A 64,140-nucleotide genomic window follows, 5' to 3' on the forward strand; every position below is an offset into this window, starting at 1 on the left:
GTCAAAACAGAGTGGGACATCAGTAGATTCAGAGTCTGGCAAACCTGAGGCTAATAAATTCTAGACTTTGGGAATTTGATATGAAAATGAGTATTTGTTTAGAATGAGGAAAATTTTATACTTCAAAGAGTTACAATAAATGTTTTACCATCCAGAAGAACCATCTAATCTTTTTGTTAATTAGCTGCCTGGCAACCTCTATACTGCCTGGATTCCATACATGCTCTGCACACTCTTCTCTCGCCTTTCCATGACAAAATAATGTCTTTTACACACACACAGAGAGAGAGAGAGAGAGAGAGAGAGAGAGAGGGAGAGAGACAGAGACAGAGACAGAGACAGAGAGACAGAGAGAGACAGAGACAGATGGAGAGACAGAGAGAGATGGAGAGACAGAGAGAGATGGAGAGACAGAAAGGTGGAGAGAGGGGATAATTTAGCCCTTCTGGGGTAGATAGAAGTTTGATTTTTATACTTAACTGACTAGATTTTTTTCCCCACTTTCTGACTAATTTCCAATGTGGAGATACAAATGTTCAAGGTCATTGTCAAGGCTGAGAAACCTTCATGGTTGTCTAAACACTAATATTTCAGGGAACTTCTGGGTTTCCTATGCAGTGACTAGTCTTTAAACGAATGAAACACATTGGTCGGTTGCTGTTGATGCCGTCATGATTGTGTGTACTAGAAATGTAGTCATCATAGTGAGAGGTGCTGGCATCCGCCTTTAATCCCAGCACTCAGGAGGCAGAGGCAGATGGATCTCTGAGTTCAAGGACGGCCTGATCTACTGAGTAAGTTCCACAGTAGCCAGGGCTACAAGGAGAAACCTTGTCTCAACAAAACAAAACAAAACAAAACAAAACAAAACAAAACAAAACAAAACAAAACAAAACAAAACAAACGGATGTGTAGTCATGTTGTTAATACCATGATTTTGGCAAATCATTAAGACACTGAAATCTTTTTCCAAACTGTCCACATAATTCACTTGCCTTAGTTAACTGGGCTATCAAAATACCCAAGGGCTTGCTCATCACTTCTGTCTCCAGTAAAATGCACTCCACTAAATGACTTTCTTGTAATATAGCTTTAATTTCTGTCTTAGAGAGTTTTTTTGTTTTGTTTTGTTTTGTTTTGACAGGGGTTTGCTATCTAGCCTTGTCTACCTGGAACTCTTTACAGAGACCAGACTGACCTCAAACTCACAGTGATCCTCCTGCCTCAGTCTCCCAGGTTGCTGGGATTACAAGCATCTACCACCACAGTAGGCCAATTACAGTTTTTATTGTTGAAATAATTTCTCTGACTTCTGTCTTGTTCCCTCATAGTCCGTTCAGTTTGCTTCAATCTACTCAGTTTTATTTTCCCTAAGGGACAGCATTTTGCCACGCTACCTATATTAGTTTCTCATTCCTGAGTCCCAGGAAGATTCCACCTCAGCCTCATTCTTCAGGAAACAAATTTAACAAACACAAAATAGCTTCACTTTCATCTACATCCAAATTAGAGTCTGTAACTTCTCACTTCTTTTATTCACACGTTCTAAACCGTTTCCAAGTTCCAGAAGTATGAATATTCAAGCTTTGTCGACTTTTTCAATATGTCACTTGCCTCTCCTTTATGTCCAGGCTTTCTTCCAAGTCTTTGAAAATATTGTTTCCAGTTCTTGACATGTCTTCCTATGCCGTAAGACTTGAACTATTTCCTTATAGGCAGACACTGTCACAACACACTCACTAAACAAAGTTCCGATCTTGGCAAAACTGAAAAATAAATCACAATACAGAGGCAACAGGAAGCAACAAGAAGACAAAGGGAGAAAATGTTCAAGGTGGCCCTCCATCCCAGCCATATATCTTGGTTTTATAGACTTCAAACACTTCAACAACAACAAAAAACAAACAAACAAACAAACAAAAAACCCAGCAGAGGTTTCCTAGGACACCTTCCCAGGCCCGACAGCTAAATCAGAGGGAATCTGGGTATCACAGGAGAGCCATCGAGGGGACAATACCACAGATCATGTGTGTGAAGAGAGTTTGGCCTCTGGCTGACCAGGAGCCTCAGAAAGACCTTTGGTTTTGTGGTGGCTATGAAGAAAGGGGAATGGAAAGTTGGTACTTAATGGGTACAAAGTTTCAATTGGGGGAAGACACAAAAGGATTACCACAAATTCAAGGCCAGTCTGCTCTGTACAGTCTGAAGCCAGCCAGAGCTACATGGAAAAAAAATATACCTCCAAAAAATATACCTCATGCCACAGAACTGAGGCTGAAAAATGATCGTGATGGTAAATGTTGAGGAGACGGCTCAACTCATCAAATGCATGTGTTGCAATCATAGGGACCTGAGTTTGGTGTATCAAAACCCACATTAAATTTAAAGGCAAAGATCACTAGGCATGGCGGCACATGCTTGCAATCCCAGAGTTAAGGATGGGGCAGGGGGTTGGGGGGAGATAGTCCAATAATTAGGGCACCATAGCCAACCTAGCCTATTTGGAGAGTTCCAGGCCAATGAAAGACCTTGTCTCAAAAAACAAGATGGACAACGGCCAACATTGTTTGCTGGCTTTTACATGCATGGACACATGCATGGACACACATGCACACATGCACCTATATGGGGAACTATTGCGGAAAATATTAAAACGAACGTCAAGTTCCTGAGCTACACTCAGCCCCAGTGGTCTTGCTGGGCAGTTCTTATCTTGTAGAGACTCTCTGGTTCAGAGCACCATAATCTCTCCACCCAGTTTGCTAGTTTTCACTGGTGGGTTGTTACCATGCCTGCCCCATGCTTCAAATCTCCCACAGCCTTTGTGGTGCACATCAGGCAAACCCACTCTTTGCCACCGTACCTCTCTCTTGAACCCAGATGAGCTTTGGAGTGAAGGAAAACACAACACAAATTTGGTTCAGAAACAACAGTAATTCAATCACTGGGCACAACAACTAAAATCCTAATCTTATAAGCCTTATTAAATCTAAATCCTCCAGAGATGAATCCTGACGGATCCAGGGTTGAAACCAGGAGACACTAGTAGCTACATCTTGTCCTCACGCTATCTTCATCCAAAAGGACCCTCTCTCTCTCTCTCTCTCTCTCTCTCTCTCTCTCTCTCTCTCTCTCTCTCCTGCTTCCCTCTCTTTCACCACCCAACCTATAAGTCCTGTCTATTCACCCAGTGATTGGCTCCTTTATTCATTAGGGAATGGGATTCACAAGAAGTCACCTGAGTACATGACTCATTCCTCATTTGCGGCCCCTCCCAGAAGAGTAGAATTAGCAACAAAATACAAGCAACCCCAGTGCTATCCACAACAGAGGATGGGAGTATGAAGAGATGGGGAGAGGATCCCAAAAGAGTTAGAGGGAGGACTGACTGAATATGACCAAGATAATTCCTATACATGCACAAAATTCTCAATTCACACACACACACACAGAGAGATACACAGACACACACACACACAGAGGGAGGAGGAGGAGGTGATGAAGATTGAGGAGAAAGGAAGGAAAGGTCTTCCAGAGTGGTTGGGCCATTTTACAGTCCCACCATGTTTATATGAGTTCTCTATGTTACCCACGTCCTTGCAAGCACTTCATATCGTCTTGTTTTTAGTTTTAGTTTATTGTTTTTAGTTCGGTCACTCAGACAGTGTGTGGGCACCTCACTATGGTTTTGCTTTGTGTTTGCCTAGTGCCTATTGGTGTCCAAGAGCCTCTCATGGAGCACTGGGACACATGCTAGGCCTGTGGGAACTCTGAAAAGTCGCTATGAAGAGGGGACTTAAAGGGTCCCTGACAAAGGCCACAGCGGGCCTGAGGCAGGGCATGAGAGTAAAGGGGCTGAGTGTGATAGACAGCAAGGGTTCCAGAAACATCTGGAAAGCTGGCAGAGAGTCAGAGGGTCTGAGAGTCACTGCGAAGGAAGGCAGTGGGATCGGAAGTAAATTCTCAGTTTCTAACTCACAGAAGAATCTCTCAAAAACACTTCATTTTGCATGTAAGCCATCCATAAAATTCATAAGCGTCTGGATCTGGGCTTTCAAAACTCAGCCTTGGGCTGAGGCTATACCTCTGAAAGCTCAGCTCTTTCTGCCCCTGCTGTCTTATACTCTAGCCCACTGGATTCTACCTGTAGGCCTTGGACCCCCAGAACTTAGGCACACAATCTTTCTATAACTCACAGCACACAACCCAGGCCTGAGCACCATTTATCCAGGTGATGGCGACGAGCTTTCAGTTCGAGAGCTCATTTTAAGATTTCTACATCTTAATATTTTTCCCCCCACTGTGACTATTCTTTTCCATAGGGCAATGAAAATGAAATCTGGTGTAAAACCATACAACATGTTTAGTCCTTCAGAATTAGTTGTGACTTCCGGCGGCTAGCTGGTCTTCCTGGGGAGGGGGCTCTTGGTGGCTCAAGCCTGTTGGCTTTCTGGTCCCCTGGGTATTATTGGGCAGAAGGCCACCACTGGCTTGCTTTCCTTTAAGAGAAGTTCCTGCCCTGCCCCTAGGCTTCCATATTCCTGCCACAGGTGGCTGGGAGCCTTCCCTTTAAACGGTGAGACTCTCTCCTTCCGCCCACACACTGCGGAAGCCCAACGTGCTGAGAACGCACCCTTGGCCCCAGAATTCATCCCTTGGGTCCTGGCCCTCCCTAGTAAATTGTCATCTGGGACAGAGTTTCCACAGGTCTCTCTAGTCCTCAGGCTTCCCGCACGGTTGTGGGACTTTTCAAAACTCATGCTTTTAAAACACATTTTCCAAAGCTTTCCTGTCACCAGGCACACAACAGCAGTCCCCACATCATTAGTCTCCAGATGATGCAGCATGCAAAGGGAGCCAGCCAACCCAGCCGTGGAGGGTGGAGGGAGAGAGCAGTGGATAGATACGTGATCCAGAGCCCTCACTGTAGACTTACAGCAGGAAACACAGAGCATGCACCTGGGCCAGGCCTTTTAATATGCAGAGCAGCCCACTGGCAAGTCCAGCCAAAACCCAGAAAGTGCAGATTCCAGCCTTGTCCCTGGCATTTCATAAATCGGGTGCTCCAGAATAATCCCAAAGAAATTGAGGTTATCCTTCAAGGTGCGAAAGGAAGGTTAACAAGCAAAAGCCATCTTGCCCTGTTGTAAACCCTGAATCACAGTCACTGTTCCTGAATAACAGCAAAGCCACAGGTCAAATCTGAGCTCGTACTGCAAATCCGGGCGTTTTTGTCCCAGGAATATGAAAGTGACCTTGTGTCTCCTAATAATCCCTCAGAAGTCTTCGGCGTCGAGGATGGGGATGACAGATGGCTCAGGAGTGCAGACTTGACAGGCAGGGCTAGCTCCACATCCACTGATGGCCTCTGTTCTTTAGATCCTAGCTTCCAGGTCCCATGCTATGTATTTAGGGTTTTTTGTTTGTTTGCCTGTTTTGTTTTTTGTTTTTGCTTTTTTTTCCCACAACCGGAAAAATAGTGAGGCTTTATTTTTTTTTCTTTTATATTTATCTTTTTTTGCTTTATTTTTGTGTTTTCTAAAATTAAAAGATCCAATATCCGGATCCTGCTTATTTAAAAACAAGAAAGCTAACTTCCGCTGTGTAAAGCAGGCCCCTTAAGTAGCTTCCCTGGAGGATCAGGCAGTTCCTGAAATGAACCCAGTCTGAAGAAGCTGGAGGGTGGGGGTGGGGTGGGGGTGCATGTGACCTGAACCTCCTGGCATTTCCCTCTGGGAATTCACTCAGGTCTCAGGATCACAGAACCCGTCCATGTGTCAAAGCCAAGGCTAAGTGGCTGGCTTCTTTTTCATGCCTTGTTTCTAGAGGCCAGAGTGGTGGGTGCCCGTGTTGTGTGCTCTGGAAGATCTTAGCCAATGCAATTTAGAAATCTTAGGGACTACAAACAAGCAACTGTCCATAGTCATGCCAACCACAACCCTCTTGAACTTGGCAGTCCTGCTCTCCATCGGGATGATGAGGTAGAAAGCCCCCCCCCCTTTTACCACCAAGAAGCAAAGGACTGGTATGTTGGCCGGGTGTTGGAGAAGTGAGTTTGGGGGTTCTGCAAAAGTGATTTCCTTACCAGGTAAAGGATCCATCATACTCCAGTGACATGGAGATCCTTACACTAAAAGCAGCATCTATAATGTCTGGGGAGTTTCAGAAGAAGAGGAGAAGTTAGAGCAAGAAGGGCACTCATCTCCAAAATCAGTCCCAACAGTGTCTGCTGATACATGGATAGTTCCTGGGGGTTGGTGTGGGCTTGGTTTAATGTTGCTTGTATTTGGGTCTCCAAATAGTACAAGAATCTGCACATAAGACACTGAGGGAACCCTGCTCCCAGTTGGTTTTGATTGGTGAATAAAGTTTTCGGTAGCCAATGGCTGGACAGGGAGATAGAGGCAGGACTTTTCGGATTCCTGGGCAAGGGACTGAGGAAGGAGGAAGGAAGAGAGAGCCTCCATGATGGGAGAAGGAGAACCAAGATGCCAGGCAGAGAGGCACGGGACAGAGAACACAGCCGAGGGAATGCAGCTAGAGAGGGCTGCAAGACTGGGCCTAGGGCAGCAAAAATGGAATATAGATTTTAATAACTAATAACTAGGGAATGTTGGAGTGGGGCACGTTAGCCACGTGGAGGTTTGGAAGTGGCCCAGCCATGGAGCCCCTTTAGGCACAGCAAAATATAAAGGCTGTGAGTGTCTCTCATTCAGGAATATAAAGCATTGGGGCAGACGCTGCCCCCCCACCACCACCACAGGGATCATTCGAGTAGCATTAATTGGGTACAGTGACAGGGGTTTCTCCCACTTTCATTCTGTTTCTGTCAAATCTTTCCAACTCAAATTCCAGGCTTTCCCCAAGTTCATCTAGATGTCCTGTCTGTGTAGCTTCTATAAGATGGTTTGGGTCTCAAACAAAACATCCAGTTCTTCAAGCTAATTTAAGGTCATTTACTCCAAGTTGGAACAATGACATCAAGCAGCTGTGGTGTTGCCACACCTCCCAGCAGCTGGTGAAGGAGGGCACAGCAGTTGAAGCAAACAAGGGCCAAAAAGAAGATGAGAGACAGAACACAGATTCAAACTCAGGTCCCCTGGATCCAGAGCCAGCAAATTCCTTCTGAGTCATGTTAGATTCATGAAATGCATTCATGAGCTGGGCTTGGTGTTGCATGCCTTTAGACCTAGCACCCAGGAGGCAGAAGCAGGTGGATCTCTGTGAACCCAAGGCCATCCTGGTCTACATAGTAAATTACAGTTCTGCTAGGGCTATGTAGAGATAGACCCTGTCTCAAAGAAAACAAAAACAAAAAGCAAACAACAATGCACTCAACTTCTAATTGTCAACCCAATGTTGCTAGGGGTCAGCCACAATCTAAGCTCCATGTTCCATAGAAATGGACTGGTAACTGACAAGCAACATTAACTTTCCAGCTTCTCTTGCAGCTAGATGGGGACACATGAGAAACCATGATGATCCAAACAGAACTGGGCCTCCTCCACATGTTCTGTCCTGCTTGTATCTGCAGCCCAGGCAGGCTGAACTCCAGCTTCAACTACTTGTATCATAAAAGGGCTTGGGGGGAAGGAGAGTGAACCAACCAATGACTGGCAGGAATCTGAATGATCTCACAGAGCACAGCCTAAACAAAAAACTCACCCTGGATTGCAGCCTTGCCCTAACCAAATATGACATCAATACATTCTAAATACGAGTCATGTTTTTGTTATAAGAAAACTAAAGCCAAGAAGGGTGACACAGACATGTAACCCCAGCACTCGAGAGTATGAAGAGTTCAAGGCAGACTGAGCTACATAGCAAGTCCATTTGTACATACATACAAAAATATGTACATATATAAATACATATATGAGTGCATATATGCATACATATTGAATACCCCAAGTAGTACCTCTTGATAATAATAAGTCCTTAAGACATCCTAAAACCCTCTCTATTGTCATCCCCCACCTTCTATCCACGGTTAAATTTGTCTATTCTGTAGTCTACATTCAATTTATGGTGTTCTCCTAAGGGAACCTTTAGAACTAGCCTTCATTGGAAGCCAAGGTCTCCCTGTGTGAAGTAGGATTTATGTCTACTCAATAAATTCCTATTTTGGGCTCCCTCTCAAAGGAGACAAAGTTTAGCAGCCAACATAAGAGCCCAGGAAACAGGTAGGACTCAGGGGTCACTTTTGGGACACTCATCAGAAGGCTTGATGAAATGCAGTGTCTCTCTGAGTTTCCCTGTGCCTCACATGACTCAGAGCCCTCAGAGCCCACAGTGCACAGCGGTGTTCATCCATAAACACTCCATGCATCTCACAGCAGCTGACAGCACAACGTTCATACTCCACTAACTTTGGCCACACTATAGAAAGCAGAGGTCCATGCTGGCTTCCTGAGACGAAGGGTGTGTAGTATTTCTCTCCTGAATCTAATGAGAAAAGTATGGAAATAAGAAAACAAAAACAACCAAAGGGTTATAGGATTGGTATTAAAATGGATCCATTGGCTTTGGACTTGGGTAGACACAAATGTGAATCCTGACTGCTTGCTTGTTTGCTTTTGGAACCTGTTTCCTATAACAATACACTACTCATTCTTACCTGGAAGGATGGGCACAAGGACATAGGCAATGTCTGTTACAGACACTGGCTGTGCTTGCAGGGGAGGAACTCAGCAAATGATTGCAAAACAAAATCCAAAAAGATCCCCTCCCCGCCCGCCTCCAGAAGAAAGAAGGAGGAGGAAGGAGGAAGAAAAAGATGGAAGAAGAAAGAAAAGAAGAGGAGGAAGGAGGGGGAGGAAGAAGGATGAGGAGAAAGACGCAGCAGCCAGCAGGCTTTCCCATCTCCCAGATCACCACAAAGGGAATGTGGCCCACCAGCTGGTTCCAAGGCCTCTAGATTGTCAAGGCCTGGCTTCTGTGGGTGCTATTGTGGGCCAGGAGGATGTGTGCACTGACCACATCCCAGCTGCTTTGCAGCTGCGGCTGCCCAAACCCTCCAACTCTTCTCATGTCTAAGTCAGTCAGCTTCACAAGAGGGTCCGCTTCCAAGTCCCTTTATTCTTCTGTCTTAAAGTCATGAAGAGGGGGGGGGGGGATGAAGAAATGTGGTTGTTTTCTGTTCCTAGGACTATAGCTGACTTAAGGAGCCAAAATCCTCATTTTGCTTTAATTACCATTCTACCATACATAGCAAGCAGGGCTGAAATGCTGACAGTGAACTTGAAGTTGGTCTTCTTTTCTTTCCTAGTGTGTAGGTGTTGTGCATATATGAAAGTGTAAGCCATCTATGTGACAGAGCATGCATGAGAAGATCAGAGGACAACTTTTAGAGTCAGTTCTCTTCTTTTTTTATTTTTAATTTTTTAATTTTTTTTTCAGTTCTCTTCTACCTTGTCTATGAAGCAAGCTATCTCCCATTGCTGCTGCCATGCTGTGTAACTCCAGACTAGCTGGCCTGCAAACTTCCAGGGAATTCTCCTGCCTCCACCTCCCATTTCACTACAGGTACCTTGCAACAGATGAAGCCCCTGCATCAAGCTTTTTACAAGAGCTACAGGAACAGAATTCAGTCTACCAGACTACCAGAGCATTTTTACCCACTGACTCACATCCACAGGCACAGACCTTGGGTTTTTAGATTAAACAGTCACACATATTATCAGGTATAGAAAACTAAATGAGTTTCAAAGGATGGTTTGGGGGTGTCCTGCCATCTGAGTCTGATTATCATTGATGATCTGATGATCTCTCTCTCTCTCTCTCTCTCTCTCTCTCTCAAGTCTCCCTTTCTTCAGTTCTTTGGAGCAAAACTGTATAGCTTCTGTATATAAAAACATCCTTTGTAGTGTTGGGGATTAAATCCAGGGCCTTGTGCTTGCTAAGCAAGCACTTTACCACAGAATTATCTGCCCATTGCTCTTCTGCTATGCCACTTTGGTATTTCTTCATTTCTCAATTCTGCAAAGCATTTGGGCAGCCCCTTCTTCCTGGTGTCCTTTTAGCACCCGAAACATGTTTCTGATAACATTATGCCAACAGTAATAGAATCTCCTGGCTGGTCTTCTGCCTCTTGCCTCTGCAAACCAAGCTCTATTCATCCATTTCTATTCTTTTCCAACTCAACTACCTTCTATGAGTCTCTTTGGCTCAGCCTTTAGCAAAGATGGCAGACAAAGGACAACTTGGTGTAGTTCTCTCCTTCCATGCTGTGGGTCCCGGGAGTTGAACTCAGCGAGATTGAACTCAGGTTTCAGGCTCCAGCAGCAATCACTTCTAACCTGCTGAGCCATCTCAGCGGTCCCCATAAACTAACTTAATATAATTACTACCTCAGCGTCCATTTTTAGACCTGATGTAAATCGTTTGAAACTCAGTTGTTTCTTGCCATCTTTGGCCTGGCTAAAATATCTCCCTTTCGGGTGGTTTTCTGGCATACACAGCCTACATGTTCCTCATTCCATTGACCCACAAACCCAACACACCCCACAGCTGCTGGCCCCGATAAAATCTAATTGATGAAGTCAGACAATGCCGCCATGTCCCTCCCTTCCACATTTGCTTCTTTTAGCAGATCACAGCTTCGTGGTGTCAAGGGTTGGCGGGGAAGGCCAGGAGGCAGACCTAAAGGAGTATTTGCAAATGCAGATTTTACTGGGACTATTTTATTGAAGGGAGGGGTCTACCTGGATGGAGGCGGAGCCTGCCACTCCTCAGAGAGATCCCTTTGCTCTTATTTTCCAGCTACACTCCAGGTGCCTAAGGACAAAGACTGTTTTGCAATCAGGATTTCCATGCAGGGTCCAGCCCAGGGCCTGATGGTGAAATGTTTAACCCAAAACCCCAGCAGGGACATCCATCCAGCAGGGCAAGTTCCCAGCACCTGTTGCCTTCCCAGATGTCACTAGGGCCAAGGGTGAGCCCGGGTGGCTCTCTTCACCGGGGTTTTGGCAGGATTCTGACTGGATACTCTGAGTTCCGAGCTACACTTTTACAACTCTATACTTGAATTTATCAAAAAGGATAGGCTAAAAGCGGGGGTGGGGGGGGTGGGAGTGGGGGGGCGGTATTCCAACCCGGAAGAGACAGCCCCGCCATGTGCCTGTTTTGTCAATCAGGCAAGAAGGAATCTTTCCTCGGCTCATCTTGAATTCACTTCCTGAGGTTGCCTTCTCCCCCAGCAGGTGCCACCACTCATTTGAAACAGACAGAAACAGCAAATTGCTCCACACCCCGGGAGCTCCGCCAGCTTTCCCGCCCGCGGGCGTGGTGCTTGGAGGAGAGCCGCCTCCCGGTTGCGCCAACGCAGGACACTTCTCGCCAGCCCTTGACTCTTCTCGCACCTAACGCACCTAACCGTGGCAGCGACTGGCAGCCTGGCGACCGGCCTCGCCACCGCTGCGAGCAAGAAGAATTTCTTCTCACAAAAAGAAGGAAAGAGTGGCTGGGAAGGAGTAGAAGCCCCAGCTGTTTTTCTATGAAGCCAGGTTTTTAACTCACCCTCTACTACTCTACACATCAGAAGAGAAACTGGGGTCGGGTGTGGTGGCACACGCCTTTAATCCTAGCACTCAGGAGGCAGAAGTATGCAAATCTCTGCGTTCGAGACTAGCCTGCTGCATAGAGCAAAATCCAAGACAGCCAGGGCTACACAGATAAACTAAAAGGTGGGAGGAGGAGGAGGAAGGGAAGGAGGAAGAAAACCTGCTATAGATATACCTGTGGCTTCCACGTCCTAGTTTGCTACCGCTGTATTTCAAACAAACAAGCCGGTCTTAAACTCAAATTAGCCTGCTTCCTGTTCCTAAGGAATTTAGAGTTGAAAGAAAAACAAAAGTTCCATGGAGTTTTAGATTAGGAATGTTTCTAGATGGTTCTTGAAGCTATGCACAGTTGTTATAGACACGCTCAACACACCCCATGACCTTATTTAAAGTTGGTGATTATGGGAGTATTTCAGCTGCCTGTGCTGAGAGTTCCGTGACAACTGAGTATGGAACAAGTGGCATTAATAGTCCTTGTCTTCACCTGCCATGCTCATCAAGGTAAATCACTCTGGCTTCCGCCACTGACCCAAGGTTGAGCTGAGATCAATCCCTCTTGGTCTAGGAAGTGGACTGTTTATACCCCAAAATGAGGGAAAAACCCTACCAGCTACTTTCTAACAATGGCTTTTGAATTGTGAAATGTTGGTCATGTCCAAAGAGCATTTTAAAAACCTGGGGAATGGGGGGAGGTGGGCCACGGCAGCAGCCATCTTCCAGTAACTCGCCAAAATGGTGAACACAAAGGGAAAGAGGAGAGTCACTGGCTACATGTTCTCTAGGCCTTTTAGGAAACATGGAGTTGTTCCTTTGGCCACATACATGCGAATCTACAAGAAGGGTGATATTGTAGACATCAAAGGAATGTGCACTGTTCAAAAAGGAATGCCCCATAAGTGTTACCACAGCAAACCCAGAAGAGTCTACAATGTCACTAGCATGCAATGGGCATCATTGTAAACAAGCAAGCTAAGGGCAAGATTCTGGCCAAGAGGACCAATGTGCGGATTGAGCAAGTCAAGCACTCGAAGAGCAGAGGCAGCTCCTGAAGCAGGTGAAGGAGAACGATCAGAAGAAAAAGGAAGCCAAGGAGAAGGGCACCTGGGCTCAGCTGGAGGGCCAGCCTGTGCCATCCAGAGAAGCCCACTTTGTGAGGACTACGGAAAGGCCAGCCTGTGCCATCCAGAGAAGCCCACTTTGTGAGGACTACGGAAAAGAGCCGGAGATTTTGGAGCCCATTGTATGAGAATTCATGGCCTAATGTACAAAAAGGAAATAAACGACTAAGACTGCAAAGTGCTAAAACAAAACAAAACAAAACAAAACAAAAACAAAAACAAAGCAAAACAAAACAAAAAAACAAAACCTGAGGGGGAGGGGGAAGAAAATGCCCCGAGTGATAACAATTATTGTGCCTCTGCTATACACCAGGCTCTCCTGGGTGCTGAGGATGGCATGATGACCCCAAGGTGGTTCCTGATCTCTTAAGTATGATGAGAAGGCCACGACTAAAGGTGTAATTACAGATTGATGTCAGAGCTGGGGAAAACAACACCTGGGATTTGAGAATTGGGGACAGGGTTGGAGGAGTGTCCCCAAGCAGAGGATGATAGAGTACAAAAAGGAAATGTAAACACACACACACACACACTTTCTTGTACAACTCCCTTATTTATAGACAAGGAAACTGAGGCTCAGCAGACCTAAAAGATTTGTCCAAGGTCGAGGCTAATTTTTTTTTTTTTTTCGAGACAGGGTAAACGGGGCCAACTGCAAGGCCCAATCCCTTCCTGCTAAAAGCACATGGAGTTTATTTATAGCTCAGTTATAGATTATCCTAATTCATTTGGCCAATAAAACGCAGAACATTGAGTTCAAAACCACATCCCTTAAGACCACAGCATAAATAACGACGAGGGTCTTAATACGGACGACACCTTTTCATTAAATACAGAGTTCTCATCCTATCAAAATTCCAGCGCTCGGTTCAGATTAAGAGAAGATCAGGTCGTAACCCCTGTATAAAATATCCTGGCAGCGCTAACTGTTCAGTGCTAATTTGAGTGTGAGCTGTGTGCCCCGGCTGACTTCACACCCCAGCTAGGGTTTCAGACCTATACGTGGTGTTGGGGTGAGACCCCGGAGATGAGCTGCTGGCGGCTGGCTGTGCTCTCCACTGTGTGCGTGAGCTGCATGAAGAATCCTTTTGAGAAGCCCGGAGTTTCCTCTGGCAATCTATTCGAGAAGGGTGCGGGGCGGGGGGAGAGGGGGCGGGGAGGAAGACGCTGTGACCGGAGGTTACCTCTGAGCTGGACTGCAGGGGGAGAGGGGAGTGCAAGAGTCTTTTTACTACAGACTACGTGTATTCGCGCACTGTGCATGCAATATACATATTATTTATTTTTTCCAATAAGATTCTAAATAGGAGTAAAATCCCTATAGAACAATTGATATCTTTCGGCAGATATCAATATTTATCCACGATTGGAAACCTCTAACCACCGTAGGCTCCCAGGGTTGAAAACGTGGACTCCAAGCCACCTGGCTCTGGGTTAAGAAAGTTGGATGCGTTAGCGGGAGGGAGGGTCGCTGCACTTGCTGCTCGCACCCTGGGATCGCGAGCCCGCAGGGAGAGTGTGCGCCTTCTGCAGGCTCACCCCCTACGTCCTCACACACCCACTAGCGCGGATCAGCAAGGGTGGGACCGCGGCGGGGCGGGGCCTTTGGAGCCCAGACCCCACCTCTCCCCCCTCCCTCCGCTCCGCCCGCGCTCGCCCCCCGCCCGCTCCCGGGGTGCCCGGCCCGCCCCCTCCCTGCCGCGCGCAAACGAACCTCGCGACGCCGCGCTCAGCGGTGGCGGTGGCGGCGACAGGCCGGGCGAGGCAGCAGGTTAGCCCGGGCCGCCCTACTCTGCAGGCGTCTCGGAAGTGCAAGCTACGCCGCCCGAGCCCTGCGCCCGGGAAGCACTGGCCGGCCGGCCGCTCCTGAGGCTCGCTCCTCCAGGCGCTCGCAGGCATGCAGCCCGGGAGCAGGCGGAGCGCCCCGGGTCGCTACTGAGTCCGCTGAGCTGCGGGGACCAGCGCCAGCCGGGCCCCTCCCACCTCACCCAGGGGCCCACGAGCGGCCGCCCTACACCTAGTCTTCGCGCGCAGCCCCGCCAGCGCCAACCCCCCGCGGGCTGGAGGGGCTCATGCAGCCGCCAAGGTAAGCGCGGACAGCGGGGGCACGGGGTCCCGAGGTCCCCAAGGCGCTGCGGACACTTGCGCTCGGCCGCCTCACTGATCAGTGGCTTCCCCAACCCGGTGTCTCATCTCACACACTTAGGGTTTTGCCTCGGATGAATCGCCTTCGCACTTGGCAGCGGGAAAGTTTTGTGGTTTGGTGTTTTTTTTTTTCTTTTCCCCCAGCCCCCTAAGATGCTCCCTTGAGGGCAGTGGGCGCAGCGCGTGGCTGGGCAGACCCGGCGCCTGTGCCACCCACTGTGTACCGCCTGGAGCTCTCTCTCCTGCGCGGCCACCTCTTCCGGAGGCGAAAGCCCCCCTGACCCACAGAGCTCTTGACAGATCTGGTCACCCCGCTGACCCACAGTGAAACCGGATTCTCTCACTTCACCCAGGGTTGCAGAAGCTGGAAATGAACGCACCTGCCCGGGGGCCGTCGGCATTGTACATTGTACAGTGTGAGTGACCCTTGCTTAGGAGCGTCCGGTGTGCCAGACTTGGGGTGGTGGCTAAGGGGCAAGGGTTCCTAAGAGGAAGGCAAGGCACCGCGAGGACTCAGCTCCTGACTTGAGCCATGGCTCATCCTAGAGTGTTAACTAGGGGAAGAGGGACAGGTGTATTGGGGGACCGGTGCAAATATGAATGACACTGGGATGCAACTCTTGATTGCATCTTACTAGAGTAGTTGCATTAGATTTTCTCGACGAGGGAGTCAGTTTCCCGAGACTGGAACTTTAATGGGAGCCTGTGTGCTGTTATTATGTGGTGTGGTTTCGGAAGGCGTTGGATTGTATTTATTTTATAAATTGGGTGTCTTGAAGCGGATGGATTAGGGGAAATATCGCCATCTAGCGGAAATGGTGATCTGTACCTTCCTCACAAGCCATGAAGTTGGGCGTTCTCAAAGTTCCCCTATAAGAGGAGATGGAGAGATAGGAACTAGCCAACGTGTCCAGAAAGACTATTTCTCTAGTGCTCGGGCCATCCTGTAAGCGGGCTTGAGCACCCGCTGCCGGGGGCTTAGCTCTCGGGACCGAATGACGAATTGTATTAGTAGCAGGATATCACCTCCAGGACTGCCATTCCCTTCTGTGTAGTTTTGGGTTCTTCTAGCAAAAATAAAGTAAACTGTCACCTGCCTTTGTCCCTCGGCATCTGGTCCAGGGATCTGGCAAGCCTGTCACGGTCACTTTACTACTCTCTAGTTCATCTGTACCTATATAGGTGATTTGTGAAGTTAATGTTAAGCCCTGACTCTTAGAAAAGAGATTGGATGCTAAAGTGTGCTCCTAGGGTAACTGAAGAATGGGGAAAGAGCGTCATGCCATCTCCACTGAAAGGGAACAGTGTACCCCCAAATGGCCTCTTGGTTTTTTTGTTTGTTTGGTTGGTTGGTTTTGTTTTGTTTTTTGTTTTTTTGTTTTTTTTTTCCACACACACAAGGGGAAGAATTTCTGCTGTTCAGGCAGGCCTACTTCCCGGAATGACTGACAGGCAGGATGGCAGCAGTTGGACAAAGGCTCTGGGTGGGGCACCCACGCATCCCGGCTGACAGGCTGCACATTCTTTAATGGCTGGATTTGCTGCCACCTTCCAGGCCTGTGGATACTAGCAGGGAATGAGTTCTCTGTGTGAAGGGCACTCGGGCTCCTTGGAGAGCATCGTGGCTTTCTGCCTGTGATAAAGCCCTCTCCGAGAGGCTCCTCTGGGCTGCAGTGGTAGTAAGCAGGGATCCAGCCTCTTTCTTTGCTCTTCTCTCGTAGGTCTTATGTATCCCGGGCTGTTATTTACTTTTCTATGGAGCCAAAAATGACCTTGAACTTCTGATTCTCCTATCTCATCTAATACATGCATTGTTGGGAATCAACCCCAAGGCTTTTTGCGTGCCGGGCAAGCACTTTAGCAGCTGAGCCACATTCCAAGTTCCAAATCTCCCTTTTTCCCAAAAACTCTGCCCCTTCATTTCCTTCGCAGATAAAGGCTGGCACTATCTATCACTCCTAATACACACGTGGCTCATCTGTCCATCCTACCCCTACTGTTCTGTCTTGGCTCTGTCGCTCCACTCTCACATATTTGTTTAATAATCATGACAGAAGGGTTCCTAGACCAGCTTGGAAACTTATAAAGGGAGCATATTTGACTTTCATTGCTGCCTGCCCGGGATGTAGGTGGATACAGAAGGAAACGCGGCGTGGAGGTTCCTATTGAATGTGATTCCTGAGTCTGCTCTACAGCAATCTTCGGCAGCCCAGGTTCAAAATTAAAGAAGTGGAAACTGCACATCCCTGACACCAGGACAGGGCATGATCAAGCCAGGATGCTCACTGCTACCAGAAAGCAGGCTGGCATTTTCATTTCCTGGGAAAGAAAGGATTCCAGAGATGTGTAGGGGCGTGGCCATAGTGCCGAGTCTAAAGCCCATGGGTCTCAACCCCCTTGGGGATTGAATGACCTTTCCACAGGGGTCAAATATCAGATATCTTGCATGTTACATATTTACATTACAGTTCATAACAGTAGCTAAGTTACAGTTATGAAGTAGCAACAAAAATAATTTTATGGTTGGGAGGTCACTGTAGCATATTAAAGGGTCACAGAGTTAGGAAGGTTGGGAACCACGGGTCTAAAGTGCTCTTTTCTGCTACAGCCTTGCTAAATGAATTAGGTTCAAGCACATATTAAAAACCATACATGGCTGCAGAATCTCGTCCTGCCTTAAAGTGTGCAGGGTAGACAATGAAACAGGTATGCCCCTGAAACCTTCCAAAGTAGGTGTGGGGATGAGTACACCCAAGTGAAACAGCACAGCTGGAGGAGGGTTGTCAGAAAGCACCATAGACTAATTGGAGTATGTTAATTATACTAAATACATTAGGGCAAAACCCTTTTAAATGGAATTGTTCAGCTTACTTTTGTCTGCTTCTGTTTCTCGGAATCCTTGAGAATGGCTTCGAGTTTCAGACTTTTCATTGTTTAGTCATTCAAAAAAACATAACTGAGGTTAGCCTGGTGAGGAGAGTCTCTGGTTCTCCCATCTGTCTGGTTTCCAGCCCAAATAACAGATTCCTCTTTTCTTTAACCCACAGCCTGGTTCGATCCCTTGTCTTAGCAGTAGACAGGGATGGTGAGAAAGTTAAGGTCTGCTTTACCAAGGACACATGCAGAATCAGGCAGACTTCAGGTTCCTTGCTGAAAAATGGACATCTTTAAGGAAGACACCTAGTTTCTCGGCTATCCTTTGAGTGGAACATGCTGCACATGGCCTAATCGGGGGTGAGGGACAGGAAGTCTGGTGAGGAATAAAAGTTCATAATGAGGAGGAGGAAGAGGAGCAGTTTTGAGATTTTTGGCAGAAATTGACTATGTAAATGCAAAAGTCTTTAATTTAAAACACTTTAGAGGCACTGCTAATTGATGAGTCTACAAAGGCATGCATGCCCTCTGAATGGAGAATAGTCGCAAGCACAGTTTATGAAGAGGGTTAACTAAAGAGTTCCCCCACTGGGTTTTTTCTGTGGTTTTCAATTATCTATTTAAGCATTGCTGCCCAGAGGTAGAACTTTCAAAAATCAAAATAGTGCATTAGCCAGGGTCTGAAAATCAGAGGGGAAACACAAGTCCCTAAAAAGAAAAGGTTTTAGTAAAATAAGGCTAATTCTTTTAGATTCTGTGTCCTCTGAGGGTCAAAGCAGAGAGCAACAAATTGGAGAGAGAAGCTCTAAAATGTGTCGCCTTGTGTTTCCCTGGAGCATTTTAATAGTCACTATGTTTGTTCATCTTCCAGGATGCTCAGATCTCAAATTCCTCTCAGGAGCTTGCCCTGGCTGACAGGAACAATTTGTCCTGTTACCTGATAGTGCTTTCTGCTCTTATCTGTGTGCACAGAGCTGATCTGCTGCAGTTCTCCATGCAAGTTTCTGTACCATTACCTCCCTCTTAGCATGATGGCCTCACGGAGGACGGATGCAAGCATGCTTTGCTTGCCCATAGGCATATTGAAGAATCGCTTCCTTGATGACTTGTTAGGTGCCACAGGCACACACACACCAAGACTGAGGTGGCAGCCTGATAAGCCTTCGTTGCTTAACATGCGTTAGGCAAAACTTGAGGCATTCTGTCAAGGGATGCATTTTCCTTGTAAACTTAATACACGGTACTCAGCACTTCATGCTCAGTATGGACTCTTCCCTCCTGAGCACCCGTTTATAAGCCTTGACATCACAATGTACAGGTTGCTTTCGCAAAGTCTTGATTCTGTCTGCCAAAGTTTAATAGCGCACTCAGTCTTGCTGGCTAACGCTCCCCTGGTAAGGATACCCATGTTAATCTGTTTAAAGGCTGGCTTTCGAGCACCCAGTATGCATTTTCTGCCCTTGATGGTGTCATCCTGAAAAATAGATTGCTTTTACAAAAACATAACCAGGGAACACTTGAAACCACAGGATTTTTTTTTTTCCTGGTCATCAGAAGAGCACAAAGAAATGCGTAGCTCATTGACAGGACCACAGAAATTACAGGGTTTCTTTGCAGTAATTGGTACCTTGGAGAGAATAATAATTAATATTTGGACATTTGGGTGGGTAATATGTTTTTCATTCTCATTTAACTTAATACCTTGGATAGAAGAAGGTATAGTATAAATAATAAATAGAGTTTTGGAGCAAATGCATTGCTGGGAGGCTGGCTCACCCACAGCTACTATGAGATTCATGGTGACATCTCTTACAGCCCACCCCTGCTAGGCATGGGCAGGTCATTTTTGTCCTAGGACATGAGAATCATGAGAGTTTAGCTTACCTTGTCACAATCTGTCATTGCCACAGAAACAGTTTGCTGTGTTGACTTCAGAAATTCTGTCTGTTGTGTTGGAACTGTGTCCTTGAGGCTCGTGCGTTGGGTTTTTAGGAAGTGCTTGGGTCTCAAAGGCTCTGGTTTCATAATGGGTTAATCCATTTGTGGATTCATGACTTGACAGTGTTACGGGAGGGAGTGGTAATGGGAAAGGTAGGAGACAAGGCCCCATTGGAGGGGTGGGTAACTGGGAGAGTACTTCTGAAGGATGTAGTCTGCCCTTATACTTTCTCTGCTCCTCCCTGCTTCCTGTCCCTGTGAGATGAGTAGCTTCCGCCATCAAGATAAATGACCTCACAACAGACCTAGAAACAATGGAGACAAAGATTCTGGTCTGGCACCTCTGAAACCACGAAGCAGAGTAAATAAATCTGCTTTGAGATGCTTTCCTAGTGTAAGGTGTTGACATATACCTTTAATCCCAGCACTTGGAAGGAAGATGCAGGCAGATCTCTGACTTGAAGCCTGGTCTACAGAGTGAGTTCCACAACAGCCAGGGCAACCCTCCCTCAGAAAGAGGAGGAGAAAAAAAAAAAACCCAATGCTTTCTCCTGGTAGTTATCATAACAATGCTAAACTGACTACTCAGTGTCCCATCTTAGGATCATATGACAGGGATAGCTAGTGGTGCCACACTCCTATAATCCCAGCCCTTAGAGGCTGAAGCAGGAGGCTCAGGAATTCAAGGCCACCCTTGACTATGTAACAAGTTCAAGGCCAGTTTCAGGTTTGACAATGTTTTCATTTTTCTCTGCTGAGACTATTTTGAGAAAAGAGCTCCTAAATGCAGGAACGTGACCTCTCCTTGAGTAAGTGTCTGCCATTGTAGAGTCTACTGACTTGGCCCCTAGTTAAGGAACGGGTTGCCCCCGTCCACCAGCCTGAGTTAAGAGTATGCGGGAGGAAGTGAAGCTCAAGTCGAGCAGGCGCCCTCTGTATCCCCCACGACACACACACACAAGGCCAGAAGACCCCTGGCTTACAACCTGAGACTGCCCTGGAATGGGCGTGGGCTACTGAGATTACAGAGAAGAATCTTGTTGAACCAACTTAACCATTTTCTGGTTGTATATTTTTTTTCATGGTGATCTAGAACATGCTTAAACCCAGGAAAGGGTACTGTGACTACTTGGCAGAAAAAAAAAATGTAAAAACCTCTTGCCATCCAAAAGACAGATGAAGAATTCTATAACTCTTTCAACTTCCGTCATGACTGGGGGAGGGGGAGGGGAGGGTGCTAAGGGAGATGGTCCTTTTCTATGAGCATCTTTCTGTTTGTGTTAGTGTCTGTAAAATGGTATTCCTCTAAACCGATCCCCATGTCTCATGACAGTCCATCACGAGGCATATGGGATGTATTACTGAGCTGACAGGAAAAGATCAACTTTGGGTGAAGATGAGGCGCAGCTGTGGCTTAGTGAGAGGCAACGCTGGCCTTGGCACCAGGAAGCCTGGCTTTAGGCTCTGCCCTGACATTTGCATTCCTAGGGATCTTAGGCGAGTCACTTTACCATCCTGAGTCATTTATAAACAGGGACTGGCTCCGTCCACTTGCATAGTTAAGGTGATTCTGTAGTCGTCTATAGAATTATTTCTTGTAACGAGGACTCACTAGGCTCTAAAACCTACCCAACATCAAGATTATCTAGGGGTCCTTACAGGGTGCTGTGCCCCCCCCTCACCTTACCACCTTTGCAAAGGCTTTGTCCAGGGTACTCAACTAATGTTGAAAACCACTTTCAACACTGGCTGTGGTTCTGCGGCTGTTCTGAATGGAGTCTGAGTGTGAGTTCCTCGACTCCTTACATCAAACTCCTGAGGGAGCTGAAGGTACATCCATCCCCCGTTGACAAATCTAGCCTTTCCTGGCTGAGTAACCTTAGCCCAGGATGCTGTAGTCTCTCTCTCATACAGAAGATGAGGTAGTGCTCTCCCTCTCCCTCTTAGGTAAGAATACGGATCAGAGCAGTGGTGGGGAGGAAGGTCACCCGAGTCCGCTGCCTTTCAGACGGGTCCCTCCCTCACCTCCTGTCAACGGGTACTCTTCTGAGCTTTCTCTCCCCTCACCATATCGAGCAGTTTTTGGATTGGGTTAATATCCTGAATGCCTGTTCCTCTTGCTAACTGTCCACGGAACTTGTGCTTGGCACTGAATTGTTCATTAATACAAATAGTGTAGCCATCTGCTGCTGAGGAGAAAGACACAGATTCGCTCACTGTCTGTTCCCACAGTTGCCATGTGGTGGATAAGTGGTTTCAAGCCAGTTCTGCTGTCAGGAAGTTACTGGAACAGAGAAGTAAAGGCTGTGTGGTCCACTCATTACGGGAACTGCGGAATTGGGGTATATAGGAATCCAAAAGCTGCTGTTAATTTTCTAAGAATTTATTTATTTTCATTTTATCTGCATGAGTGTTTTGCCTTTGTGTATGGATATGCACCAACTGCGTGCCTTAATCCCCTGGAACTGGAGTAATGGATGGTTGTGAACCATCTTCACACACAGATGCTGGGAACCTAACCCTGATCCTGTGTAAGAGCAGCAAGTGCTCTTAACTGCTGGGCCATTTCTCTTTTAATTTTTTTTTATTACTCTGTGTGTGTGTGTGTGTGTGTGTGTGTGTGTGTGTGTGTGTGTGTTAGAGGTTAGAAGACAGAGTCAGTTCTCTCCTTCTACCATGCAGGTCCCAGGGATGGAACTCAGGCTCTCTGGCTTGACAGCAAGCATCTTCACCCACTGAGCCATCTTATTGGCTGCTTCAAATGAGAGGCTGTTATTAAATGGCTTCAGGGTATGGTTTCAGGTATATCATTGTTGGAGAATTTCATGCTGACAGTAAAACATAAAAATGTCACTTCTCAAATAAAAATTTCCCACTTGCTCAGCAATATTTCTACTCGGGGAATGCAGAGACGTTCCAGATGAAGCTCCAGAACTGTTTGAAAGTCAGATGTTGGGCAAGGGCACTTCATTACAGAGACTGCAGTACTAGAAGACCCATCTGCCATATCCCAGAGGCAGCCAGGACATTCAAGTGCCATGATTGGACTACACTGCTAAAAGTAGGCAGTCCTCATGCCTAGATAGATTTCCTCACGTTTATGGCAGCATCTTCGAAAAGTTGAGATTTGACACTGACAATTAATTTACAATGTCCCTGCTATCTACTGGGCTTTGTAGGAAGAAGAATTGGCAGTTTTATACACTAAATCTTAGGTGTTTTAGGATCTTCAACAAATAGCTCAAGAGAAGAAAAAGGAGGGGAAGAGACTTTGATCATGACACGCTGGTGGCATTCCAGTTAAAAATTCCAGTAGGGAGATGTAGGGCAAACACTGAAAGAAGAAAAAAAGGCCCATCCAAGGGTTTGCTAAGGATCTTGAAGGCAAGATGGACTGAGACACAAAGATGGAAAGGTGGCCCTAGAAACTGCCAGGAGATCATCAGGAGGAGTCTGGTGCAGCCTTGATTCCGACTGGGAAGACAGCACAGGGAACACACAACAGGCCCTTGCTTCTTTTCAGAGCAAGAGAAAGCTTATGCCATGGGCCAGAGTCATAGAGCATAGCTCGGAAGCGGCTAGTACCGTATCTGAGGCATCCTGGCAGCGGGAACTACACTGGCCGATCTGAACTTTCCGAAGAAAGGTGACTTTAAGGTGGGAATCAAGGACTAGGAAGAGAACGGGACATAACTGTTTAAAGTCACCTGACAGCCCTCATCTGTGCCATTTTGCGTTTCATCCATCTGTATATATGCACATTAGCTTTGGCTGGTGAACTCAGCTGTTCTCTGTTCCTGCCATGTTACAGGGTTCATAGAATGATTAATAGGACACACCCACTGTAGAGGGAACAGTCAAAAGGCTGATAGGTTTTTGCAATATTATTGTTATATTAAGAAGGATAGATAGGTTGATTGATAGATACATAGATGGATGGTTTGATGTGTTCTCATACACACGTGGAAATAGAAATATATGGATAGCTGTTAATGTTAACTGTTAACTGTTACTGCATCCAGGAAGATCACATGACACTAAATTTTCTAACATGAACCTATATTATAATTTCATTTTCTATAAATATATTTGATACTGGACTAAAGGAAACTAAAAGCCCCCCCCCATTTGTTCTTCCATCATGTTCTTTCCTTAGAAATCCTCTTTCTCTCTTCCTAGCACAGTGAATACATCCATGCCAATGTGGGGGGATAGATTTTGTGAGGTCCCAAGAAGAGCACTCCATGAACACATCCCAGTCTACCAAGCTGGTCCTTCAGTCCCTGAAGACACTCTAACTGTTCTAGAAATAGACTAGTAGGCATGAAGGCTGACCTATGTATGTGTCTGTTAGTTTGCCCAAGAAATAAAATCTTGACAGAGGCTGTTTTAGATGCTATGAGGCTGATACTGATGGAGAAGAGCATTGTGGGTAACAGGTGCACATCTGTGGATAGGAGTTCATGCTTTGCAGTCAGTTGTCCTGTGTCAAAGATGCTCCTGGCCTCCATCTCCCAAAGCCTCTCAGCTTCTTAAGGCCCATGTTGTCTGGTAACCATAGGAATGTGCTGCAAACTCAAGGCTCCTGAGGACCCTTCTTGGGCACTGTCATCCTCTGTCGAGATACCAGGTTCTCTACTGAGCTGCCTAGTACAGACCAGGCCCTCCGCTGTTCACAGAGTACTTCAAGCCCAGCTCAGAGCCCTCAGTTCTTAGAGTGAGATAGAAAAACAATACATTGATAAAAGAAATGTCTCTTTTGTGAGGAAAAAGTATTGCTAATCTGATGATACATATTTAAAGACTTTCAGAAGTGGCTGGAATCTGCAAATATGTTTTTTCAGTACATGTGACAGTCTCCCAGTGGAATGCTACCTCAGTTTTTAAAAGAGAACTATTGGAAAATCACAGTTGATTGGTTCTTCTAGGAAAAGTAGCATTTAAATGTTGGAGAAAAAAATCTGTACATTTTAATTACCAAGAAGTTATCCTCATTTTAATGGAAAAACCATCAAAACAAAAATAGCATGTACATGCAGAAAGAAAAGAGGCCAGCCAGAAAAGCTAGGAAAGTGAAGTGGATCAAATGATTCAAGGAACATGTTGCAAGAGTCTCCAAAGTCTATGATGAGGTGTGTTTGCACACGTGTGTGAGCATGTGTGTGTGTGTGTGTTGCTGGATCAAACCCAGAGAACTGCATACACCAGGCATTTACTGTACCACTGAACCCTACTCCCAAGCTCTGAAGAAGTTCTTAGTGCCAGAGCAATGACAGCAACCTACAAATGCTTTGGGAGCAAATAAATGGGGAGAGGCTTTCTCCTAACCTGACCATGGAGAGGAAGTTCCATGGCTGCCTATCCTACTGTCTACTATAGGGAAGAAGACAGTAATGACAAGGAAGGACGGCAGTGATGTCCTCATGACCAACATGGACAACTGTCCTTGTACTTGGCTCTTGTGCACGTACCGTCTCACCCCACAAAAGGAGCTTGTCTGGGTAGTGGTCCTGTTTAGTGGTCACTCTGATAGAATGTGCACTACATTACTATTGCTAAGCACACTGTAAAGTGTCCATTTTCTGGATGAAGCACATCAGCTTCTATAAGGAAACTGTGAAACAGGACAATTTAGTGGAAGAAAGGCCAACAAGCCTGAAGGCAAGCAAGAAACCTAGGGATGAATTCCATGGCCTTCAAAATCCCATCCAACAAGGCTCCACTTGAAAGATCATTTATAAGAAAGAGTTTGGTGGCTCCAGAGTAGGGGGAAGGGAATTGTCAATGATTCGAATTCCTCAGAGGCAAGAAACAAAGATTGGCTAAGCCAGTGCTTTTCTGGATGGAGAAGTAGGAACAGTGGGGAATCCCCCAGGATTGATTGTGCACCCAGACTTAGCTTAAATTTACATAGATTATCTGAAGAAAGAAAGGTCAGATGGTTCCAGCCTGCAGATGAGATGCAGGTATTGTGGAGGCCACAAACAAGTGCTGATTAACTACTGGGTGATCTTAAATTAAGGCTGAGAGAGGAAAACACAAATGAAGCTTTGCAGGCACAATGCCTGAATTAATGCATTTACAATAACATAACCCAAGCCCAGGCTGCTGATAGTCACACAGGGGGATCATGAGGGTCTTTGTAGTTTCTTAGCTAAAGGCCATGCAGAGCCAGATGCTCAGAAACTGCTAACATTGGGTCAGAAGTAGTACTGAACACCAAGCTAAAACATAACGTTCTTCCCAGGCCGTAATCCAGACCTGACGGTTTATGTCCTTCCACTGCAGAAAAATATCTCAAGGCTGTAGAAGGCTGAGCAACCTTTAGTTACCCCAGAGAGCATCTTTCACAAGAAGCTGCCCTGCTTTGTTCCTTTAGGGCTCTCGTGTGGGAAGATGAAGACAGAGAGGTGATAGGATCAAAGCCTGGACACACTCAAAGGTCATGGTGAACTCTAACAAAGGCTGCTTCATCAACTCAGAGATAGCCAGATCCAGAGTAGCCCTTGAGAGAGCAAAGAGGAATTAGACGGGTAAATTTAAAAGGATAGGTTCACCCTCGGAGGTATAAAATGAACTGACCCAGTTCCTCAAGGCGCAGTGTGAGTAAGCTGTGAGGGTGTTTGTGCGTTGACACGCACACATGTGAGTTTCTGGGGTCACACTCAGACTAGGCAAGTAATTGACCATTTACAAGGCGAGTGAGCGTTTTACCAAATGAACTGTCTCCTCTGTCCCCTCTCCTACTTTTTCCAAGCAGAGCAAGAGCATAGAACACTCCAGAAGATTTATCAGATTTATAAGTGAGAGGGGAACAGTGGATGGAGAGCCACTGACAATCCCCATTTATAAGGTGGACATAAATGCCTGGGACCAATATTGGACCAGTCACATCCTCTCTATCCAGGGTTCTGTTTGTGTAAGTATGAGAAATCTATGAAGAATGTCACGATTTGCCCTAGCTGAAACACGTTTCATATTGCCCAGAAGAACCAAGGGAGACCTGTGGGGGTGGGCCATCCCATGATGATCTCCATCAGCCCGGAAAAGTTTACCAGTTAAATTCAACTTCAGTGAAAACAGTACAGCATCTCTGTAAACAGCCTCCGCCCCAACATGTAGTAATATCCACCTTCCCCTTAGGTCACCTCTGAGCTCAGCCTGTATTGGATCCAGAACACACCTGGCTATGCTTGGTGGCCTGTCTTAAAAGAGGAAGAACACAACGAGGGTTCCCCAATAGCACCTCTCTCAGGAAAGATTTTGTGAGGGAGGGAACAGTATCTCACTAGCTCCAGCTGTCCTGGGACTCATTTTGTAGACCAGCTGACCTTGAAGAACTCAGGGAGATCTATCTGCCTGCCTCTCCCCACTGAGTGCTGGGATTAGAGGCCTGCACCACAACGCCCAGCTTGGGTGAATATTTCTGATCACTCGGCCATGGTTTCCTCCTCTGCGCAAGGATGATCACAGAACCTATCTTAACTGGACATGTAACCAGTACAGACGGTGTGAGAACAAATCAAGGGCCTAGAGAGATGGCTTAGTGGTTAAGAGTATGTATTTCTCTTCCAGAGGAACCAAGTTCAGTTCCCAGCATATCCACATCACATGGCTCATAACCGACTGTTATTCCAGGTCCAGCGACACCAACAACTGTGACCTCTGTGGGCACTCATAGTCACATGCATATAGATACACGTTCATACACATGATTAGAAAAAGAACAAATCAAAATATTAGCCATGATCATTAGAAACAAAGCCTTCAAGACACTTGAAATTCACGTCAGCAGACAGGACAGAGTCCATCCTGAACAGATAGCCACAGAACAAATGGTTAGCTGTTGAGAGGAAAGACAGTTTTCTCTAAGGGTATATCCCCTGATAAACTAACTGGTGAAAGCCCACATACCCAAGAATATTTATGTTTGGGCAACACAGATTGGTCTTGAAGGGTTTAAGAAAGATAGACACAAATTTGGATAGGTGAGGAAAGGGGCCAGGGGTGGGGGTTAAATATGATTAAAACACATAGGAACCTCCATACTCAAAGCTGGAAAAATAAAAAGTTGGCTCTCAGGCTGGAGAGATTTCTCCGTGCTTAAGAATGCTTGGTGCTCTTACAGATGACTAGAATTTGGTTTCTGGCACCCATGTGGGGAGGCTCACAGTTTGCTGTAATTCCAACTCCTAAGGGATGTGACACCCTCTTCTGGCCTGTGTCAACACCTGCACAGATGTGCACATGGTCACAAATATATACATATGCATACACACACACACATATATATATACATAAACACACATATATACATAAACATACACACACACACACATATATATATTTGTAATTGAGTCTCTCCTCAAGTCAGCACCCATCCCTAGCAGCGATGCTGGGGCTAATGAATGTCCCTCCCTAATTGTATTCAGTTTTGGTCTTAAGTGACAATAGTAGGCTGGCCCTTTTACACGGAGAAACAGGTGCTGAGATGAAAATCCCTGCTGCCACTGGGCCTCGGGCAGGCAGGGGTAGAGGAGCCTTCCTGCCTGCCTTTCTGAAGGCCACAGGGTTCTGAGCTGGAGCTGCAGTAGCCTGGGCTGCTGGGATAGCTTAGGAGAGCCCTCATTATGCAAAGGTTTAGAATGAGCTCCTGAAAGGCAGCTCCCAGCAAATGGTGTCAATTGCTGGACCCGAGGAGGTAAAAGGTCTCTGGGCAGTCTGGCTGTGTGCCGGGGCTGCCCCTGGAGCAGGCTGCTGTGATGTGACCCCACACAATTGTGGGGTTTGGCTGGCCAGGTTGGAAAGGAACACGTTTGAGAACTAGACTTGAGACGGTGACCTCTCACTAGACAAACCTCCACTTCACTTGGACGCTCCAGTTCAAGAAGGCAGAGCCTGCTAAGTCTGAGACCTAAATATTTGAGAGGAATACCGGAGTAGCTCAACTGGAAGGGACAACAGCTGCCACCAAGAGCTTTTCGACCAAAGGAGAAACTGCAGCCTCTGGCCGCACAGGTGGCTGAGGAATTTAGTCTCCACTTACTCACCTGCTTCGGGAAAGCCGGATTCTGAAGTTGTGCAGCCTGGCTGCGTGTCTGAGCCACCACGTGACTTCAGGGCAGCGGCCCCTCCCCCGGCTCCCCACCCCCAACCTCCTTCTCCCTAGTCGGCTCTCCCACAGCAGAGTACTAAATGTAGACGTAGCCCCGCAGCTTGTGTGGCCTGCAAGTGAAGACTGTGATAGCTCTTAAGAGAAATTGGATCAAAACCCAGAATTTTTCCCCCCAAAGAGCCAGATGGGCAGGCTTGGGGACGGGGGAGGGGGCGCGGAGGAATCCGTTTGACTAAAACCACTTGCGCTGGCATACTGTATCACCCAGTTGTTTCTCAGCGCAACTTTGCCAGTCCCTTAAATACCAAAAAGGCAGAAGAGCTGTGGGGCCTAGAAAACCATGAGGAGGAGACATTTTTTTCTCCTGGAAAAATAAGAGACTGAAAAGGGGAGATCACCACTCTTTCCAAGATGAGCCTTAGGGATATAGCTCTGCCTGAACAACAGCGGGCTCGACCCTGCGCTCCCCAAGGACCACTGTCTATCTCCCTAGGTTGGTAGCTATGTCCCTGGAGGCAGCTTTGGGCTCGCAAGATCTGTTTGTGAGCGATCTCAGTTGCAACAGGACCGAGTTCTTGCGAAGCAACCGGGTGTTTAGAGAGAGTGCTGGAGGGGACCCCAGCAGAGTCCAATTGGGTGGCCCAGGACCAAGGCGGGCGTGATCCTTGAGGTGCAGCTGTGGCAGTGGGTCATTCGCCCCAGAGTCTGACAACTCCGGAGAAGGCTTTTCAGTCTTCTGCACCGGCGAGACATCTGAAGTGGGGAAATGAGCCAAGGGGTGTTGGTGGGGGGTTTGGGGGAGGTAGTCTGGTGGCAAAGGGAGGCTGGAGTTTGTCTGCAAGCTCTTTCTACTTGAGTGGGATGTTGATGGGGGAGGATTAAAGGAGCTCTCTGAGATCCTCCTGTCCTGAGCGCCTTAGGCCACCTGGGTGAGTGAGGAGTGGCGGTTAGATGGAGCCCAGGACCGGACAGGCACTCGCGGGCCCCTGGTTTCTCCAGGTCCCTTGGCTACCAGCCCGGCCGCCTGGGCCGCCTCTCCTTACTCCCTCCCTCCCGCCTGGATGAAACCCGAGCTCGGGAGGGCGGGGCGCGCGGCGGCGGGGCGCGGGGCTGCTGGGACATTGGCGGGGAACCGAATGATGGATGGCGAGGGCGGGGCCGGGCGGCGGGAGGTGGGGTGGGGTGGGGGTGGACACGGGGTGCCCGTGGCGGAGGTGGACCGGGCCTCCCGGCTCGCTGCTCCCGCCGGCGGAGCGAGGCTGCCTCTTCTCCGCAGCGTGATTGATTTTTTTTTTCTCCCTCCTTTTCTTCTAAACTTCTTCCAGGGAGAGGCTAGTGGTAACAGGCCGAGCTGGATGGATGGGTATGGGGAGAGGGGCAGGACGTTCAGCCCTGGGATTGTGGCCGACCCTCGCCTTCCTTCTCTGCAGCTTCCCCGCAGGTAAGGCACAGCTCCTTGGTTGGGGGGACAGCCGACCGGTCTCACTCCTGGGCCTCCCTGCGCCAGTCGGGGCCCCAGTTCACCAGCCTCCTTGGGGACCCAGATTCCCATTTCTACGAGTCTTTGTCCCGAGCCCCGTGGAGGGAGAGATGGGTGTCAGTGGAAACCTAGAGGTGAGGGAACCCCTGTCCGAACTCCGAAGGGCAGGAGCGGGTGGGAGGTCTGCAGAGCCTGGGATGCCTCTCAGTCCCTCTTACTCCCCGCGAAAAATCGGGTTCCCTGAACGCCTCTCGGGTGCTCCAGAGGAGGCTCGGACTGGGCACCAGGAGCACTTTCTCCAGCTCCTCGCCCACCCGTTTGCAAAACCTGTTGGTAGCCCAGGGGTGGAGCTGGGGGCGCTGGGGAGGTCCCAGACAAGTCCTCGACCGCCCTGTCCCGCCCCCACGCTGGCCCACGCGGGAAAGCCCACGGACACAGGCTCAGACGTGCTAATTCCTGTTTGATAACATTCTGCGTCGCCCCCTGTTTGTTTTTATTGTGCCAGAAAGCGAGAGAATTTCAGAATTAAAGCTGAAAAAGCCCATCTGTTTCCAATGAATCCCCCATAGTTTTTCACAATGTTTTTGGCAGATCGCTGCTTTCAAATTCCTCCGAGCCCGGACCTCTTGTTTTTGTTGGGGGAAGGGAGACCAACTCCACAGAGAAGCGTTTGTTCCTTCCCAAACGCTCCGGTTTCTTTACTTTTTTCCCCTTTGGGGGGGAGGGGGAATGAACGAAGCTTAAATCCCCGGTCTGTTTTCTTTATAATGTTTCGTAAAATTTTTATTTCATGCTGCTCAGAGTCAGAGAAGGCCAGTTAAACGCCTTTCACCCGTTTTTCTCTTTTTTTAAATACAAATAAACAGTGTCATGACCAAATGGTCCTCTGTGTAAGGCGGGATCTCCTGGCCATTTCCATTGTGTTGTGGGGTTCAGAAGTGACTTTGAGCAAAAAACTTCAGCAGCCTGTCTCACAGCGCGGCCAGATGTGGTTGTGCCGCCCCTGCAGCAGCTGAGATTTGCAAGAAAGAACTTGAGTTAGGACGGAGATTGAGTTGTTTTGATTTCCTCTTCAGCCAACTGAGTTTCAAGGAACTGACAGAACAGGGCAGTCAGTCCAGGCTAGGCCTGGTTGCAAGTTGGCATTCTCAGAGATCACAGAACAGAGACAACAAGCACTATTGGAGTAAGGGTCAGTTTACCCTCTTGTCCCAGCCGGGCTGCAGTGTCCCCAGGGCCTTCCTAGACTTTCAAAACCATTTTTCTGAAGCTCTTTCCTGAAGAGATAGATCCCTGCACAGGACCAGAAAGGAGGAGGGATGTCAGTATTTTCCGAGAGCCTCCATACCCAATAAACCCTGGAAATATCAGAACCACAGAGTTCCAGCAGGAGGGATGATCCCCGCCCCCAACTCTCATGTTTTTGAGACCCAAGCTTCTTCATCTACATCAGTAGGATGCTCAACTTTCCTACGGCCCTGACCCTTTACTATGCTTCCTCATGTTGTGGGTGTCCCTCTAACCATAAGGTTATTTTCGTTACTACTTCATAACCATAATTTTGTTATGGATTGTGATGTAAGTATCTGTGCTTCCTGATAGTCTTAGGCCACCCCTGTGGAAGGATAGCTGGACCCCAGAGGGGTCGAGACCCACGGGTTGAGAACTGTTTATCTAAATGTCCTATTTAAAAAAAAAACTGATCTTATTCCTTCCCAAGAGTTAAAATTATAAAGTACAAACCATTGGAAAGTAAAAAAGAACTTCGAAGAAGCAGTAGCTTGCACTTGTGTTCATTTTGGTTTGGTCCGGATAAAGATCCAACCCATTGGAAGTTTTATCAGATAGGTTGATAAATGGCTTTTGTCCTTTGGCTGCATTGGGGGATGTGATCTCAGCTCTGAGCTGAAATTGAGAAGGGGGGCTCCCAGGGCTCTTAAAACAACACCTCCTGCTCTTAAAGCTGCAGCGCTTATTATTCTCTGAGGCTAGAGGGCAAGGAAAGGAGGGAGCTTGTAAGGGCTAGGTGGGCTCAGGGGCGGGGTGTGATATCTTCCTGTTCATTTCTTTGTCTTAAAAACTTCTCTGCATAGTCGGAGGCACACTGATGGGTTATATAATTCACAACTCAAATTCCGCCACTTTCGCGTCCAAGAAACCCATTTCTTTTTGGCTTCAAGGCTGGTAACCAAATCCTGGCAGATGCAGCTGATAGCTGAGTTGTGTCTTGCCAACTGGCTAAGGTTGCCCCTTCTGGGAAGCCTTTGACGGTTGCATCTAAGTCAAAACTGCCCACCTTTGTGAAAACTGAGCTGCCGGTCACCAAGGACCAAATACACGGAGGCAGGCCTTGAGGAATGTGGGTGCTCAGGAAACCTGGATCAGAAAGACAGTTTCCGACGTGGGGAAGAGCTAGATGTGTAATTTCCAGTGCAGAGATGGACTGTCATGCTCTGACATGTTTGTCCAGCAAACAGGATGCCCCAGAATAAAGAGGTGAAACAGCCTGTGGTTCTGGTAGGCAGTGAGTGGACATTCGGGACAAAAAGAAAGCCGTGGCCTCACCCCCCCAAAAAAACAGGTGGAAACTGGCCGAGCAGCTCTGTGAAAGCCTAGGTTTGTTCAGAGCTTGCCTACTTGAATGGCTGCCAGCTGTAAGCAGGGGTGCAAATTAAATTGGACATAGTTATGTGAAGAAAGATGCCTTCACTTTGCCAGACTGAGAGTGTTTGTGTGTTTGTGTGTACTTACTCAACATCAGTGGCTGACTTCCCAAGTCCCTGCCTCGGTACAGCCTTCTTTTTTTTTTTATTAAAGATAAATTTATTTACTTTATGTATATGAGCACACTGTAGCTGTCTTCAGATACACCAGAAGAGGGCGTCCATTACAGATAGCTGTGAGTCAGCTGGGAATTGAACTCAGGACCTCTGGAAGAGCAGTCAGTGCTCCTAACCACTGAGCCATCTCTCCAGCCCTCAGTACAGCCTTCTGATGGAGGCCTTCAGCCTGTTGAAGAGAGAATGGCTGAAGGAGTGAATGCTGTTCTGGGATAGAGGATGGGGCAGTCGCTGCATCTACCCGCGGTGGGGGTGGGGCAAGAGGAGAGGCCGGAAAAAACTTCTTAAAAGAGTTCTCCACAAATAGCATCTCCTTCAAGCACACAGTAAATAGATACATTTTAAGCTGTGAGACCATTGTGACTTATTCAAACAGACTTCTAAGAGAAACCCATCCAAGGCCTGGGGGGAGGGGGGGGAGCGTGTCTGATGGCATGCTTTATTTGAGGGCTAGTTCTAAGAGAGCTTCAATGCAGCCTCTCTTGTTTCTTTCCCTAATAGTTTTTTTTTTTAATCTTCATTTACTTTTCTTTATGTGTATGTGTGTATATGTGCATGTTTGCATGTGTGCCACATGTATGCAGTACTCAGAGAGGCCAGAAGAGAACATGAGAGCCACAAGAACAGGAGTTACTTGGTTTTGTGAACTGCCCTGTGTGGGTGCTGGGAACTGATCCCAGTCCTCTGCTAGAGCAGCAAGGACTCCTAACTGCTCGGCCTGCTCTTTAGCCCACCCCTTAGGCCTTTGAACTCTACCTGTTGTAGAAGTGTTAGTCTTCAAGTGCAGAAACTGAGGCTTAGAGAAACTAAGGTTCACTCAAGTATCTAAATATATGTGCACGGCCATAGAGATGAGACCATTTCTATCAGAACTGCTATTTAAGAATGTGTAACTTGAGCTGGGTGCGCGCCTTTAATCCCACCACTTGGGAGGCAGAGGGATTTCTGAGTTCAAGGCCAGCCTGGTCTACAGACTGGGTTCCAGGACAGCCAGGGCTACACAGAGAAACCCTGTCTTGGGGACAAAAACAAGAACAAAACAAAAACAAACAAACAAAAGGGAAGAATGTGTAACTTGTAAGCCTGCTTCTTAGATCTAGTTTTTGGGCCTCTTAGTTGGACTTTGGGTTCCAAAAGGAGTTTCCGTTGCTATCACAAGATACCGTAGATTTAGAGGGTTACAGACAACAGAAATTTGTTGATTATAGCTGTGGAGGCTAGAAAATCAGAGACCGAGGAACCAGCCACTGTAGAATCTGGTGAGAGGACCTTTCTAGTCTGAGTGTCTTGTGCCTTGTTACTAGGTCCCTCCAAGGCAGAAGGAATGGAAAACTGGCTTTCTGGGCTCCGTTCCATGAGGGCTCTACTCCCATGATATTAACACTTCCAAAAGTCCTGGATCCTGTTCATAATACCATCGCTTTGAGGATTAGATTTTAGCCTATGAGTTGGTGGGGAAATGGGGGGAGTGCAGAAGAGGGGAGAAAAGGATGTTCAGTTACAAGAGGTAGGTAGGTGACTAGCAGCCAGGGAGTAGCGAGCAGTGAGTACAGATAACTCCTAGAGTCCCCATGGCCCCTTAGGCTCCGAGGGTGACCTGGAGAGAAAGGGGAAGTTCTCTGGTTTTCTGGGGAAGGGGAGTCTCTGGAAGGTTGGAAGAATTTCAAGCAGCCACGCTGCTGCCCAAAAGAGGGGTTGTCCAGAAAGTGGAGGGGTAAGGGAAGCTACCCAATGTCACAAATAAGGCTGAGATGGGAGAGAGGAGACTGGGGTCCTGAAGAGGCAAGAGTAAGGTTGAGGACCTGTTCATGTGTTGGAAGGGACTGTAGTTCCCGCTAAAGATACTGCCTTTCCCAGACTGTGTAAGGCCTGTTTTCCAGCTTCAGTACCAGGCTAGTGCTGTACTATTTTGCCACTGGGCTGAGATGTACCCTGAAAGCTTTATTTTCCTTGAACGGCCCACTCATCCAATTTGCCCAAGATTTCCCAAGTTTTCAAACTGAAAGTCAGGACTCCCCACGTGTCCCCTGGGTCCCAGGCACACCAGGATGTGGGCTCCCTGGTTGCATCCCCACCCCACCTGGATCTGGGACCCCGTTGCCCAAGAACATGAAGTCTTCCCTGCAAAACGGTCTCCATGTAGTCCTATGGCCTAGAGCTTGGAGTCCTCTGCCTTTTTCTGCACTTTTCTGTTGCCACGTCGTAACCACCAGGAATGCCTTGGTGTCTTACTCCAATCCCATCCCTGATGAACCACACTCAGAATCTGGAGGTCCTTGTTTGCAGCATCCAGGAGGGGCATCTCTGATTTCTAGCCCAAACCTCATTCCGAAAGGATCCAGCACATCCCAGCCCCCTCCTCTTCATATTCTACCCCCTTTCCCCATGGGATGCTCTATGCCTTGTCCTGTGACACCCAGTTCTGGTTTGAACACTCATATCCCCTGTCCCTGCCTACTTGATCAAATTCTAAATTCAATGCATGTAGTCCATGTAGACTTTTGGTTCCCAAGGCTCATGGGTCTTGGGTTTCTGTCTTCTCAGCCTCTAATTCTATATGCTAAGGGTGGGAGCCTATTTTCTGCCCTTCTCTTCCCTCCTCCCCCACACTCCCAAGTTTGTTCATCATAGTCCTGGAAGCTACAAAGCCATTAGGGTTTTTTTTTGGGGGGGGGTAATTTCTTTTGATTCTGGCTTTTGTTTCCACAGGACTCCTCTGGCCTAGACACCCCATATCTCCCCCAAATACTGTTTCTGATTATAAAAGCAGTAGACATTTTAAAAAGCCAAAGACCAAAAAACGATTTTTTAAAAAGCACTCAAAAAGTTGTCCTCTCACCAACAACTCCTAGTTAGCATTTAACAGCGTCCTTCCAAACATAGTACCTTCACACTTTCCCAGATACGCCTGCGGGGAGGAGGGTAATAATCTTAAGAGTTCTTCAGTGGATTGCATGGCCACAGAGAACCAAGAGCTTCCAGACGCCCAGTTAATTTGACTGAGTGTCCTCGGGACCCATCATTCCTGACGTGGAGGCAGAGCTGGAGGAGGTGTTACACACAGCCAGTTACCCAGCAGTGCCCAATGGCAGATGTCAGACTCCTGCCCTTTGCAGATTTGGGATAAACACGGTTGTTAAATGTGCTGTGTGGCCTGTTCAAGCCTTAAGATGCGGGTGGGGGGAAGGGAATGCTGGGACAAGAAAGAACTGTGGGTCTGTGACCCTGGGCAGCTCAATGAAGAGTGGCCTCCCAGTTCCCACAGTGCATTGCAGTGCTTTCTCAGCCTCCAAAAGCCTTTCCTGTCCTTTCTGGTCCTCTAACTTTGGTTTCCAAGATGGCACAGTCATGGTTCAGGGAGACACGCCAGCAGGGATTCAGTGATGACTCCTGACCTGTTTCACTCATGCTAGGACACCTCGACACTTAGGACAGGGCCATTCCACATAGAAGGGAGTTCAGCATTGTGCCTCCCACCTGGGTACCAGCCTGGCATGTGCTCTTCCAGTACCTGCAGACTGCAGGGAGAGAGACAGTGTGCCTCAGTGGTGGGTTTTTGTTTCTTTTTTTCTTTTCTTCTCCTCAGAGGTGTTTTGACCTGCCGCTGAGCACAAAAGCCTAGCTGGCTGGAAGCAAAGTCTGACTATAAAGCTGTCACCTCAGGCGTGAGCCTGGAGTTAGTAACAGGGGTCATGCTTCAACCAGAAACACCACAGCTCTCACCTGCAGCTTCATTGTCCTGGGAAAACCTTTCTTACCTCCCTTACCACTCGTGCCCAGGGCTGTTTTATTTCTCCCCCAAAGCAGGATGTTCCTGGGGTGAGGACCTTGTCCCTTTGCTTGACCCCCTATGGGCCCATTACCCAGGCTTGCTCTCAGCCTTCCGTTCATAGGCTGCCTATGCCCTCCCACTAGAGGGCGGAGTCAGGGCTTTCCACGCCCACCCTGCTTGCTCAAGAGCTGTTTCTCCATGGCTCCTGCGGGAGCTGGGGAGGGTGGCCTGTTTGGAAAGCTGAGGTGTGCTCTTCTCCTTGGCAGTCAGTCATCAAGGGTGCTTGCAACAACTTGGCATGTGTGGAGGCTGAGGCAGGGCAGCCTTGGCAGGGTGTGACGGAGGAGGCAGTACTGTCCTGCCCCCGCTCTAGGAGTGGCACTTAGCCACTTCTGCCCACGCTGGGTAGGCAGTGAGTTCACCCTCCAGGGCCCGGCTCCCCAACAATTTGGCCTTCTCTTCCTGGGTCACCTGAGGTTTTCCCCAAAGCTCCCTTTTGCTCTCAGCCTTGTCCTCCTGACCAGACTCGGAAGGAAGCACGTACAGTTCCCAGTAGAGCTAACGGGTGGGAAACACGTTGCCATGAAGTGGCAGTTCTGGGGCCCTTAGGCTGCCTGGCCCTGGAATGTCACCCAGGAGCGGTGATCCCTTCTAGGATCTGCAGTGATAGGTTAAGTGAGGCAGGCTACGCAGCACTTGGGGAAAAAATCCAGTCTGCTGGGTGTGTCCCTCTCAGGATCTGGGGCCAAACACCTGGGTGTTTACGCCAGGATGATTGAGTGAAATTCCTGCAGGAGCGGCGCCAACAGGGAGCCTCGGGCATCTGTTCTTGTCCCGTAACACCCCCACTCCATCCCCACGCCCACCAAGGTTCATTACTGTGGGACTAGAATCAGCAGGAGACCCCTACTTAGTGCCCTTCCCCTACCTCCTTCAGGATGCCGATGCGACCCGTTTCCAGAATCCTATCTAAGGTCTGCTTCCCGCACTAGGTGGACAGTGAGGAAAGGGACACGGAGACATCAGACTTCAGGGTTGGCCTCTCCCCGAGGCAGGCAGACTTACAGAAGATTTCTTCCACCTGCCTGTGTCCTAATTGAAGCTATTGCCTCTTAAGTCCTACTTTTCACTAAGATAGAGCTCCGGTGCTGGGGCTGCCTGCCGCTGGGCTTTCTTTCGGAGCTCGTCACTGGCTGAGGTCCTCTTGCAGGCGCTTCATTCCTAGGCAAGCTTGCCAAGAAGGTGAACTCCCCTCCCCCTCCCTCGGGCGGTTCCACCGAGGGAGCTAAGCTTGGGAACCTTAAGATCACTGAGGCACACAGCAGGACACCGCTTACACCTCAGAGTGCCAAGTGACAAAGGGAACAGAAGGGGCTTGCTGAGCTTACAGTATACCTCAGAGCCACTCACATGCAAAGAAGCTAGAGGCCGGAGGAGGGCAGAAGGGCCCTGGTGGGAAGGCCAGCAGTGGGGACTTCAGGGACACCTTCCCTTTTTCATCTAGTGCCCCCTGGTGGCAGAATCTATCAGGATGCCAGCCGATTAGCTGGCGTGGGGGCTGGGGGTGTAAACGATTCCTGTTCCACCGGCAAAGGGCAGTGATTTGAAGTTGGGCAATATCTGCCTCTTGAGAGTCTTCACTGATAAGGTCATGCCTCCATCCCGACTCAGATGAAACATTCCAGAATTCGTTAAGGCCAGCCCCACCTAAGCACAGAGTGTGTTCCGAGAAGGGCGTTCATCACAGTTCCCAGCGCACATCAGGAGCCAGATCTCCGAGCAAGTAAAACAGTTCAGACAGTCGCTGTGCAGGCAGAGTTGGAAACGTCTTGACCCTGGAGCTTGTGTTCCAAGCGATACTTACCTCTTTAAGAGAAGGCATGGCTGTCTCCCTCCCGCCTTACCCTGCCCCTCCCCTAGGCCGCTGAAATCTGATCTAATCCCTTTGCACGCGGGTAATTTATTGGTCTATTGGGCTTTTCTTGGTGGCAAATTACATTGTCTTTATTCCTGGGCTCTGGCCCCGGAGTGCCTCGAGGAATTCCTAAGACTCCTTTCTCATGGTTGATCCTTCACACCCCCTCTGGGCCCGGGCGAAGTAAGTTTTATTGGGACGCTTTGTCATGCAAACAGGGTGGTAATAAGCAGGCTATTATTCCGAAAGATTGGGTTTGATTAACAGCTCAAAGGAGGACTGGAGAACAAACCGATCTGTTGCAGTACTAGCAGGGCAGATTTTTTTTTCCTTATCGTGCGGGTCCATTTAGTATTCTGAGATCCTGCTTTGACTTTCTGCCTCCCAGAGGGGTTGCCATCCACCGAAAAATAATGACATCTGAGCCTGAGCCATGTGGCTCAATCCAATTGGGAGGCACTGTGGAGCTCTGTCTTTAAAATGTGAGTGGCCAGCTATGAGCACATACATGCTCCCTGAACCCTGGATGCATGGGAGACCCAGGTTTCCACCAGACAGAGTTGGACACAGGTGTGGGGTGGGGCGGGGCGCGCTGTACGCATGACATCTGAAGTCTCAAAAGCTGCTTTCAGTGTGAGTGCTGTTCTCGGAACACACTCTATGCTTAGGCGGGGCTAGCCTTACAAATTCTGGAATGTTGCATGATGGTATCAGCAAAGATTATCAAGAGGCAATTCACTGGATAGAGTGAGAGTCAACGGTGACCGAAGAAGCTTCCTCAGCCCCACAATGATTAGAAATAGAAGAACTAAGTGAGAGAAAGACAGAATAAAGATGAGGAGGGCCTGTTTATGGGAGATTGATGGACAGATGCAGGAAAGATGTGTCCTGTCGCCACCTTCCTGAGGCCCTGAATGAAGCTGGCCAGGTTACTCAAGGCTCCCAGAGGAGCAGCTGCCAGAGAAGGTAGCACGGAGAAGGAAGCCTGGGGACACCTCCATGTATATCAGATACCGAAAGTGGGGCAGTTACATTTTAGCCTAGATCTGGGTGGTTCTACAGGAGGGCACGGAAAGAACTCCCTGAGAAGCAGCTGGAAGCATCCGGGACAGGAAGAACCCTTTCTGCCCTAGCGATTTTAGGACACGTTCAGGGGGGTTCCTGTGGGTGAGTCCAGGCAGGGCCACCGTTTCTGCAGGCCTGTGGACTCTGTTGGTCCAGATATCATTCTCAAGATTATAGCTGAAGGTTGGAGGATTAATGATAGGTCAAGACAAACAGTGCCTTCGGCTGAGCTTGTCAAGGGGGCCAAGATCTGTGAGGCACCTTTGTACTTTGATGAGGTAATTCTCCAGGTCGTGAGAGTCAAAGGGGACCCCAGAAGGTTCCTCCGCCCCAGAATGATTAGAAATAGAAAAACAGGGTTGCTGAATGGCTCAGAAGGGTGAAGGGGCTTGCCACCAATACTAACCACCTGAGTTAGTCCCATAACCCACGTGGTAGGAGACCAATTCCTACAGGCTGTTCGCAAACCTCCACATACGTGCTATGGGATATACACGTGCACACATGCATGCCTGCATAATACACACACACACACACACACACATACATGTAAAAAGTATTTTTTTTAAAAAAGAAATAGGAAAGCCGGGCAGTGGTGGTGCATGCCTTTAATCCCAGCACTCGGGAGGCAGAGGCAGGTGGATTTCTGAGTTTGAGGCCAGTCTGGTCTACAGAGTAAGTTCCAGGACAGCCAGGGCTACACAGAGAAACCCTGTCTTGAAAAACCGAAAGAAAGAAAGAAAGAAAGAAAGAAAGAAAGAAAGAAAGAAAGAAAGAAAGAAAGAAAGAAAGAAAGAGGAAAATGTTTGAGATTCTAATTATGTCCACTCTGGGCGCATTGGCTATCAAGTGAGGTGAACGCCACTCTCTTGTGTGTAATGCCCAGAAAAAGAGCGGTAGCCTGCCACTGTGGGGCAGTGAGCATCCTTCTGCTAAGCAGAAAGCGTTCAGGGCTGGCTCTCCCTTGTTGGCACAAGCTGCTGTAACTGCTATAAGATGTGTTACACACTGGAGCAATGTGTACATGAACACTGGCCTCAGAAGGCCCAGTTTACTGCCTGGAATCTCCTGGAATCCTTTAAACAAAAAAAGAAAGAGAAGGAAGGAAAGGAAAGAAAAGAAAAGAAAAATATATAGCACATAAAATAAACAAAACAAAACAGAAAACCAACCCATCCTTTTGGGGACTTCTGGTAGGGGACCCTGCAGCTTTTGATTTTGATGCTGGGCCCAGTTGCCTATAGGTTTCTGACCTCTAAGCAGCCTGCAGTTGGTGATTTAGTGCAGTGGACATGGGGTGCAGGGTGAGGCCTCTGTAGAGTAAAGGGCAGGGGCCTCTCAGCTTATAGCCCATAAGGACAGTCCAGCGTTGACATCTCTGAGGTCCCTCCCCAAGGCCCTTAAGGAATGACAGCTGTGTGTATATCACTTCAGACTGACAGACCAGAGTCAGGTTACCATCTGAAGAAGTAGCAGAGGGCACTCACTGGGCACAGCCACTTCTGGCCCCAACTTATCACTGTTAGTATCAGTCTTGCAAACTGCTGCCTTGCTCTGAGCTCTGAGCTCTGAGCTCTGCCTTGAGAGAGTTCAGCCTTTTCCTGAAGTTCCAGTGAGGACCCACAGGGCTAGTTTAAGGTCTCAGAGCAATGGGGAGGGCAGCAGAGAATTCTCAAGAGTCAGACATAGGTCATTTCTCAGCGGCATCTGTGTCCAGCAGCCCTCCACAAGCCTTTCAGCTGGAGGCATGGGGCACAGAATCAATTTGTGCTGTGACAGCAGAACCAGGCAGGGCCACAGACCTTAGCATTTGGGACATTGGGGAACTGACCATCTTAGATGGTTTCTTGAGGAAAGGCTTGTAGTGAGTGCATTTTGAAAAGCATAGACATGAGGCTGAAGAGACACCTCAGTAGGCAAAGTGCTTGTTGTGTGAACTTGAGAGCCTGAGCTCGCTTGGGCCCTAAGCACTCACTCAACAGTCAGGCATGGTAGCACAGGTCCACATGTCCACCCCAGCCCTGGGAGCCTGAGAACAGGTCAATCCTGAGGGCTTGCTGATTAACCAGTTCAGCCCTAACCACAAACTCTAGGTTCAGAGAGAGACCTTGTCTCAAAAAAATAAGATAGAGCCCCTGACATCAACCTCTGTACAACACACACACACACACACACACACACACACACACACACACACACACACACGAGAATGTGGATAGAGAGGGGCAAAACCTGCATACCCCCACACAGAGAAAGAGAGAGAAAGAAAAGCTTAGAAGCAGTCCCAACACCAGTGCACATCTAAGGCACATGTGTGGCTTTGTGACTCAGGGCAGCTCCACCCCCTGAGGCCTCCCACTGGTAAAATGAAGGTAAAAATTCCTGCCCCCAGGGGAGTAGTGAAGGCCCAGAGATGAAAGCAGGAACTGAGAGCTGTGGTTACATCCCGCCTGTGTCAAGGAACCTAAGGAAAAAGCCATTCCAGGCCTCTGCACCTTGTTGCCTGTCTGTTGAGGGGAACATTAAGTCCTGAGACCATTGCAAAATTAGAGGCAATGTGCACACATCTGGCGTGTGGTAGGTCTTCAGGTCACGTTAGTAGTGCTCATGACAGTTGAACAAAGTTAACAGCACAAAATTCTCTTTCATGGAGCTGCTTCCTTGAGTTCCTGCAGGCTTTGCTTAGTCAGCACTTCTAGCCCTGCCCCACCTCATTTCATGGGTTTGGGGTTCAAGGATACCTTCCCCAAACCCAAAATGACCCCCCCAGGCATGGTCCCCATTTTTTGAGACTAACTAGGTATATAGCCTGCAACACAAATCTGTCACTTGCTGTTTGCTGACACTCAGTCTCCCCTGAGTCTCTCTGAGTGGAGAAATTACAAGTGCTTCTCCCCTCACCCCCCATTTTTCTTTCTTGCACAGAATCCAACGCTCCTTAATTTGCTGCCTAGCAAGGACAAAATAGACTGGGCAAGTTCAGGAGCTAGCCCTTCTGACCGCTCCATCCTCCAAGAAGTGTCTGGTGTGGGGGCAGGGTAAAGCATTAATGTGTACCCTGAATCAGGCTGGGGCATAGATCACCCAAGTGGGAGGGGCAGGAGTCACCAGGCAGAGAGGCAAGAGCTTACTTGCCACTTCTTGATCAATAAATACCCTGGCTTTCTGCAGAGCCAAGGGAATCATGCCAAGCCTCGGTCACCCTGGGAACAGGCTCTCATGATGTGCTAGGAGGATAGCAAAATCTGCCTAGACCTTTGATACCTGGCCAGATGATGCCTCCATTGACAGTGGCTGCTTATAGAGCTCAGGAAGGAAACGAGGAGGGGTGAGAGAGAGAGAGAGATGATAGGGTAATCGATCAGTCAATACAGGCTATGTAGCGGCACACAATCCCCACTTACTTCTCATGGTTCTAGAAGTAGGGCCAACAGATCCAGCTTTGGTCCCAGGGAAAACCCTGGATTGCAGACTGCCGACTTTAGCATCTTCTTGAAGTGGGGAGAGAGATAGCAAGCTCTGGTGCCCTTGTGAGGGCAGCAATGCCATGATGGGACATTTATCTCCCTAACCTCATCTAAGCCGAGTCATGTCTCAGCAACCTCAATCCAGATGCTCTTTGTGTTAGGCATTGGGACTGATTTGCAAGGAGAGGTGGAGTTCAATTCATAGCACACAGCCTGGTATAAAGGAGGCAGTGGGCTGACAACATTGGTGCCTATGGAAAAGGTGGCCCTTGGACAGTTGGTTCCCCTGGAATGGTCCAAGATGAGTGTGTAGTGGTCAATGGACTGAAGGAATTGGCCAGATTGGGGTGATATGAGTCAGGGTAGAAAAGGGGGTCCACTGAGCTCTGGGATGACATCTTGGGCCTCTGAGAGCGGGCAAGAGGAAGGAAGGACTAACCCCTAGTTGAGTCACGGCTGGACCATTCGGCTGTAGGGGACAGCGGGAGGCTGGCTGCCATCCATACCCTTCCTGTTTCCTACCATCGACTTCTAGCCTTGAAACATTGTGTCTCTTTGTTAGACTTGGGGACCCTGTTTATTGTGTGCCCTTGGGTCTCAGGCGTGATGGGAGCCTATCATTCCATCTGAAGCTCAAGGCAGAGAGTCAGGTCCTCACAACTGTCAGAACTGAAATGGAGCCCGGTGTCCTCATTCTGCTACCTGCCACCTCACGTGCCACCGTCCTCCTCAGCCCTCCGTTTCCTCTGTCCTCATTCCCTATGTGGCTGAGCTATGGAATAAATGAGACAAAGATGTTCACTTAGGGTCCCTTGGCTTCTTCAGGAGTAGGGAGCGAATGCCAGTGCAGGAGTGTCTGAAGAGCACCTCTGTTGCCATCTGTCATCCGCAGCTGTGCAGGCAGCCTGATTTGGAGACAGCCTGCTCTAAAGGACAGGAGGCTCTAGAAGGGACTGTGGCATGGGCAATAGAGGGCCTCCATCGTTGTTGCTGTCATCATGGTGAGCTTGAGGTGAACTGAACCCATGTGGGTTCCTGTCAGGGCAGCATCCACATCTGCAGTGTTTTTCTCAGTACCCCTTTCTGTGATTCTTAGACTGTAGGGTGTGGCAAGCCAGCATTCTGCTCCCACATTCCTTTTGCCTAACTCCACCTTCTTCTGTCTGTGTAATATCCAGGGCTTCCCATCTCCACACCGGCCAGGCCCTCAGATGCTACTGGTTGTGGGTGCCAGGAGAGCATGTCTTAGATGGGAGACCACAATGCTCCATGGCTACTGTCCTTCTCTACAGAGCAGGCACCAACAGACCAATGGCCTCTGCTGATTCACGGCTCATATTTTGATTGTTTTGAGACAGGTTCTCCCTGTGTCACCCAGATTGTCCCAGATCTTGCCAGCCCTCCTGTTGCTGCCTCTCAGGTACTAAGATTGAACAGTACCGCTCTAGTCTGATGTAGGTCAGCCTTCTTCGATATACATAAAGCTATAAAAGTGGGAAAACTGATGTATTCTATCAGATATTTCCCCTAATGCACAAATAATTCATAACTCTTCTCAAACAGAAAGAAAAACAAGTCCAACAGGTACCAACCGAAAGGAACCTGTTTGCCAGCGGTATTGCAAGCGCAGGTAGCCTGAGTCTCAAGATGGAGGCTGACTTCTCTATGCTCATGTCTTAGCTACTGTCCTACTGTTGTGAAGAGCCCTGGCCAAGGCAGCTCTTACAAAAGAACGCATTTAGTTAAGGGGTTTGCTCACCGTTTTAGAGGGGTCAGTTCACGATCATCATGGCAGGATGCAGACAGGCAAGGCACTAGCACAGTCCCTGAGAGGTTTACATCCCGATCCACAAGCAGGAGGGAGGGAGGGAGAGAGGGAGGGAGGGAGGGAAGGAGGGAGGATGGATACTGGACTTGGCATAGGCTTTAGAAACCCCGAAACCCATCCCCAGTGACACACCCCCCAAAAAGACCACACCTCCTAATCCTTCCCAAACAGTTCCACTCACATTGACTTAAGCACTCAAATATATGAGCCTGTGGGGCTATTCACACTCAAGCCATCACAACTCAGGTGTGTGACCTGGCGCACGAGCCTTTAAGAAAAGGCTGCAAGCACCCCATCCCCAAAGTAGGTGAGAGCCCCATGAGAGATCAGCAGGCACACGCTGCAGACCTGCTGGGATAGTGATGGACTGTTCCCATCAACCTGCCCGCAAAGATTTTAAGTCTTGTTTTGATGTGAAGGCTGATTTTATAAGAAAATCAGACAGCAGAGAAACAAACTGAATTTTCCAAGGTTACAAGCCAAGTTAGTGGCCCAGCCTGGAGTTGCTGGAGCGAGTCCCCTTTCCCTTCAGATTCCTCCCTTGCCAGCATTGGGCTGTGACCCACACTCAGTCTTCTAGTTGGACCCCTGGTTCCTTTATCTTAGGATGTGCATAGAAACTTTTATCCTGCTTCAGGGATGTATGCCTAGCCGCTCAGTCACTGTAGACTGTGTGGACGAATCTAAAAGACCAGGACAGGGTAGGTTGCTCATGTCCAGATACAAGATGTAGGTATGTTAGAGCATCAGTTCTCAGGCATGGCCAGCCCTAAGATCTCAAGGTTTGTAACTTTTTGCCTAACAAGATGGCTCACTGGGAAGTGCTTGGCATATAAGCCTGACATCATGTGTTCAGTCCCCAGGACCCTGCGAGAAGCTCCGTAGTCACACACAGGTCTGTAATGCCAGCATACCACCACAGAGAATGGGAGGTAAAGACGGAGGGAGGGGTTCCCCAAGAGTCTCATGGGCTTGCCACCCTAGGATAGGAAGCATAGCAGGGACAACCAGAGACCCTGCTTCAACAAGGTAGAACGCAAGAACCAACTCCCCAAAGATGTCCTCTGGCTTCCACACATGAGCGGATTCAAAGGAAACTCTTCCCAGACTGCAGGTGAGAGAAAGGTGACAAGGAAGCTAGCAAGTTCCTCTGTGATATGATACAATGATAGTAGCCAACATTGATTGAGTGTGGTAGTGTTCCCTGCCAAGCTTAAGAAACTGTCCCTTGGAGCTAGTCAGCTAGAGACAGTACTTGCAGAGAGTGAGGTCCAAGACTTGTGGTAGGTGGGGAAAGATCTTTGAAGTCAACAAGGTATTATGTCATTGCTCTGACCTGGTAGAGGAACTAAGGGATGGTTTGGTTGATAATGCTGTGTCCACACTTAGAACAGCTGTGAGCAAGGTCTCTTGGCACTGTAGCTGCATGAGATGAATCATTTAACATTCAGTCGATTCACACAGTAGGTCTTGCTGTTATCCCTTATTTCAGTGAGTATAAGTAAGTGGAGAGCTGGGGGAGTCTCACAGTGGCAGGAGTGGTATCCTATCACATTTCTGTTATTTTTGCTGGAATTCTTGTAAATTAGCCATGAAGTCTTGTTTGTCTTGTTGTCTTTCTTATATATTGGCTTTTTTTTTTTTATGTCCAAGAATGATTGGTCAGTGATCACTGTCCCGCTAAAAACAAATGCTGTCCCTTTTCTGCAGTCTGGTCTATATGTTTGGACCCTCCTCGCCATAGCAGGCCATACACAAGAATCTGGAAGGCCAGACAGGGCAAGTTACTCTCCACAGTTCACTTACCAGTGTATTATGAGTGGCTCCATCTTAGGTGAGGCCTCCCTGCACCTTTCACCCAGAGAGATCTTAAAGAAGAGGATCCCAGCCGTCCAGAGACTGCCTCACCTGGGGATCCATCCCATATTCAATCACCAAACCCAGACACTATTGTGGATGCCAACAAGTGCTTGCTGACAGGAGCCAGATATAGCTGTCTCCTGAGAGGCTCTGCCAGTGTCTGACAAATACAGAAGTGGATGCTCACAGCCATCTATTGGACTGAGCACAGGGTCCCCAAAGAAGGGGCTAGAGAAAGGACCCAAGGTGTTGAAGGGGTTTGCAGCCCCATAGGAGAAACAACAATATCAACTAACCAGTACCCCTAGAGCTCCCAGTGACTAAACCACCAACCAAATAAAATGCATGGTGGGACTCATGGTTCTAGCTGCATATGTAGCAGAGGATGGCCTAGTTGGTCATCAGTGGGAAGAGAGGCCCTTGGTCCTGTGAAGGTTCTATAACCCCCAGTGTAGGGGAATGCCTGGGCCAGAAAGCAGGAGTGGGTGGGTTGGTGAGCAAGGGGTGGGGGGAGGGGATAGGGGGTTTTCGGAGGGGAAACCAGGAAAGGGGAACATTTGAAATGTAAATAAAGAAGATATCTAATAAATTAAGAAAAAAAAGGGTCCCGACATGATGGCATGTGTGTTTTCCTCCATAGCCATCTCCCCCTGCAAGATCCTCAAGTGCAACTCTGAGTTCTGGAGCGCCACGTCATCAGGCAGCCACGCCCCTGCCTCCGACGACGTGCCGGAGTTCTGTGCAGCCCTGCGCACCTACGCCCTGTGCACCCGGCGGACAGCCCGCACCTGCCGGGGCGACCTGGCTTACCACTCAGCTGTCCATGGCATAGAGGACCTTATGAGCCAGCACAACTGCTCCAAGGACGGCCCCACCTCACAGCCGCGAGTGCGCACGCTCCCGCCAGCTGGGGACAGCCAGGAGCGCTCGGATAGCCCCGAGATCTGCCACTATGAGAAGAGTTTCCACAAGCACTCAGCTGCCCCCAACTACACTCACTGCGGCCTCTTTGGGGACCCACACCTCAGGACTTTCACAGACCACTTCCAGACATGCAAGGTGCAAGGCGCCTGGCCTCTCATCGACAATAATTACCTGAACGTGCAAGTCACCAATACACCTGTGCTGCCGGGCTCCGCAGCTACCGCCACCAGCAAGGTAAGGGGTCTGGGGAGGCTGGGCCAGGCCTGCAGGGTTACACACTATGCAGGCACCTTGGGCACCACTGTGGTCAGTGAAGAAGCACATGGGTTAGAAAGGAATGTTGTAGAGATTCCTTGTCGGGAGATAAACCAACTTACAGCTATGCCCATATTTTGCCTCTAGCGTGGTGTTTCTCAGACTAAACAGGCGCTGCTCAGGAGAGAGTCATGAGACCCTATTCTGGTGTCAGAAAGTAGTATATAAAAATATATAGGTTTATTTGCTTGAGTATTTCACACACGGGTGTACTGTATTTACGTTTTTTTCTACCCCTTTCTGTCCCCACTCCCAACGTGTGTCCTTCCCCTACCCCTCAGTATATGGACCTCTCCTTTGATCGTTGTGACATATATACATACATGTTTTATATTATGTGGTACATATACACAACCTATGGAGTCCCTTTAGTGTTGCTTGTATATATAGTCAAGCCATCGCTGCCAAGAAATGGAGAATTCTCCAGAAATGACAGGTTATCCAGTCCCAAGTGGTCAGCCCTAACCACATATACGTTCTAGCTAGGCAAAATAGAATAAAAGTAGCCCAGCATGGCGCAGATATAAAAAATGGGATCTGTGAGTGGGTTGGGTACAGTAAGGACAAGTGTTTGAGAAGCTTAGCTTCCAGTATGTGTGCTCCTGTTTGTACAAGTGTGTGCTGCAGAAGATGTGAAATGGATTCCCTCCTAGCCCTATAGTTCTAAAAACTGTAGTGTTTAGAGTTCAGTCAATAAAGCGCTTGCCACCCAAGTGTGAGGACCGTGCTTAGGTCACCGGCCCCCACATGGACAGCCATGCAGCACTGTGTGCTTTGTCCCAGCCTTGGGAAGGCACTGGCCAACCAGTCTAGCTGAGTTGGTGAGCGTCAGGTTCAATGAGAGACCCTGTCTTAAACAACGACAACAAAAAAAAGCAGAGAATTAATTGAGGAAGACATCTTCATTGACCTCTGCTCTCCACATGTCTATGGACCTAGGTAGGTACACTTCACATACAAACACACACATACATACAAAGGTCAGAAATACTCCCAAAAACGTATTCTCGAGCCTTTGAAATAGTCTCATTCCTAGTGCATGTATGTTTAAACCCAGTCAAAGGCCTGGTGATGATGGTGTGTGCCTTTGATCCCAGCCCTGGAGAGGCAGAGGCAGGCAGGTAGGTCCAAGTTCAAGGCCAGGCTGGTCTATAGAGAGAGAGGGAGGGAGGAGAGAGAGAGAGAGAGGGGGAAGAAGGGAGGAGAGAGAGGGAGAGAGAGAGAGAGTGAGAGAGAGAGGAAGAGAGAGAGAGAGTTGCTAGGGCTACACGGAGAAACTGTGTCTCAAAAAATTGAAAAAGAAAAGAAAAAAAAAAAGAACCAATCAAAGGAGTCTGTGGCCTACGTTCCTCTCTCTGGACCGTCGGGTGGCCTTGCCCACCTCTTTGGCTGCATTTACAAATACAGCAGTTGTTAAAGGTGGTGGTAATGCTCTCTGTACCCGAGTTCCAGGATGCACACACTCCTCCTGGCTGGTTTGACCCCTGCATTTTTGGGATGAGGTTAGACATGGGTTATTTTTTTTTAAGCCCTCAGTAGGGTCTGAGGATATAATTCAATTGGCATTTAGTCCCCAGCAGCACATAAAACTCCACATGGTGACAAATCCCTGTAATGCCAGGTCTTAGGAGATGGAGCAGAAGAAGCAGGCTACTCTTGACTACTTAGTGAATTTGAAAACAGCCTGGACTATCTATGTGAGACCTTGTCTCAATAAACAAACAAACAAACAAGGCATGCAGTAGTTTTAATGCAGGTTCCAAGGCCACCACTGTCAGATGGGACGGCTGAGAAGCTGAGGCTGCTGGATAAAGAGTCCTGCCCTGTGCCTCCGTGACTTACCTGGATGCTGAGAGACCGAGAGAGCCTTGAGCACCTGAGATGAGGGGGATAGAACGGAGCGTGGGCCAGCTTCACAGAGTACCCTAGAGGCTCTCCAGAAGTTCTCACTCCTCCCTGAGGCCAGCCCTGCCTGCCTAAAGTAGCTCCTTTTGACCAAACAGGAGGTTTCAGGAGGCAGAGGGACTTCCCCACCCAAAATGGCAGTTGGTGGGAAATACCAAGCTAGGGTTTGTCCTCAGCCAGGACAGCTCCCGAGCCTGGCGTGTTCTCTGTTGCCATGGAATCCACTGAGAGCCACTCATTCTCTCCTCCAAGGGGGCTCGGTGTTTGGGTGACAGGTCTCAAGTCCTGCTCACTAGCCGGTGCCAGAGACAGCTAAGAGTCCCCGTTTCCCAGGCAAGAGGATACTCCTGCCCACCCCAGATTCTCCCTCCCCTGCATACTTCTGCTAGGTGAGAGGAAGGTCTCCATTGATCTCAGACTTGCCAGGAGCTAAGGTATCAGACAGTGGGCATATGTCTGCCCTCCTCAGTGCCTGGCCTCTGTTGCTGCCCGCCCTGTCACCATAGCCCCGGGGGCTTCCGGGCTGGCTAGGAGGCAGTAGGTCTATTTCCCCAGGAGGAATGTGTTGGAAGACCACATGTTAGGCTGTGCCAGGCTGGCCCACAAGGCTGTTTCTGTTCCTTCTCTCTCTGCCACACCCTAGAAGGGGACAGTGAGGTGACCTGGCAGCCAGAAAAAATGTTCCATCGCTGCCACTTCCTTCTGCTCTGGTGGCCCTGACCTACCGAAGGAGGTCTTTCTGGGCCCTGCTCCTGGGTAGGAAACAAACAGGTCTTCTCCGTGGCTGCCCTACCAGGTTCACAGAACCAGGTCATACTGCCTAGCCATGGCCAGAGCCATCCCTCTCCCCTTCCCTCTCCTGGCCCTCGGAAGGCTTAAGGGCACCCCAGGCGAGGATCCAAATACCTCCCTGCAGCTTTAAGCTGCTCACCGCCCTCCTTCCCCAGAGCCAAGATAAATGAATCCTGGGAGCCTGAGGCCGTGGCTTCTAAATGCAGCAACAAACATGGCTCTGGAAGGGACCCAGCCTCCCTGCCCCACCCCACGCTGTGGCCTCCAGAGGGCTGGCATCTGGGCACAAGGGGAGACTTGAGGATACAAAAGGGATGAGGACTCCAGAGCGGCCGCTGCTCCTCTCGATCTAGGGAGGTGTGATCACCAGTAACAACAGAGCCCAGACACAGAGCTTGGACGTAACCGGGAGGCCCTGACCTCTGCCACCTTGGAACTGGCAGTGTACTGGGGGTCAGTGTGCCTGGCCTTAAACACCTGCACAGCTGAGGTACACCTAGACCTCAGCCCTCAGCATGGTCACGTGGTTCACCAGCCAAGTGGATTTGTTTCTGTGATTGTTCACTCCCTCTTACCTATGATGCAGGGCTCTGGGCACCAACAAACTGCCTGAGTAAGAATGGGAGGACTTCCCCACCCAGCCCAGCACGGAGACTCCCAGAATGGAGTTGAATGGCAGGGCTTGAGCAGACCAGCCCTTCCTCTGTGAGCCAGGCCTTTGACCACAGCAGGCAGGAAACTCTCAGACCCCATCAGCTTGGCTCTGCTAGAGACCAGACAGTGACACTATTGGTTTTCTGTAGCCAAGCCAAACTCAAGACTCAGACCAGACTGGGATCCCTGCGGTCCCCAGGTGAGCTACCTCAGCGGCCAGTTTCCAGTGCCTTGGCATTCTGCCGTTCTTGAAGCCTCTGGCTCTCAAGTGTGCGCGTGCTCTCTGATTCAGCACCGTGGCATCTCCCTCAGGCCAGCCCCTTGGTGCTGTCTGTGTCTTCTCTGGCTCAACCCCTGGCTCTGCTCTGGGAATTGGTAGGCTTTGCCACTGAGCTGACCCCTGATGACTGTGGGAATCTCCAGTGAAGGGATGGGGAACAGAGCACCCCAGGAAAGTAAGAGATGCAAGAGACTTTCATCCCCAAAGTGGTGCGGTCTCTGGGGACCTTCTCCCACCAGAGCCCAGATTCTAGCTCCAGCAGGCCCCCCTCCCTCTCCTCCTGACTTCCCAGAAACAGCCTAGTCCTCCAACCTAGTCCTAACCCTGAGCTCACTACCTGGTAACCTTGCCCAGCTGATGTTATAAAACCACATGCAGACAGGGTCTCACACAGGGTACTACCATTACCTTCCTGGCCCTTTCCCTCTCTCTTCAAGCACGATCAAGATAGGGTTTTCTACAGAAGAGCAGACTTGTCAGCCAGCTTCCCACTCCAAGGCCTCCTCCCAGTTTGGCTGGTTGTGCCCATTTTACAGGCAAAGAAACTGAGGCTCTGAGGATAGGAACTCTACTCTGCTACCTCCCCCCCCCCTTCACCCTTGTTTGTTTCCCCCTAGCACTCAGAAACTAGTTCTACTATTTACTTCATCTGCTCAGGTCAGAGACCTCCAGAGGTCATGAACTCTTGCCCCCTCCTATATCCCGCCCCCCAGCCCTTGGCTTCAGATGACATCATTAACATTCTCTCTTCCCTCCTTCCCTCCCTCCCCTCCTCCCTCCCTCTCTCCAACCCACACACAGTGTGTGTGTGTGTGTGTGTGTGTGTATGTGTTTTGGGGAGGGGCACATAGAAATCCAGGGGCCCCTTTGAAAAAGAGGATACCAAAGGCAGAAAGTCATCCATCCATGGTGGGTTGGCAGCAGGCCGCCAGGCTTTCGTCAGGCCCCCTTCGTGTTGTTACTTGTGGTCCCTGGCACCAGTGCCAAGGAGTCAGGCAGCCTGTCAACCTTCCAGGAGGCTGTCTCCATGAGAGATGGGGGTTCAAGCCAAACCAGCCTTTCCTGTTCCGAGGAGACTGCTGACACTCGGAGAGCCCCCTTCCCCAGTCTGTGTGGCCTTGTACACCAAACAAGAGCATCAGCGTCCCTCACCTTGCCGCCCCTCTGGTGGCAGGACCACCCACTTCCAGACTACCGTGGCAGGCCACCTGTGTTGGTATGAAGTCGCCATTTTCCTAGGTCAGGAATCTGAGTAGCTGCAGTTTCGTGCAGTCCAAAGCGAATGGCTCTGCTGCAGGGACAGCTCCCTCCTCTGTTGACCTCCCAGTGCATACTGGAAATGGGAGCCCAAGGGAGGGACACAGGAAATAGAGTCCCGTTCTTAAAAAGCTGCATGGCCAGTGCCTACGAGGCTCACACTCTGGGGACCTCTGCCTCCCTCCCCAGCCCTTTCTCCCACAAAGCCATAGAATGGGCCGGTCACTCATCATCTTGACCCCAAGCTGACATCATCATGGTGGGAAGGTTCTTTTTTGAAATCTTTCAGAGTAAGAAGAAAAATAGTACTATCCAACCCAGGCTGTGGTTTGTTGTTTTGGTTTGGGGGTTTGTTTGGTTGGCTTTCGAGACAGGGTTTCTCTGTGTAGCCCTGGTTGTTCTGGAACTCACTCTGTAGACCAGGCTAGCCTCGAATTCAGATATCTGCCTGCCTCTGCCTCCCAAGTGCTGGGATTAAAGAAGTGCACCCCCTCTGCCTGGCCTGTATTGTTTTTATACAAGTAAAATCTAAAAAGATGGTGGAGAAGGATTTTTAGTTTTGGTTTGGTTGGTTGGTTGGGTTTTTTTTTTTTTTGGGGTGGGGGGTTAGGGTAGTGGTGGTTTGGTTTGGTTGGTTTTTAGTATTTCTATGGAGGAAGAACCCCATGTTTTAATAAAGCTAGAATACCCTAGCCTCTAAGAGTCACATGTGCCCTGCCCTATCCATGCCCTTCACCCCTCCTGCCTACGGGCCTGTGATACAGTGAGAAGACAAGGCTCCAGGTCTTCTCAGGTCCCAGAGCCCCTGGGTGCCACCATTTACTACCTGCTTAGCATGGGGGGACCCACAAAACAAGACAACGATGAGGCAAGGAACTCTCCCGAAACTGAACCCTTGTTGGCCTGCTCAGCCTGAGGCGGGCACAAGCTGCTAGGCTCCACGGCCCTGGCTTCTGGCCACTCTGTTTATCTGGGCCTCCTGGGGTCTTCGCAGCTGTGGCAACTTGGAAATTCAGCTAGGCACTGTCTGCCGTCCCCAGGCCTCACATCTGGCCTTCCTGGCTGGCTCTTCTGTGACTCTGAACCCGGGTCCTTTGACTTTCCCACTTCTGACCCCATCCAAGCACTGATCCCGGCTTCTGGTCCTATGGTTAGGGGCCAGAGACTCCCTTAGCCCTTGCAGGATGGCCGTTGGCCCTGGGAGTCTTCTCAGGCTATCATCATGGTGCTCTCTGCTGCTGCACGTACGACCTGAGCATCCAGGGAGGACATCCCGCCTCAGCCAGGCTCCATGTGCTGTCCACTGGGGTAAAAGTGGGGCAGCATCCCCTCTGGAGACCCACCAGCTAGCCCAATTCCTCCCACGGAATTGTTCATGTCTCCAGCTTGGTATCCTCCCTGGGAAGCAGCCAGACACCACACCCAGGATGACACAGAACATCTCAAGGCTTCGCAGCTCCTTACCCTGTGAACTAGTGGTCATAAGACCCAAGACCAGTGGTTCTCAACCCTCCTGATGCTATAACCCGGTACTACAGCTCCTCCGCATTATGCTGACCCCACCCCCACCCCCACCACAGAATTACTTGGTTACTACTTCACAACGGAAATTTTGATATTGTTATGAATCGTAATGTAAATATTTTTGGAGGCAGAAGTTTGCCAAAGGGGTCATGACCCACAGGTTGTTGAAAACCACTGCCCTGGAGGTGAGAAACCTCTAGAAGTGCCTATCACTTCTGCCTTTCGTGGCTGGGTGGCCCTCACTAGGCTGCTGCAGCGCTCTGAGCCACTGTGAAACTCTCACAGTGCCACAGGAGATGGGGGATAATAACTGCAGGGCCCACAGTGGCAGGCACGGGGAGAGTCTGCAGTCCTAAGGACAGACACGGCTGGCTCCTCCCAGACCCTCCCCTGTAGGCTCCATTTGGAAATGACCTCCCTACCTTCCCCCCCCTCCCCCCCAGATTGCATTGGTTCATGACCTCTGTCTTCTCGCTTGCATGGACTTTTGCACTCATCTCTGGGCATTACAGCCCTGCATTCTACATGCTCCTGGGCTGCATGCATGACCAGGAAGGTGTAGCGGGGCCGTCCTTGCCAGCTTTCTGGTTCCCGCCGCCACTGCCGCTGGTGTCCCTTGGCACATAGCTGCTTTCTCCACTCCTAGTCACCCTGCCTTGTCCTCTTGGCCATGTCTCCCTCGACTTCTCATTTCTTCAGACACTGGCAACTGTCCTGAGACCCATGCAGGTAACCCAGGATATGCCCCCCTCATGGCCCTTAACCCAGTCACAGCTTTGGCCACATCAGATAGCGCTCGTGAGCTGGAATAATTTGGGGTCTGATGTTTGGGGAAGCGGTTTTTACCCTGATCTTAGCGGACTAAAGACCTTTTAGTTTTCATTGGACCCTTTAATTTTATATTTTATTTTATGGCTCACCTCTCTATAGTGAGAAAGCCAATTTTTTTTTAAGTTATGGTAGTGAGCGAACGTTTAAGTAATTTTAGTACATATATAATAAAAGTTACAAAGTATTAAATGTACAAGAGTGTGGTTGGTATTTAGCTGTGAGTGTTACGGAGAAGGGAGAGTCCACAGCATCCTGGGGTACCTTCCAGTCCTCTAAGACCTCTAAGGCACATCTCCTCACACGTCCTGATCTACTCTCCTCTGTATCTTCTCCCCATAGCTCACCATCATCTTCAAGAACTTCCAAGAGTGTGTGGACCAGAAAGTCTACCAAGCTGAGATGGACGAACTTCCGTCTGCCTTTGCGGACGGCTCCAAAAATGGGGGAGATAAACACGGGGCCAACAGCCTGAAGATCACAGAGAAGGTGTCGGGCCAGCACGTGGAGATCCAGGCCAAGTACATCGGCACCACCATCGTGGTGCGACAGGTGGGCCGCTACCTGACCTTTGCCGTCCGGATGCCTGAGGAGGTAGTCAACGCCGTGGAGGACCGCGACAGCCAAGGCCTCTACCTCTGCCTGCGGGGCTGCCCGCTCAACCAGCAGATCGACTTCCAGGCTTTCCGTGCCAACGCTGAAAGCCCTCGCAGGCCAGCAGCTGCCAGTCCCTCTCCCGTGGTCCCCGAGACCTTCCCCTATGAGACAGCCGTGGCCAAGTGCAAGGAAAAGCTGCCCGTAGAAGACCTGTACTACCAGGCCTGTGTCTTCGACCTCCTCACGACTGGTGATGTGAACTTCACGCTGGCTGCCTACTATGCTTTGGAGGATGGCAAGATGCTCCACTCCAACAAGGACAAGCTGCATCTGTTTGAAAGGACTCGGGAGCTGCCAGGAGCTGTGGCCGCCGCCGACGCCGCTGCCACCACATTCCCCTTGGCCCCCCAGATTCTCCTTGGCACCGTCCCACTTCTGGTCCTCCTGCCTGTGTTGTGGTAGACAGTTGGCCATGTAGGATACAGAGGAGGGTATGGACTGCCCTGAGCCTTGGGCTCCTGCCCCTGGCTTCTCCTTTTGTCTGAGGGCTCAAGTCAGCCTCAGGATGCAGCCCAGCAGGTGGGCTGGCTCCCTGAGACCCAGTGTTCTCTGCAGACCCACCGTTCAGCAGAGGTGGCCTCCGCAGCTGATGGCCTGAGCGTGGTGCCCTCAGAGCCATCTGCAGATGTTTTGGCCTGGGCGAAGGGCACGTGGGACAGCTCTCCCCTCTCGATTAGTGCACGCGACAAGGTTGTGGTGATTGATGCTGTGTTTTTGTGACAGTAGAGTTGTGTGAGGAGGAGAGCAGCTCCCTCCACCCTGACCCCCACCGTGTGAATGTGCGAACCAGAGCCCCCTAAGCTAAAGTCCACCCCGTCCCCTGCCCCCGCCCCCGTCACCCGAGAGACACTGGGAAAGTCGGCTCCTTCCACACCCTCACAATGCACTGAGACAGGCCCGGCTGACTGCTGCACACCTACTCTGGGGCCTCTGTGCCCTCCCACACACGCGCGCACACTGTTACACAAGCACACTCGCACACACTAAGCCCATGGGGACACCGAAAGACCCCCACATCAGGAAGGCAGAAGCATTTCCAAGATTCTATCCCCAGGCAGGTACTCCTTAGCAGTATGACTAAGGGCATACCCGAGGGCCCTGCTCAGCATCTTTAGCAAATGGTTGTAACCTTGTAGCCAGGAGGCTGTGCCCTCCTGGTCCCTTCCTACCCAGTGCTACGCAGGGACTGTCCCGTGCATCCAGCTACTGCGGATTTGTCAGAGGTGCTGCATCCAGGCACCTGCCTGCAAAGCCCCACAGTTGAAGGGAGGCTGTGTTTTGGCCTGAGGTCTAAGCGGTACCATTCATGGGCTCAGATCCCCATCTCTGTTCTGGCTCCACCCTCTGCCCCTCTCCCATTGCACTTAAGAAGTGCTTTCGTTCTGAATGTTTCAACAGAGATGTGATCCTCTGGTTCCTGCCATCACCATCCCTACCCCCACCCCTCACCCCTGTCCCTGCCAGCAGACATGAGTCCCCACCAGAGAGGGGCTAGGGTCTCAGGGCATGAGCGGCAGACCCAGTGGATAGGGCCAGCTGGCCTGCCCTGTCCTCTGCCCTTTCACTTGCCTCCTAGACTTCCCCTGCTGCTGGTCAGCAGCTCCACCCCCCAGCCCTCTTGTCTGCATTTCTTTGTGGGAATTGAGGGGAGCACCGTCTAAGAGGCCTTCCTGCACCATGTACCCTGGCAGGCTCTCCTCCCACTAGAACCTTCTTTCAACTCTCTGGCCTGTCACTGGGAGCCTAGCGTTCTTTCCTTCAGCTCAAGGCTAGAGTCCATCCACAGAGCCCAGAGCCATTCCCATCTCTTCTGCTGTTTCAGAGGCCCCCCCAAGGAACCAACACAGCGGTACTGCCAGCCCCCCTGGGCCACCCAGCCAGCGGCCCTGCAGAGCCTACCCCAGCCCCGCCCCCCAGGGACCTCTCATACACTGGCCGGAGGCTGCAGAACCTGCCTCTCCCTCCCAGAGGTCCAAACCCCTGCCAAAACCACGTGGGTAGCTGGGAGGGGTCAGCTCCGCCTGCCCCCTGCTGGTTTTTAGCTATCCCTATGTTGGAAGTAAAAGAGTTGAAGCACTTTATTTTGGTTGTGTTTGATCACGTTCTGCTTGGAAGTGGGGACCCCTCACTGAGTCCACCTGTCTGCGACCTGTGTGGAGCGCCACTGCGTGTACATACTGTAAATTATTTATTAACGGCTAAATGCAAGTAAAGTTGGTTTTGTTTTGTTATTTTTCTTTTAGATGAGCTGTTGGAGTTTATTTTCGAAACAGACTTTGGTCCTTGCGGGGTGGAGAGGTGAGGTGGGTGGTGGATGTGTTCCCACTACAAAGTGTGTCAAGACGGGGCTGTGTGTGCCCCAGTCGTGTGAGCTGTGAGATGCAGCTGTTTCACCACCATGGCCTTCGGTGACTGAGATTACCTTTCTTCCTTCCTATGCCTGAGCCGTTAGAAGGACTTGGTTGGTCCGTGTCCCCTTGCTCTGGGCACATCAGGGCAGACCGATGTTATAGGATGAAAGGCTGAGAGAGCTGTTGTCTAGAACAGAGTCCAGGATGGAGGAGGGTCTGGGGTCCATAATGGCTTCATCCAAGCCAGCATGGCCGAGGAGCCCCAGCCACAACTCTTCAACATCCCTTAGCATCCAGCCTAGGGGCCCAGTGATGTGCTCTGATAGCACCACTGTCCAGACATGTGCAAAGCCAGGCTCCCTGCTGACCATGGGCACATGTTGTCCCAGTGATTCAGTGTCCCGGGACCCAAACCATTTAACAGATTGAAGATCTGTGTGAGGTGTGCCCACCTGTACCGTGCCCTCCCTGTCAAGGGCAGAGCCAAGGCATACACTTAGGTCAATTTTGCTTGAGATACTCTGTTCAAGACAAGTTTAAGTCCCAAATAAGTAACCTTGGTCAAGTCATTTAACCCTCTGAGCTCCCCAAAAGCTCCCAACAGTGTCTTCATCTGTTCCTCAGAGGAGAGGAGCCCACACAGCCTGGGGAGGAGACGAAAGGCCAGCAAGAGGAGAGATCCAGAGAGCATTTATGCCCACCGGACACACAGCCTCTGAAGGGTTGATCTAGGAGGAAAGAGCTAAATGCACCCACTCTCCTGCGTTGTCAGTCACCAAAGGCCTGGCCCCCAGTGGTCAATGGGATTGTTAAAGAAAACAATCCCAGGGGAACAGCATAGCAATGGCGGGGGCCATTGGCCCGAGCCACAAGCTGGGCAGACTATGGAAAAGCCAGGCCCAGGGAAAACGTCCTTCATTCTCCATCAGATGAAAGTGCCATGTGACACTTGCCAAAAAAATATGTGGGGCTTGGAATTTTTTCAGGCTCCTAAATTTAACCCACAAGAATTCTTTCCTAAATACCACACCGCTCACTGCCCTCAAGAACAGGGGAATTTGCATCTCAAATGTCCAGGCCCAGCACCTTAAGTCTGAGTGCTTCCTTGTGAATGACAGTTGGTCTGGTGCAGACCTGGGCCGAGGCCAGTCAGCCTGGCAACCGAAGAGCTTTAGCATAGCCTGTGAACTACTCTCTCTCTCTCACTCCATCCCCAACTGCCTGTTGCTGGGATGAGGTGCAGTGAGTATGTAGCTCAATTTTAGGGCCCTTGCCTATGGTGTAAAAGACCTTAGGCTCCTGGGTTGTGCTCCCCCACCCCACCCCCACCAGAGCAAAAACAAGGAAAAGAATTCTTAGGCTTCTCATATCACAAGCCAGAGTTTGTAAGGGTAAAAACCAGAAAGGACTGATCAGCGAAATCTGATAACTGCCCGGGTAAATTTGGAGGGAAAACTTATCTGAAGACTGGCAGAGGCCCAGGAGAGCCAGGCAGCACTGGAGCCTGTCTCTCAGGCCCAAGCATGGCTCAGAGCAGCGGCTGGGTATGTGAGCTTGGGCAGCAGGCTGACTTGGCATCGGAGCTGGGCTCTGCCTGTTGCTAGCTGTGTGGTCTCCCTTGGATTTTTTTTTCTTGAGCCTTAGATTCCTGATCTGTAAAATGGAATTACACGTAGCCACCTCCCAGGGTCCTGTGGAAATCTAATGAGCTAATTCCTGGCACAGATGCCCAACGTCAACAAGAGAACCCACGGAAAGAGGTCCCGGTGGCAGTGGTACCCAGGAACTTAGTCATTTGATGAATCCACTTGTCTCTGGGGACAAATCCTGTATTCTTGCTGGGGAGATAAACCAATAGTTGATAGTTATATAATCTAACGTCCCGCGTGGCAGCAGACTCCAGGAAGAGAAGCAGGTTCATTCTGAGTGGTCGCCTAAGTTCCTCTTTGGAGGGGTAAAAGGCATGTCTGACTAACTCACCACACGAGTTTCTGGAGCAAGGCATGTCAGAAGGTGGAGGAAGCATTCTACAAGAGCAGAGAATGCAGGGGACCTGGAACAGTCCAGCCCAGAGCTCCTAAGACCTTGATCCCTCTTGCTGCCATAGACCTGAGAACCCTGAGCAGTGGCTGAAGAAGATAGGGACGCATATAGCTGCTCTCAGTCCCCTCTCATTCCTCCTTCAGGAACAGGATGGCTCCAGTCCTCTGGACTCTGGTGGCAAAAAAAGAGATCTAAACATTGGGAGAACCAGGCAGCATGTGGCTTATCTGCGGTTAGGCTGGAGTCTGTGTGCGCCTGCTGCCCTCTGCAGGACAGTTGTAGAATTACACTTACTCGGGGATGCTATGTCAGATACAGAGATGATCCCACCTAGGGAGGCGTGCTAGTGAGTTTTCTGTCAGCCTGAGTCACCTGGGAAGAGGAAACCTTAATTAAGAAAACGCCTCCATCAGATTAGCTTATAGGCAAGTCTGTAGGGGCATTTTCTTGATTAATGATGATGTGGGAGGGCCAAGGCCACGGTGGTGGAAGGGGCCACCAGGGCTGAGCGTGCCATGGAGGGCAAGCCAGTAGGCGCCATTCCTGTGGCTTCTGCTTCAGTTTCTGCCTCAAATTTCCACCCTGACTTCTCTTCATGTTTGGAAGGGCTAAAATGAGACAAACCCTTTTATTCCCCAAGTTGCTTTTGGTCAATGAAGTGAAACATGAAAGTTCTTTGGAAAGACAGTTAGAGGGTATTTTGTTAGGACAAACACATGAAGGAATGTTTCATTAAAGTGGACACAGGTGTAAAAAGCTAAGGCAGATTCGTGAAGGAATGCTTAGCTGAAGCAGACATGGGGGAAATGATGTTCTTCTACTAAAGCAAGCACGTGAAAGGATGTGTGATGAAGGATTCTTGGCTAATGACACACATCGTCCACCTCACATTGCATTTGTCGGGAAACCATAGAGAGAAACGCACCAAAAACTTGTGGTGGTGTGCTGTAGTTTGTTGCCACTTTCAAGGACTCGGGCTGATTGGATGCATGTGCTGAGGCAGGACACGTGGAGGACATGTGATGCTTGGCGGGTAGAAATAGCACTCCACAGAATGACGAAGACAGCTTGGCTTGCTGGTACAGCTAGCTGTGCAATGCTTGTGAGTCTCTCATCTTCGCTGATCTTCACTTCCCTGAGAGATGCACAGCTGAGAACTTTTCCCGGGCCCCTCCTGCTGACTGGCTGTCTCTGCTAGGTAGTGTCACTGCTGTTGCTAACCTGATTCTACTGAACTGGGCAGCTGGTGCATCTGTGAGGTGGTTTAGCTGTGAGGTGTTTGCGAGTGGATGGAGCGGCCACTGCCTGCTAACCTGTGAACTGAACTGCAAATTTCCAGACAACAGACAGGAGTTGCTCCAAAGAACCTTTCTAAACAGGTCCACTTCCCCCTACCCCCACCCCCATATCCTTTTCACTACCTCTGATGGGTGGTGGGCTACAAGGAAGGTTAAAGCATTTAAGAACCATCATTAAAAACAGGATTTGAAAAAAATTAAAGTTACTGCTCATTGTGTTTATCTCTGAAATAGAAAGCAAACATGGACAGGTTGCAGGAGTGGTCTCCATCTTCAGTGCGTCTAGTGGCCCAACCATCCTCTCTAACAGTGTGACCAGCCAAGCACATATTATGTATCCTGCAGGGCCTCCATCATGGCTACCTCTGTTAGCCCTTGGTGGGGCTAACAGAACACACATCTTATAATCTTGCTTCTTTTCTCCCTTAGGTGACATTTTGTCTGCTTGCAGTTTGCTTGTCTAGAGTACCCACCCCACTTAAATTCCAAAAAGGCAGGCCCCATGCTTCTAGTTGAGAACTCCCTCCAATGACCAGCCTGTCCCCAGGATCTTGTTGTAATCGTGTCCTTCTGACACTGAAGATCTTCGATGGTTCCGTCCCTGCTGGGCTCCAGAGCAAGCTGTGGCTTCACAGAAGCCTCTTCCTCAAGTCACTGGAGCTTGGTGCTGGGAAAGGCCTGACCTCTGAGAAGGACAAACTTTGTCCTAGTCACCCCGACCTCCCCAGCTGTCCTCTGGTTCCATCCCCAACTAAGGATGGGACACTGTCTCCTTCCTGGTGGCCTTCTCTCTGCCCTGTATGCACTCATACAACACACCAATTTGCAACTGAAGCTGCTTCGCAGCAGAGATAAAATGGGGGGGGGGCACTCTGACTCCCATGAATTCCTTTATGCCACCCAAACACCACAATAGTGCCTGTAGTTAGCAGGAGTTCCAGGAAAGGCAGAGAGCCCATGTGAACTCCCTATGCTTGCTCGCTCTGAGGTATGGTGATTTACTCTGCACACACTGCAGATAAAGACCATTGTTTTTGTTCCCAAATAAAGCCAGAAGTGTGGCCATGGATAAGCCACTTGGACACATTAACAGCCCAGGACATCCCCAGGACCTGTCACCTGAGGGAAAGTCTCACCAGCAGGGTCTGGGCAGGGCGCCACTATGATCAGGGGCATACAGAAAGGTTTTAGCTGGTCCAGCCACACCCACAGCCTACTCCACAAAACCATGCAAGGCAACAGGTAGCATGGACCAAAGAAGGTTCTGACCTGAAGTATGACAGACGGGGCTTTTAGTTAAAGCCTTGATGGGATTGCCAGGACGGTTCCTTTAAAAGCCACAGTCTCTGTTCTGGCACAGCTGGTCCTTGGTTTTCAGTACGTGACTTTTCTGTTGGCACTAATTGAGCAGGGTTTGTGGTCATCACCAAACAGTGAGTCCCGGCTAGGGAGGGCTGGGAGGCAAGGGCCTACAGTTTCTAGAAGGTGGGCATTTTGGCAGCAGTGGGCTTCGAAGCCAGGTCACTGTTGTAAATAGCACTTAAATTGTCACAGCACTTGCTCCTAAAAGGTTCCCAGAGCCGTTCCAGCTGCATCCTGAAGCAGGGGGGTCACCAGCCGTTTCTTCATAGGCACTGCCCTCCACACTTCTCCACTCAGGTGCTAACTACAAGCATTATAGACCCAACAGCCTTCTGCCAGGCCAGGCTTTGCACCTAAGGGTCCTGGACAACTAGCAAGGTGAAGTCCCAGCGGCCACCCTCTCCCTGCTGAGTGGACACATGGGTGTGTTTGGCACTAAGAATTGAGAGAATCATAAAGGTTTGAGTTTTGTTTCAAAGACACTTATGTGCAAGTTTTAAAAACCCTGGGCTTGGGCAAGATTCTCCTAAACTCCATCCCAGGACAATTTCAACACACAGGCCAGGTCACCTTTCCTCTATCTGGGCCATGTTGGAGCTAAGCCTGCCGCTGTGCCAAACTGCAAGTGAACATTTCTGTCAGTTTCCATAAGAAAAGCGTTTTTCCGCATTCAAGAATATATAACCCAGGGCTGGAGAGATGGCTCAGTGGTTAAGAGTACTGACTGCTCTTCCAGAGGAACCAGGTTCAATTCCCAACACCCATACAGCAGCTCACAACTGCTGTAATTCCAAAATCTGACACCCTCACACAGACATACATGCAGGCAAAACATCAGTGCCCATAAAAGGAGAATAAATCATGAAGGAAGTTAGGAGGAAAGGAAGAAAGGAAGAAAGGAAGAAAGGAAGAAAGGAAGAAAGGAAGAAAGGAAGAAAGAAAGAAAGAAAGAAAGAAAGAAAGAAAGAAAGA

The 64,140-nt window shown here is 49.4% G+C and overlaps 1 protein-coding gene across 1 annotated transcript; it reads left to right on the forward strand.

Moving 5' to 3' along the window:
* Nucleotides 1-14,401: 14,401 nt before the first annotated feature.
* Rgma (repulsive guidance molecule BMP co-receptor a) lies at nt 14,402-58,356 on the forward strand. The gene is made up of 4 exons (XM_021166768.2): nt 14,402-14,765; nt 30,077-30,192; nt 47,619-48,136; nt 55,800-58,356. The coding sequence occupies exons 1-4, from the start codon at nt 14,752-14,754 to the stop codon at nt 56,514-56,516; spliced, it is 1,365 nt and encodes a 454-aa protein (XP_021022427.2). The 5' UTR covers nt 14,402-14,751; the 3' UTR covers nt 56,517-58,356.
* The last annotated feature ends 5,784 nt before the right edge of the window (nt 58,357-64,140 follow it).

This window comes from Mus caroli, chromosome 7 (assembly GCF_900094665.2).
Source record: "Mus caroli chromosome 7, CAROLI_EIJ_v1.1, whole genome shotgun sequence".
NCBI lineage: Eukaryota > Metazoa > Chordata > Mammalia > Rodentia > Muridae > Mus > Mus caroli.

What these genes read in the sequence shown, in the direction of transcription:
- Rgma (XM_021166768.2), top strand. An exon ending in TCTCTGCAGCTTCCCCGCAG is followed by an intron (nt 30,193 to 47,618) that starts GTAAGGCACAGC and finishes TTTCCTCCATAG; the next exon opens with CCATCTCCCCCTGCAAGATC. An exon ending in CAGCTACCGCCACCAGCAAG is followed by an intron (nt 48,137 to 55,799) that starts GTAAGGGGTCTG and finishes TTCTCCCCATAG; the next exon opens with CTCACCATCATCTTCAAGAA.